Here is a 72,089-nt window from a genome sequence, read left to right as displayed (position 1 = left end):
AAAAATACCGTTCATATTTCGTTTCTTATCGTTTCTTTAAATTAAATTCCTTCTACAGTTAATATTAAAATATGGGAGGTTAAGCAGAACTAATCAACTGCGTTACAGCATTATTGACTTTAATAATCATTGGGTCTGATGAAATTCTAGCACTTAGCGTTTCCTTCGAGCCGCCATAATCTCTTCAGAGGGAATAATTCCGTACATTTCGTCTCAGATATTGAATTTCGTTGCCGATTCATTCGACTTATACAAACTTGATATTTGCAATAAATTTTTATTCAGCCACTCAGCTTTCATTTTAAAAAAAAACGTATTGGAAATCCACGAATATTTTTTTGAGCTTTTTAGTTTAGTATTGACTATGAACTATTTTACTACATGATAAAGATTTAAAAAAGTCTAATCTAATTTAAAAATAATTAGACCTAGCCTAGCATATTTTCGATTTAAATGCTTAGAAATAAAGAAATAACTTTTCAAAACATCTGCAAAATAATTCCGCGAATCAATATTACTGAAATAAAATAAATGAATGTTGATTTATTTATGACATGCAATTAATAGGTTTAATCAACATGCAGGATTGGTAATTAACACATCATCGAGATAATTACTTACTTGCGTAACCTAACCTTTATCTACTACTAACATTTAAGCTAATTTTGTGCTTAGCTACCGACTTCAACTTAGTTAAAGTTACGTTAAATAATCATGATTTATCTTAGTCCAATGAACCAACCAAAAATCTTGTACACGATGAAATCTCAATGAACTTTATATAATTCACTAGCTTTTACCCGCGACTCCGTTCGCGCGGAATAAAAAATAGAAAACGGGGTAAAAATTATCCTATGTCCGTTTCCTGGCTCTAAGCTACCTGCCCACCAATTTTCAGTCAAATCGATTCAGCCGTTCTTGAGTTATAAGTAGTGTAACTAACACGACTTTCTTTTATATACATAAGATAGATAAGATGAGAAATAGGTAAATATTATAGTTCCAATACCCTTGCAATTGTTTTTAATTTTGAATTTAAATTAATTTTAAGTGAACTACTTTGAAGATACGAAATTAACATAAAATGTTTAATGGTTGTTGTTTGAACACGAATCAATTTCACGGGCGTTTCATTTTAAAGTGCGATCGATGGATAGCGCGAAAGCAGTTCCACAGTTTAATTGAAATCAACCAGTTGAATATTACTGGCTTTATTTATTGCATAGAAAAGAGTTATATTAAATAAATTTTGATATATAAAGATATTTTTACTTACAAATAAGTATCTTAAACTGATATAAAATTATAAAGAGATTCAGAATTATTCGTTAAGTATCTCAAAGAATTTTTCAAAGGACGTGATTTAATTTTAAAAAAGAATTACTAACAAAAGGTTTTGCTATTATAATTCATTATTAATTTACAAAAACTTGAAGTACTCGATATGATTGACTTGACACTCTGGCCTTGTGGAGGATGTCTCCTCTGCATTTTTTACAGTATCTACCACGGGGAGTGCTCCGAATAACTGTTGCGAACAATTCCTGCCACCGAGTTCCGTCATCGAATGCCACGACAGACTGACAGGTACTATCCACACCATATAGATGGCTGGCAATCCTTTCCTGCGGTTCCTCTGGTATTGCGGATGGTCGTGGCTGACCTCATTTTATTAAGGGTAGGAAGGTTCATTTGTCCCCTTCTCTTATAAAAAATACAAGATTTAACCACTTAACTACACATTTCAAAAGTGTCCAACTATCTACGGTGAACTATGAAAGGCGAAATTCGTTTTCATTTCAACTGCAATTCCGTTCTCAATTAGATCTCAATATAGTGCGCTGTCGCTCCCTCTCAAAACAAAAGGTATTGTTGGCTGGTTAGCTTCGTTTATAAGTCGCTTCGAAGCCCCATTTACTGCACACGTTCTATCTTAGAATAGTTTTTGAGCTACTTGGAACTTCGTGTTACATTCGTGCCTTATTGTCTCTATTTAGTCTGCTTATTGTGGGACATTTTATCCCTTATCTTAGTTGCACTCAAGGGCAGAATAGTTAGATGACAGTGCAGTACTCAATAGTTAGAAAGACTATACTGTCTTATTCTCTGCCTCGCTGCTCTGCCGTCGTGTGAATTACATAAGTTATACTTTATTAATAACATACTAAAATAGCAAAAAATATGACGTATTTTTAACTGAAACAAGTAACACTAAAGCATATTTAACGCTGTGTAACGAGACATAAAACACTTCCCGCCTTGTTATCCTGATGTCGCTGTGAAGGGAAAATATTACCTTTCTACTTTCAAACAAAAGATTCCAGTTTTTTGTTCGAAAGAGGGAAACACTCGCACTTCCCGGGCGTAGGAACTAGTGCTTAGCTTACGACTGACGACTACGTGTAGATTAAATGACTTTTTCATACTTGTATTTGGATTCATATTTTCACATTTAGTATAACGTTACTTACCAATATTTTAAATTTTTATCAATATTTACTTATCTTTTATCTAATAGTAGTAAATAGTAAATTATATAATGTTTTTTGAACCTAAATATTTCATAGCAAAGTTTGTACCATAATGAAAGTGATTCACTTACGATTCTTTTATCGGCGACTGCTAAAATTTATGTGACGTAGAAATCGGCCCTCCTCTCTTCCACCATCTAAATCATTTTCACATCGCCGCAAATGTCCGGCATTAATTTTATGAACATACTTTAATACAAGACACGTACAAAAACTTGAAATATTTTCATCAACATAAAGTTTGTAAGAAAATAAATATTTTCCACGAGTTAGTTCTTTGAGCTCCTGATATTCAACTTAGTTGCATGCGTCATGGTCCCGGGTATTAACGTTTTCAAATATCTTGGCGGCTCTTAACTACGCGGTAGTCGCTGCGGGGTAGTACTGTGCAGCGCACTGATGACCTTGAGCTGCCAAGATATTTGAAAGGTACTATAAGAATCTCGCTTCTGTATATAAGTAAAAACCTTTAACCAGTTTTACCGTGAAATGTAAACTAAGAGTTTATAAGAAGGATGTTTCTCATATAAAATCTTTTTAAATGTATATTATACTTAGGAAAATCTAAACTTCTTTCCAGTTTGAGAGAAATCTAACGCTGCAGGACTGTAAATTACGTTTGTGCAATTTTGTAATGTAGGTGCATACATTGTTTACAAATCGTTAGCAGGAACGTGACTTCTATCCAAGATTTTTAAACTAAAACTTTTAAATTTCCTTTTTTTGGTCTCTTATTTTATCAACCAAAAAAACATACGAATTCGTAAAAGTTAGTGCTTCATATAGTATAGTTATTAACTATAATTAAATCGGTTTAATCCATTCACTTTTAAAAACATGGACGTCCTTGTATTTCACGTAGGGAGTAAAACAAAATGGCCGCCTTTCGCGCGCTAAGCGGTCTCCTGGGAACAGCGTAAATTGCGATCAATTAACGGGTCTCGATCACATCTGTGCCTTGAGCCTAAATTGATAATTCTCACTCGGTCTATTGTTGCCGTTTTCCATTTTAATTAAATATTTCTTTGGGAAAATTGAAATAAATCAAATTACATTGCGGGTCTGACAGTATTATTATCCCTTTACTTGAATTAAATATTAATATCAATGGTAATACTGTAATTTAATTTTCTGTAATATACAATCGCACTTATTACAGATTGAAGGGTTGACAGTTATCACTAACATAAAATAAATCAGTTAAAGGCGCCTCGCTTTGTATTTTTTGCAGCATGAACTTTCGTGTCGAAGTACCATTTAAACACAAGTGATGATATAGATTGACAGCAATTGATACTTTAAAAAAGTTCGTGTATACTTCATATGTGTGTTAATTGAGATAAGATCTACTGACACGACTTAAAAGCGCTCAATCATTTCGAAGAGAGGTGACAAAACATATTTAAGGTATAATTTACCAGATTGAGTCAAACTCACTCGTTAACACTTACGTGCACGACAGTACACGTTGACCGTACGGTACTCTCGCGTGCTGAAGTGCGAACGGGCACTTAGCGTTTCTAACGCTGTGACACTAATATATTGTAATTATCAATTTTCTGTTAAATTTGCACCTCACGGTTAATGCACGCGTTGCTTTGCAGTATTTCTGTCTCTATGACAACGGAAATGCTTTTAAGACTTAAGCACTGGTGATTTGTAACCTAACTGTTAAATGCAGACATTTAAAAACAAGCATTGAGAAACAACAAAATCTACATCATCAATGTGGCAAGTGCTACATTCAGACTTTGATGGATTGGCACTTAAACAGTCGCTTAATCTCGTAGCAGTAGTTAAACCTAAACTAAGGGTCAGCCTTAGTGTGAATTATTAAACCCCAAGAGCGACTATAAATTTATATGGAAGTAAACATGGTCTATGTTAATCTATGTCGTTTGTTCTCGTGGTAAAAAGTTTGAGAATACAATGATGTATAAAAAAAATCAGTTATTTTTTCTTTTTCTAACCAACCCTTACAAGTAGGTAAATATTATCAAAGTCTAAATTGCCTTTCCTAGCGTAATTGGCTATTAATTGGTCTAGAAAAATATTGGATGGGATGCAACAAGCGGCCACGAGGGGAACGCTCAATTGCTCGAGTACTATTTAAGCTCTCAGGTGCTAAATGAAAGGCCTCGGCTTATTAATACCTATTTTTATTACTGCCATCGTTTTGCTGACTAAAATGAGCTGGATGACAGAAGGTACTTGGGGTATTATATAATTATTTGTTAGCTGCTTTCCCGACTGGTATATGACACATTTTTCGTACTGTGTGAAAAATAGATAATTTAGGTTTTAAACGTTTCATTGCTTTATTAAGTGAAACCACATCGTAACTTTAGTGTGACATCTTACTTATTCCGCTGGCGTGGTGACCTGAAGTGGGACTTGACCTCCGACACAAGGGAACGCCAACGTCGCGTTGTCCTGCGTCTTCTCCTGCCAATCCATCGCTACATGTCATGACATCTTGTAACTATTAATAAATTGATCATCTTTACTACAGAAGGTAATCCTTATCAATAACATTGCGATAACTTTACCAATAATGAAATAAAAAAAAATATTTTAAGTGAATCAAACAATTTCACACATATACGAGGGGCGATCAAAAAGTAATGATAATGAGTATAATATAACAACGATTCTACTTTAAATTTAATTTATTTTTCTGCGTAGTCTCCTAACAAGTCGATACATTAAGTCCAACGTTTCTCTAAACCTAAAATACCCTTTTAAAAAAAATCTTTATCTTGGCTATCCCAAAATGCCTCTACAACAGCCGTCACCTCGCTATCATGCTCAAATTTCTTGCCCCTGAGGTGTTTCATGAGCTGAGGAAAGAAATAAAAATTGCTGGGGGCTAAATCTGGAGAATAGGGCGAGTGTTCGACCAGTTCGAAGCCTGCTTCTCTAATGGCAGCCATCGCAACTTCGGGTTTGTGTGCAGGAGCGTTGTCCTGATGAAACAGGAATTTCGCTCGGAGTTTGCCCCGTCTTTTTCCTTTATAGCTTCTCGCAGTCGTCTTATTTGATCAGCGTAGTGGGAGCCTGTTATAGTAGCTCCCTTTTCCAGGTAATCAACCATTATGATTCCCTCAGGATCCCAGAAAACGGACGCCATAACCTGCCCGCCGAGCTCGAGACTTTGAACTTCTTCGACGTCGGTGCGGATGGCCTTTTCCAAGTCATCGATTGTTGTTTGGTCTCAGGATCAAAATGATGGATCCATGTTTCGTCCATGGTCACAAATCGAGAAAAAAAAAATTCTTGGTCAGCCTGAAACTTTGCAAGATTGGCTCTTGAAATGTCAACTCGCTTTTTCTTTTGTTCGTCCGTTAACATTCTCGGTACCCAACGCGCGGAGACCTTCTTCATATTCATTTTGCTGGTCAAAATGCTTTGGATGCTGCCATATAAGATCCCTGTGATCTCAGCTAAATGTCTGATGGTTACTCTTCGGTCTGCTAATACGATATCTTCGATTTTTTTCACGTTTTCCTGAGTGAGTGACGGGATTTGGCGTCCCTCGCGATGTCCATCTTCTGTGGATGTTCTACCCAGCTTAAACTCTTTTCACCACCGTGCCATCGTAGAATATGGAGGAGCAGAGTCCCCCAGTGTCTCCACCAAATCACCGTGTATCTCTTTGGTAGACATTTTTTTCAAACAGAGGTACTTGATGACGCACATGCGCGCGTGTTTCTCCATTTTCGTGTTGTCTCTCCGACTGCTGGTATTCAAATTAATGTAGCTCCTCCAAATTACGTCCTATTTATACAATTTTTTTGCTGGGAAGTAGTGAAGGACCGAAGAAGCGAAAAAAATTTTTTTTGGATTTTTATCTTTATTAGAAATACCTGTTTATCATTACTTTTTTATCACCCTCGTATGTAGAGAAGCAAGCATTTGCGTATTAAATTCGTTAAATTACAAGTATATTTAATTTTGTGACATCCTTGCATATTTGCGGCCTCTGTGAATGGGACCTACCACATTCTCCTTTCAGCCTGTTTACACCTTTATTGCGGATTTATTGTCCAAATTCATTTTTATACCGTTTACTTTTATTGCCGGTTTAAAATATTCGTTTTAGTTTCAAGATTTCTATTGATAAAAATTTCCATATGAGAGTGCAATGATTCTTAAATATGATAAAATATAGTATCAATTTTTATAATAAAAAAAGATAAATGATAAAAGAGTTCAATAGACTCTTAAGTGTTGACATAATAAGGACAATATTTCGATGTGATGTCTTCTCGATCATCTTATCAATCGCTAAATTTGTTCTAGATTCTGCAATGTTTTAGTATCACTATATATAGAAACACAGACATTTAAATTATAAGTTTTAACCGAATCAAATTTGAACAAATTAAAATTTAGTAAACATTCAAAGATTACTTATTCATCGCTCTTCACTTATAGTCCAGTCATTTAAGCTTAAATTAGGTAAGAATCTCGGAATTCGAGATACCCAGCTGTAAGTCTGTAAATACTTGTATATTGACACCCTAAAAGTTGTCTCAAAACCTACATATGGTAGGGTGTAAGCAACTATTAAATTTCAAGGTCTAAGGTCACAAAAATCGGGTTTTCGCGCTTTTTTTGGAAATATCTCATTTCCTATGGGTTTTTTGCTATTTGTATTTCTTATCAATATTGTAGAATACAAAATTCTCTACAAATTTTGTTTAAAAATTTTTTTTATACGGTGAACCGTTTTCGAGATATAGGGCGGAGAGCGCGCGGTCACAGCATCACTTCAGCCTCCGGTCGAAACCGCGCCATATAGTTGATGAACTATCAATAAATCAATTATTATAAATATTTGTCAAATTAATTAATTACTGACCAATTTGGATGAACTAGCTGCAGCATTTGAGGAAGAAAATTGTTCGGCCCAGAAATTATTAGAGAGTGGAACTCAAACCTTATTGGCAGTCTATAATGCTCCGAAATCTGTGAAAAGTCTCGATCATCTTCGTTACATGCATTACGTCAAGTCTACAAAACTTAATAAACCTGTGCAGCTTTCAAATAGTCCACCAACAAGTGCAGCTGCTCATCAACATTTCAACCGTGTATATTATAAAGTTCAAACTTGGTTAGGACATGATTTGGAACCCCAGGTATGGGGTTGGGCAATGCGAAACGATTTTCTGGAGCCTATCATGACAATTTTACCACCTGCTCCAGAAGATTTGCTAAATACTAATTATTGTATTGCTAAATAATTTTCTGCAACTGCAAGAGTGGTTGTGGTTCGCGATGCGGATGCAGGAAAGCGGGCTTGCAATGCTATTTAACTTGTGGCCAATGTAATGGGCAATCTTGTCTCAATGCTCTACCATATCAGAGCGACATTAACGAAGATGGAAACTTTGACCCAGAAATCATGGAAGAACTTGAGACAAATGTCGTTGAAGACGATAACGAAGACCAGTTTGAAATTTACCAGAAGACGACGATGAAGAGGAAGAAGATGATTAAAATTATAAATTGTAGTTTTTGTACCATTTATTCCATTTTTTTACTTTCAATAAAAATTAATGTATTCAATGATATTTTTTAATAAAAAGATTAATTCACAATTTATTTGTTTTTTTTTTCATCATGTAAGAAGTTATTAATATTAATTATGTTAAAATTTAAATATAATTCCTATATTTTCATTAACAATTCTGCAATTACATGGGCAGGTAAGTGTTGTTAAATAAATTAATACTGAATAAAAAGTGGATGAGTTAGGAAAAAAATGATAAAGTATAATATAATAGTTAATAAAAAATTGACAAATATTTATAATTATTGATTTAGCGATAGTTCATCAACTAAATGGCGCGTTTTCGACCGGAGGCTGAAGTGATGCTGTGACCGCGCGCTCTCCGCCCTATATCTCGAAAACGGTTCACCGTATGAAAATTTTTTTTTACAAAATTTGTAGAGAATTTTGTATTCTACAATATTGATAAGAAATACAAATAGCAAAAACCCATAGGAAATGAGATATTTCCAAAAAAAGCGCGAAAAACCGATTTTTGCGACCTTTGACCTTGAAATTTAATAGTTGCTTACACCCTACCATATGTAGGTTTTGAGACAACTTTTAGGGTGTCAATATACAAGTATTTACAAACTTACAGCTGGGTATCTCGAATTCCGAGGTGAACTTACTAAAATGACTGGACTATTAAGGATAGGATAGATTTAGTTTGATAATTACCATTTAGAATTTCTCAGTCAACCAAAGTACAGAAGTGAAATAATAACTGGTAAGACTCGAATCTTAGTGAATGCTAATATCAACTCGTATTCATTCGTTTTGTATTTTATTCGTACGAAACTAAAGTAGGACAATCAAGTATTGTCAAAATAAAATTACCCGTCCCTTGTATAGCAATATATCAAGTTCCTCAATCTGGGATCTGGGTAATTACCTCGCCGCAATTAAGAAGTTCTGCAGTACTGTACGATTCAAACTTTATAGTCGCTCGCGGTTATCTGTGAGCTTTGGGACATCCTCTTTCCAAGAAGACCGATGAGCAAGTGCGGACGGCAGAAGGTCACTACACTGGGAAGTGGAGGACCGCGTAAGTGTATGCCTTTGCCTTCCCTCAATGCCTACAACAGTAGCCTTGACATATGCTGAATTTGGGCCAGCAGTGGGCTGATACAGACTGATGATTATGATGTTTGTCTTCGAAAGTAGGTGTCAGGGCCCATTACGGATACAGTAAAACGTCTGCAGAAATGTGCTCCCCACTGCAACCTGCAAATATAATTATATTGTTCGCAACGATGCGAAATAGCGAGCCGCGGTAAAGCTTGGGTTGTATTATACAGCTTAAAGCTGATGCTTGAATTCCGTGTTGAAATTCAAGCCAGTCTTACCTTATACGTCAATGAAAGTTGCAGCAACTTCACAGTACAACAGATAAGTTTTTGCGTGTCATAAATATGATATCGGCGTGATAACTGCCTAAATAGTATCTGATAAGCTTGATTGAGATAAGATTGGTATACATTCGCTTCGTAGACGTATTGCGAATTGGGAAAGTAAACTGGTATTATGAAGTGAATTGAATAAAGTGTTTTAATGAAGTAGAAAAATTAACACTTAATTACTTCATATTCAATAAAATGAAGACCAAAAATGTAGGTAATCAAGCTACTGACGATCTCACAGTTTGGGGATCTATTATGGCTGAATATAAAACTTTCTCTTATTTACATTCTTACTTCACTTCCACTCCCGAAAAATCTGAACAGGAATAAATTGTTATCTTTGTTTTTTTTTTTTTTTTTTTTTAGGAAAATGAGAGAGATGCATATTTTTGTTTTAACTGGTGTTTAATTTTATTCTTTTTATTGAATTAAGTAAACAGTGCCTTTACTATATTAACATAAGACAGTCGATCTGAATAATCGTATTGTGTTGAAAATTTTAATCAAGTCATTGAATTTTGTTAATAATGTACTAATTATCGTACATTTTTGTTGTTAATAACAAAGTACAGAACACTAATGAGGTAAACCGACAATGCTACAGCTACATGTATTAAAATCAATAACGCCCTTGCGAATGTTACCGCCAATAATTTTAATTAAGGCAATTTAATGAGGGCCAGTTATTAGCCACTTTCCAATTATAAGCTCGGTGAAAATATGCGCACAGACTTGTTTACTTTCCCGACTCTTCGCTGTTGCGATTTACTACATAATATTTTTGTAAATACTAAACTTCCTCTACTTAAATACAGAGCGTCGGTGGCTCAGGGGCACTTGACTTGCAATCTGCAGGTCCAGGGTTCGATTCCCGCCATGTACCAATGTGTTTTTCGATTTTCGATTTACATATGTACATTTATCTGACGTTCTCACGGTGAAGGAAAAACATCGTGATGCAACCTGCACATATTTGAGAAGAAATTCAATGATATGTGTGAAGTCAACCAACCCGCACTTGGCCAGCGTGGTTTGACTATGGCCTAGTCACCCCTAACTTGGGGTAGGCTCCGAGCCCCTCGGTGGGGACGTATAGTGAGCTGATGATGATGATGATGATAATGTTTACTTTAAATAATAAAAAAAAGCTTTTGTTTTTCAGTCCAGATAAAATACTTTAAGTCGAACATCAACAAAGAGCCCAATCTAAAGAAATATATTGTGTCTTAAAGTAGGACAGTTAACATACTGGATAATGCCCAGTAATCTGTAACTTAATCTGGGATACTCCACATAATAATGAAACAAAAAATGTCTCGTTATTTACTTCAATGAAATATGAGCGAAAACTGATCGTTAACACAGAAAAAAAAAATCGGAAGAAAAAACAAAAGAAAACAATCCAAGCAACGACTCCCAATTGTTTTAACTAAAGTATTCGTTATAGAGAGTTAAGATCTTATTGTGATACTAGCGGTGGCCTGCGACTTCTTCAGCGCGATATTAATAAAAAAGTAGCCTATGTTACTCCCGCATATATACAAAATACGGACAGAAAAAATTAAAATTTGTTTATCGTTATTAGCAAATAAAATACATCATGTTTACGAAATATGATATTTTTTTGTAGTTACATAAACACTCCGATTACATTAATTTATAGATTAAATAACTGTGATTTAAGTTCTGTTCAATTAATGTCCGGAGTTTTCATTCTCTCATTCTCTTACAACGAGTATAAATAACAATGTCTTTACAGTGGTAGATCCCGCAACAATAATATTTGTTGGGTGCACAAATGGGCAGAGTCAACCGGTCAAAATCACGACCACACAGAAGACAGGCGTAAAGTGGAAGCAATTCCGCGTCTCGCCTGATGAGTGTGGAGCCGAAGGCCTAACTTTATTCCTCTTTCCCTTCCCACCCTTTTCTTATTAGTAAATATGGAAAAGTGAAGTGGGTTCAGTGGAAGAGGGGACGCATAGGAAGGGGAAATATCCTATTTCTGTCCCCTTCTCCGTTGATTAAAGGTAGCAACGCATCTGCGGATCTGTGGACAACGGTCGCCGTTTGCTTGTTTGCCACAAAAAAAACATAAATTCACTTTAGTATGTAAGAAAGTAAGGGCATTAAATATGGTAAATCAAGACATCTCGATAAATTAGCAATTAAGTCCAAAGCAATATAGAATACAAGTACCTTTACAATGTTATACAGAGATTGGTACTTCGCTTCTAATCTAAACGGAAGTGAACTATCTGGTTCTATTATGCTGTGGGCAATGGATCTAATAATTAGAAAATTTTAATGATATCTTTGGTCTACTTTCATTTAGCGTTCTAAGGTTTAATACTTTATGGTTTATGTAAAACGATGATTACTATATTACCCTAAGTTTACTAACATTTTTCATTACTGTTTGTAAATTTTTAATATGAAGATTTCCTTTAATATAAGTTTTAATTACAATACTCATTTATATATTTTAAGAGTATATCTTATATATACAGTGTTGCCAATATGTAGTATTATTTATTCATGAAGTAATTGACATCTTATAACTCTAAGAAATTAGAGGTAAAGCGAATCATTCCATATCATTTATTCAATACTAGCTTTTACCCGCGACTCCGTCCGCGCGGAATAAAAAATAGAAAACGGGGTAAAAATTATCCTATGTCCTTTTCCTGGTTCTAAGCTACCTGCCCACCAATTTTCAGTCAAATCGATTCAGCCGTTCTTGAGTTATAAATAGTGTAACTAACAAGACTTTCTTTTATATATATAAGATAAATGTTATTATAGTTTTTATTTTGAAATTTTATTCATATAAAAAGAACGGTATTGTTTTATTAAAAACATCATTTGCGTTGGCTTTTGTTTTATTTATAACTTGTATTTTTGTGATCAGTTTCCTGATTCAATTATTATCATTGTACTGTCTTGGTAGCGTTACCCCAAAGTGGGGTAAAGATTTGGGTTGAGATAGGTTTGTCACATTCGGTTTGATTCGACAGTATATATTGTGTTGACACTTTTTATATTTATTACCATTTCGTTATGCCAATTGCCAGATTTAAAAAAAAGAAAGAAAAGAAAAGTGGACAATATGTATACTGTACAATTATAAATATACGCTGTCTTATTAATTTATTAAAAGAAAAAATTACCAGTTAAAGTTTCTTTACAACAATTTGAACTACTTACAGCACGTTTATAACAGTAATGATAGTTTACGTTATAACTTTCATTATTTTACTATTTACTAAATCTATATAAAGTGATTCTTTGCATAGTTTTAGATTTTTAATTTAATAACTAAATTACAAAGGAATTTCCGATGTTAAATGTGCTTTTATAATGAGTATAAAATATAGTGCAGTAATGCAGCACGGAGCGCATTGTCCGCTATCGAAATTAAACGAAACCGATTGAATGCACAATACGTTTTATTGCGTTGCTTCATCCGAAACATTTTTATTCACCGCTTTTTTTGCCATGAAATTAAATTTATTATTTTGTTAAATTAAAAAAAACTTCTGAATACTAGTCATTTTTAAATTAGTTATTTGGTTAGTAAAGTAGCTTACGTTAGATTTAGCATGTGTAATCTACACTAAGTGACATATGAGTAAACATTTAACAAATCTGTAAGCAATTGTTTACATCAATTAATTTTATTAGAGAGAGAATGTAAAAATGAACACACATTTTTTTTTAGACAAAATTTCCTCATAGCTACATATAGCCATTGAGAGAGACTTTTAAGTCATTAAAAGTATTGTTAGTACAAATCAGTGTTTAAATCAATTAATCATTAAATCGTTTGACTCTTTAATGCATACATTTTTCGTTGCATGACAGCTATAACTGTGTTAATAAACCTATCGTATTGGTCGAACACGAATGTAATTGTAAAAGCCAGTCACGTCACAGCCGGTGGAATGTAGACACAATTAGCCATTACCAATCGGTTGATGCTCCCGCCGTTATCTACCGAAAAAATTAACTTGTAAGACATAAAACTATGTAAGACAGTGTGCTCATAATTTTCATTGCAGTTAAGAATTATGTTGACAAAAATAAGTAATAAAATTTTACGAAAATTCAAAATGTCTTGTGTGTGCTATATTTTCTGATAGTAGTTTATGACATTTGAGACAAAACAATCTTGTTGAATAAGTAATAGTTTTATTTAAGTTAGTGGACAGATAGCTTATTTTTAAAACATAATCAATTTTATATATCTTTAACCCATTTTAAATAAATTATGTGTACGTTTTTTTTTTCAAAATGTAGTTTTCAAAAGCATATGGTATGGTTCAATTTTAATCAGTATGTAACTTAATTCTGTGTTATTGATCCTATTACTTACCAAGACTTGATCAACAGTATTATGCTGTTATTTTTAAAAGAAATATTTTCCAATGTGTACGCAGCCTAATATCGCCGAATTCGCTTCAATAGCGATTTGTTAGCACAATGAGCGGCTAATTCAGGCCGCGTGTTACTCCGCTAACTCTTGACAGCTGAATGGTATCAAATGAAAATAGTGACCGTTGCGTCAGAGGCGGGGAAACAGCCGAGTTAATGAGGTATGGGGATGCGGGAGTATTATGTGAATCAGTGGGCACCATTACATGTTTGACGTATTTGATAAAAGGTCATTTGACAATTCGTCTAAATATATTTTTTTACAGAACTTGAAGTTAACAATATTCAATGAATTTTATTCTGTGCTACACCAGTATTTCGTGTAGCGTTTTTATTTAAACATATTGGTAATGACTACAAGGAAGGAATATTTGCTACCAAAACAAATTAAGCCGGTTGTATTTAAAGAGAAAAGCTCCTACATAACGGCTTACATCCATCCTTTCTCTGGGACGAAATGTTATGTACCCGGTATAGCATTTATTACCATATTCTGTAGAATTTAATCCACATTTCTGCAGCATTTACTATTTCAATAATAATTTAGCATCTGTTAAATAAAATGACTTTAATTATTCTAGTAAAATTAATACCATAGTTACAAACGAGTCTACATTTCAATTTTACAATATAATATGGAGATGAATAAATACGACGAAACGTACTGTGCATATTACAATCGTTTTATTTAGAATAGCGGCGTAATTTGTTGTCCAATGTGACTACAAACTACCCTACAATCGGTATATGAATTCCAATTTACGAAATAACGTTGTCTACATGGACTAGTATTAAAATTAATTCTAAATATCTTTACTATTATTTAAATATGCAGTTCTAAATAAATAAATAAAAAAATGCCTAAATGTTTTTCCCGCGAATTTCTTAATCAAATTTTAATGTAACTTTACCAGACAAGGCTTGTGCCTTAAAAAATCTAAAAAAAATAATTAATTTTCATGTTCTTATGTTATTAATATGGGTGAAATTTTTTACTGCGGGACTGTACGCGTCGAAAAGTCAATGCGTGTAGTTAATTTTCAGGCGAGCTCTTTGTAATGCAAATAGGACGCGGCCCACCTTCGGGCCTCCACAGAGCTTAGTTACCATGCTCAATAGAGATCGCACAGATAATGTATACAGACTTGATAAAGTAAACAAAACGTTGAGAAAATTGTCTCTTTAATTTTGTTTATTAACATACGATTTTGTTTTTAAATTCAGTTTTCAAACCCACCGTTATAGCGAAATAAATTGCATTTCTACAACAAAGGGTGTTCTTTATTCTTAGAATATGTTTGGCACTTAACCTCAATACAGGCCGATGTCACAGGTGACGTGTAGACTGAATGCAATATGACGGCGAAGCCTTTTCACTCACTTTCGAGAGCACTAGTTTATCAGCTGGCAAGACTAAGAAGAAATATATATCTGATCTAATTCCAGCGAAGTTTTACAAATCGACAATCGATCTTTAAGAACGATTTTTTTTACTTAATTTTTGGTATAAAAACATATAGAGCGTCTTCTAAACAATAGAGGATCTATGTACATAGATAGAACTTTGAGAATAAATTAAACATAATGTTTGTAAACTTATTTATAATCTATTCAAAGATAATTGCATTGTAAAGGCACACAAAATTTTAACACATCTGTGTCTAAATTAATGAATTAATTTTCTATCTACATTCTACGACTTGGTGTACACCTAGGGTTGTCCCCCGTAGCACGCAGACGTTAATCAAGGGCAAAATTGGGGATGTATTATTTAAAGACGCGGCACGAACTTTCCGTACCTCTGTTCTATGGGTACTTTGACTTTGGGAAACGGACTAGGCAAAACCTTTGTACTATATTCTGCCACTTTCCGCTGAAGGCTCGGTAAAGATGACAGTCACACATGTTCAGAATATGCTGACATTTACGTCATTAAGAACTGACACGAAAGTTTAAAATTTATTGATAATTTTTATTTGACTGAGGGGAATGCGCGCTTGACAGGTCCTGTCTCTTAAAATTCAAAGCTGGGGTGTTACTTAGTTACCACGAAGCCAACGGATTACATTAAAGAGATGAAAGGTGTTTTTACAGGCATGAATTTTAAATTGCATTTGCGGTGTGCCGCCTCTAACGCCTTGAGTTTATTTTGGCGTAAACAGGTTTTTTTTAAAACTTAGATATTGCTTTTCGGTACAAGCCTTTTGTAACGCTTCATAGAATGTTTTGATCGTTTAATTTAATTTAATTTTACTTATTTAATATCTATCGTAAAATAATGAACGTACGATTTCTTTTTAAATTACTTTGGCATAAGGAATGTGTTAAAACATGTTTTATCCAAAGGTCGAAATGCTTGTACGAGTACTATATCATACACGTAACAATATAAATAAATAAGTTTTTACTTATTCATCACGCCGTGTGTATTTACTTAGAAAATACATTACTAGTATCTTAAACGTAGATAAGTAATTAAGGTATCAATATCTCCAACAATAAAGCGTTCTAGAAGTTATAGGTGCATCAGGATAATACTGACGGCAAGTAATTCGCCGCGGAAACTGGCTCCAAGCCAAGGTCAATAAACCCTTTTGTATACGAAGAACATACGCGCATACCAACACCATATATTACCCTTTCGCTACCGCAGTACACGTGCCCGAGGAATCCGAACATTTCAAATCCAATCTAAATGCTTTACAGTTACGATTCAATTTACAGTTTGATTGGAAAAGCGTATGTAAATAAAGAGGGATGTATCCTAAACAAATACACTGGGTGTCGCGGATGCTGACTGAGAGAAACCGGTATCAAATGGTCCACATATTTAGTTGGTATTGTTTTTTGTCGTTGTAAAAAGAATGAAATTTAACACAGCTACAGTTCATATTATATTGGCTGGTAAAAGGAAGGTTTAGATTTTTAAATACGGCTTTTAGCTTCCCCTGTTCGGTTGCTGTGTTTGTTAGTGAACATTTTTTAGTTTTAATTTATGTTGTGCAGATGCGTTACCTACCTTTAATCGACAGAGGAATCCACAGAAAGAGGATATATCCTCTTCCGATGCATCCCCTTCCCTGTCTAATCCACTTGTCCATCCCATCCTTTCCTTATCAAAAAAAGGTGGGAAGGGAACGCAGACTAAAATTAGGCATCCGGCACACGCACTCATCAGACGAAAGGCGGAATTGCTTCCAATTCACGCCTGTCTTCTGTGTGGTCGTGGCATTTCACCGGTCGATCCGGCCCATTCGTGCACCCAACAAATATTGTTGTTGCAGGATCTACCACTGTTAACTTAAATTAAGTCAATTAAGTTAATTACATTTTTCGAAATGGATATAATAAAGATTATTATTATTAAACAAAATAATTGAATGGACAACCATATCTATGCTTCGATTAAAAATATAAATGCATTTACTGATTTCTAAATCATACACGTATTTTGTGAAGAACATATTTAGTGGTAGTAGTTTTCAGTTTTTATATGTCTAATAGCATAACAACGTTACACAGAAGTGATTACTCGTAACCTAAAGGCAACGTAAAGGAATTTAATATCTCTCCCATCATTCGATACCGTGCTGCGAGCATTGATAAAAAGCAAATAAGCAACCTGCATACAATATTTATAGCCTATCCTATGCATTCGGGGACCGGAGTCAACTTTATAATGCTTACCTACACTTAAGCCGCACAATATTCAACCTTATCCTCTTGCAATAAAGTTCCCGAGGTGATAAAAAAAACATGTTTGCAACGCCGCTTTGCCGGTGGAGTATAAAGGCAGGCATTCATGTCCCGTGAAAGCCTGTCGCATAGACAAGCGCGGTACAGCCGCCGTAAAAATGATTTATATCGGTTAGATGTCGTATCGCGGTATGTCGAACTTTCGAAGGTGGATCGTGTTTTGAGATAAAGGACGTGTCGATTATTGGACGCGGCTTGAGTTATCTGTAGTCTCTTGTATACAGGGTGTTTATTTTTCAACAAATTTTATACAAATTATTTAAAACTGTCAACACAAGTATGAATTTAATACGATGTTCAAGTTTGGTTTGAATAATACTAATCCACAATCATAAGATTGTTTTCTATCTGAAATTATTATTGGATCTCAAAATCTTTTTGCTTATCAGCGGTTTTTTAACTAACATTATTGATCCATTTGTTTCAAATTTAATGAGCTACAATAGGAATCTTTACTTACGATATTATAATATCTTTTTTAGGTCGAAGCAAACGAGGGAGTATTTATTGTATTCCGATTCATAAAAAGTAATCAATGTAATTTTCGGATCGATCTCAAGGATCGAATGTTGATTTCCGTTGTTAAAACTGATGAATAACAGTTAAACGTTTGAACTTAGCTATCCCATTATTGCTCTTGTATAGTACTTATCGATAACAATATTAAATGTCAAATCTTAAGGCGATTACGTACAATGGAAGCGATTATAAAATATGAACTCTATTGTTTGCGGATCATATTATGAACCGTTTAAAAAGTTAGCTGTACGAATTATCGTAGAACGATAACGTTGCTTCTCTTGTTACTTGCCTTTTAATCTCTAATTATCCCAATACGTTCGCTCATTGTCATTCACATAAGTCATACAGCATCAGTTTAAGTTATGTTGTATCAGACGCATTCCATTTCCGACAAATATTAAACGATATATCGATTTCAGGATTGAAAGCCTTCATTGGACAATATAGATATACCTAAGGTCCACAGTACCGTGCCGTCTGCATTTTAATTTCCGCCCGAGTGTACCTGGTCGAGGCATAAATTCACACGGAGATAAATGTACATATACGTACAGTCGCTGTCGTTCGTGGTGTTTCGCCTCAAAAGCGATAATTCTTTAAGCGCCTTTTAAAACTATTAAGGTCGCTAATGTTATTAATAGATGAATATTTTCAAAGAAGTAGTTTAAGTTTAGCTTCGAGGTGCAAGGCAATTTTTTGTAATAGGAACACCGCGGGCGAAGGTGACTGTATCTACGGTCCAAACTCCGTAGTAAGCGCTCTCTCCAAGCACTCCCAGTAGCTTTATACACACCGCTTATCTGATGCTTTATCCACACGCACAACTTATGAATACAACGCACCCTACATGTCTGAACTTTCACAGATATCACCGCAACTGTTTTTAATAAGGATAATCCATTACGAAGCTACAATTTTTTTTTTTTTTTTTTTTTTTTTTTGGGCGGCGCTATGCCGCCCTCTCGTTCCCCCTAACATGTTTTGGGTCAGGGACCTGGGGTGCGGATTTATCTTTATTTCATATTTAAAATAACTTAAATCTAATATCACAATGTTAATTGTTAAGTCTAAGTTAAAATATACATTTTATGCTTAATAAGGACTGTCTTTATTTTAGTTAATTTTGAATTCCTCTATAACATCTGTCCCAACTTCATGTAATGCACGATGGGCTTGACCCTTAAAATGCAAATTTAACATTCCATCCGTACAATAAACACATTTGGAATCCTGTTATCGATTGACCATATGTCAAAGGGTTTAGTAATAGCGAAGGCATCAGTCGATTCCAACTATCAATGCTTAGCTTATCGGACGGCAAATTTGTTAGAGTAATCGCAGGGGAATGTGTGGCGATACACACGGCTCGCCAGTTCCGCGGATTGTAACAAAAGCTGTAGCCTCGTAATACTAATACTTCACGCATTTAACTAAAACAAAGAGACTCGTTGTTAACCAAAAACAAAAGGCCGCGCTGTAACGTGGCCGTTGCGTGATTAAACTTTTAAAAGGAAACAAAACATAATGAGCAAAAAGAATAATGTTTAATAGCGTAAGTGGGAATGAAAAGTTAACGCGACTTTTAATTTCTTTGTCCCAAGTTTTTTTTTTAGACAACGAATGTTTGTTATTGTTTGTGATTGTTGAATGTATTGTAACTGTCACGAATATATATAAAAATAATTCTTGTATTTCTTTATTTATGATTTCCATATTTTATATCAAAATGTTGTGTATAAATTACAGCATACCTTTAGATATTGAATCATTATGCAACTGAAAATATTGGTTAGAAAGTCATGTATATTAACAATTTTAAAGGTGCTTGAAATTCAGTCGATTTTTTTTCCCCTTAAAAACGAAACGATGATAAAGAAATTAGGAATATTGAATATTTTAATCAGGTGCAAATTCTAGGAGGTTTTAATAAAAATAATAATTTATTATAATTTAAAAATTTAAAAAATTGAATGAATGAATGGTTGTATTGTTGTACACATGTATTAATAATGCATCGATGTAAAGATTGACATAAACCATATTTTCTTGTTACTCTTAAACATATCCAGTGAAGACTAAAGAATTTATGTTGCTGTCTAAGATTGCAATGCATTCAAAACAATGAATAGTTTCCATCAATCTACTAAGGTCTATACAAATCTTGCGTGTTTATAAGATTAACAACTTTGATCGTGAATTGGACAGATGACAAGTGGTGGCGCAGCGCGGCTGTGATGTGAACAAATCGGCATTGTACTACAGTTCATCGTTCCGAACGGCCGTGTGTGGCGATTCGCGCGTAGGTTCACCATGATTATAATTTGATGGCTATTTAAGGAAATGATTAAATAAGTTAAATTGGAGTCTCATTTATTTCGTTACTTGCTCCCGATAAATATTTATTTGTAGTGTTACTTAAGCATATCTTAAATTAAATTTAGTAGATTGATTTTTTTTTTAGATCATTGAAATATGAATATCATAGTGAACCGGACTGTACATGGCTATTTTCTATAAAAAATTAAAAATATAGTACTTCGTTTTTTTTCTATTTTCTTTGACTGACCATCGACTCTATGTAAGACTTTTTCCGCGTGTCCGTATCAATTACTAAATGTTGCCGTAAAGATATTTAATTTATAAACAGTAACCTTATCCATACATTTCGTACGCATGTGGTGTCAAGACTATCCGTGGTCGGGCGAGCTGATGGTGATTAACGACGGCAACCCCACAGTATCGGACCGCGCCTGTCGCACCGATACTCGTCTTGATTGTCCCACATACCTAACTACCGCCATATGGCTCATTTGCTTTTCGCTCGCTTGGACCAATGTTGAAGGTAAATCAAATGAAGGGTTTCACGGATTAATTTCGTGCAATTTTTGAAAAGATAATAATTTGTATCCTATCATGTGAAATGAAAACAGTAGCAAAAGTAAATGCTAAAATATGATGTAATCAAGTGGTCAAGCGCTAGCTTTTTCAATATAAAAAACATCATCACTTTCTTTAATTACACGAATAATAAAAATTTGTAAAATCACAGAATATTTCTCACACATATATGATTGTGTAAGGACATTTTACATCACTGATTGCGACCTTACATTATAGCATAAAGCGAATACTTTTTGCCATTAACGATAACAAAGCGAGAGTACCTAACCCAATAGTAAGCATTGAAATGGTACAATCAAAGCGATTCAATTTACTACGTTTTGTTGTACATGTACTAGATCGTCTGAATAAACGCTCCTAATGTTTGCTAGGAGTGGCTTTTCATTGTGACGTAAAATTTATCCGTTGCCGCTATTATTCCGCAAAATAATTGGATTATTTTCAGTATATTAATACATATATTGATCAATATATTGATTAACCATTTCAAATACGGACAGAAAAAGAAAGTCGGGTACTGTCTATAAAACTAACAAAATACGAAAAATTTTTGACACAACTTCGTATACCGTGCGTTTAAAAGCCAATAGGCTAAAGGATTTTAAAATTGCCGCAGCTTAAAGAGCTAAACGGTCGAATGTTAAAACAAAACAATCATCGTGACTGGGAGCATCCGACAGCGCTGCAGTCGCCTCGATGCGCTCCAAAGCTCCGCTAAGCCTCACAACTACTGGATAAAAATGGGCAAATAACAGCTTGCTTTAAACGAAGTCGCAAACGTTTTATAGTTCGATTCAAATGAATAACATCTTTGAAAAAAAAATCAAATAAACTCTTGTCATATTTTTAAGAAACTAACAACACTAAGAATAAAAAGGTAGATTTTTTACAAATTTATAAGATTATGACATGTACACATATACTATATATAATATAAAATAATAAATCTCGATACGTGCACATAGAACTTAAGCTAGTGACATAAGCCAGAGGTGTGATTGGTCAGGAATCTTTTCAAACGTTTTTTGTTGATCTTTTCGAACTTTTATCCTTTTTTTTCTACGTTTGACATTATAGTTATATCTAATACAGTATATTATAAATATTGTTAAATCCACAACTCTAGTCGGAAGTATGGGCCATCGGTCACAGGATCACCAAGAATTAATTACGAAATATGGAAAACGAATTGAACAAACCTAACTGGTCAGGTCATCCAAAAATATAGTTTATAAAATGGCAAATGTCACACTTATTATTCATTTTAAAAATGAATGCATTTCACATTTATTCGTTAATTAAATGAATTTTTCGTAAAATCATAATTAAATTAAGTTCATTATTAACCGCTTATAGTTTCGAATCTCGCCTTATTTAGTTACCATATACATTATGTAAATGAACAATTGATTTATAAACACTGGTTTAATTAATGCTTCTATAAAAAGTGTAATCGGACCTTTTGCACTACGGTAATAAGATCTCTGACCCAACCGCGTACCTACTTTTAATGTTAACAAGGTTACATCAGACATTTCAACGAAAATTTCACTGTTTTCTTAATGAGGCGGAAATTAAAAAAAAAATGTATCATATTATTGTCAAATTTTTAGTACTCCTATTCTGTATTACTCTATAAATACTTGTTAGACACTGTTTATAAGTTTTATAATAATATTTCAATAACTATGATTTGTCAAAAAACCGCACCAGGCGCTAGAGTCACGGTATAAAAGGTTTGATGTTTGTTTAAGCTAAAATTCCTTTGAAACAGTAAGTTTTCATGGTGTCTATTTTATAAAAATTAGTCTATTCCGCGATATCTGGCAGCAAAAAATACATTCCTAAATAAAAAAACAAAACATTCCAAATAAAGGTTATTTTTTCGCTGTTTAGTAAAATAAGCGAAAACAGAAAAATAACAGTAATTACATAAGGAAAATTCCCGCCAATGGAGTAACACATGACAGGCGCGGTCCCCTGTTGGGGCGCGCCCAAATCCTTACATTATTTTAATCACACTCTGTGCCCTGGTCGGCTTTAATCACGCTTTGTGGATAGACAAGTGCTTGTTAAAGCATATACAACTCTAACACTCCAAAAATTAAGTTTACATTACAACAATATAAGAATCAAATTAGTGTGAAGCGCTAAGCTTGGCAATTATAGTCGATGTTGCTGATATGGTTGGTCATGTTCACGTTTAGACTTATTCGTATGCCGTTGAATTTGAACTATGTTTTTTTATCTTATCTTTAAATTTGTTATGTAGTTCGCCCTCGACTCCGGCTGCGAGAAATTAATACAGAACTTAATAAGTAACTTATGTGTTCTTCCAGACTATGCCCTATATCTGTGCCAAATTTCATAACGATCTGTTAAGCCGTTCTAGAGATACCTTCTAACAAACATCCATCCATTCATCAATCGATCCATCCATCTACCTAATCTTTCGCATTTATAATATTAGTAAGATTGTATTTATTATCGCGTTACGTCATCGCATTGACGTGCCACGCTGTTCGTAAAAATCATCATCGGTTCAACTGCGGTGCGGTCGTGTGGCATCTCCTATGTTTACATAATAGGTAACTAAGGAAAATGGAAAAAGATGCGCAAATCATTAGAATGATTATATGTTTGTAGACAATTCCTATCAAAACTTATTATCCTGTAATTTGACGAATGACTTAAATTGTATATAATTATACATTTTTAAAGAATTCTGGAACACTAAGTATTTGTTAACTTTAAATTGAAGTGTTAACACAAAATGTTATCACTTGATTAACAGTTAAGTGCGACTTTATATTCTTGACACTAATACCGTTACCTCTTTAAGTGACTTGTAATGGACATGATTGTTGGTAATAATAAATTTAGATTAATGAACGTTTTTACGACAAAACATCTCAAGCATTGATAATGAACTCTTACTGTTTGTTTCCACTAACGAAAAACCTGTAAAATCCTTATTGCCATCCTTTTTATGCTTTTTAAAAAATATGAAATAGAAATATATTTTAATGTTTTCGTTAGACATTTGTAATGCCATAATGTATTGTAGAAAATTAGAATGTAGATATGGTTTTAATGTCAGGAAGTCATCGAAAAAGGTATATCTATAGTCAAACTTTCCCCTTACTCTTAAGGAGAAAGATTGACTATAGATATAGCAAAACCAGAGGGTTGGTTATTAAAGATTTGTGCTGATCCTTGACACAAATTTCTTTCAAGACAAAATTTGAAGTGCACTTCACAGGGAACATTTTTTAAGCTGTAAAATTTGTTATAGTGAGGGAGCAAAATGTGTATTAGAAATTTATAAGGAGAACGATATATTTTTCGTATTAGGATTAGAAATGGTTTCAAAAGGACATATTGTGATAGGGAAATTAATAATTAAAAGTGTTATATACATATATTTTAAGCTAGACAACAAAGTGTAATGCATTATTTCTTCTCAAAAATACATCAAAATAGACTCCTCAGTTTAATGAATAGGTCTAATGCTTAGGGATTAATTACAATAAGTTCGATTTACCACAAGAAAATTACAAATGAAGAAATGGTTTTTTCGTCAGACGAGACGCTCACCCCTTGTTGAGATCGAACCCTTCTGTAAGACGGTGCAACTGGCTAGACAACGACATAAATACGAAGGGGCATCTTTTAATTCGGTCTACAGGGCTCGTTAGAATAAGTATACAAAAGCTTTAAGTCGCAACACGAATAAAGATTTTTTTTAAAAAAAAATATTGTTACTTACTGAAATTTTTTTATTTCGTAGAATGAACTTATATACGTTCAAAAATAATTATATATGTGTTTATCTTCTTAAAAATCCTGTTATTTTACTTTCAGTACTCCAACAAACAGGAAAATCCTTGTAAAGTAAATTACACTTACTCATAGTTAAAACAGTTGCACAAACAAAGTGTACAAGAGCCATTATTTTGTATTAATCCCCTCCATTATGACGGGAGCTGTAACAACAAAACACTCGACTTTTTGCAACGTGACCGTGGGGTATGCGAATTAGTATCGCAACAGCGGTCAGGGGGTCGGGAGGCGGTTTGCCGGTGGTTTGGGGGATCGTAAAAAATGCGAAGACCGCATGGGGAGAGAGTTAAGCTAGATCGCTCTTTACTGGTTCTGTTTTTTACAAATACAATAAAGTGGAGATTTTGTCTGATGATATAACGCACTAGTGTCAGACGAACAAATAGTCTCTTTTATAGAGTTTTAAGGGCTGGTTAAATGTTCTTTTTTTTACTTTATCCTGTGTCTATTTTACCAAACCTAACTGGTTACGTACGATGGTATACTCTACATCCTACACGAAACTTTTTATATGCCCACTCTATTTCAATTTTTAGTCTTTAATAAAATCTATATAAAACCAGCAATTACGCTAAATGGCCAGGTACTGGATCCAGACATTGGTAATTACGCAATTTTCAATGGCGTCGCGGTCTGCGTTAGGGCAGCGGTCATAAAGGTTGCGAACCCCTCGTATTAGTCGCATTCTTTGTCCTCGCTTATTTCTGGACGTCCCCTTACCGAACAATAGCACGTGTGAACAGGAATGCAGCAAAATGTGGAGCTATTTGCGACCGTGCGAAACTTTATAGTTTCCAGTCTGTTAAAAATTTTGTATAGTTTTATAGAGTCAAATTTAGTAAAGCTTCTATATATGTGTTGTCACTTTGGGCACAAGAGTTCTCTTGTTTTTAACGTGCCAAATATGACGATGGGAACTAATGAGCACAAAAATTCTGGATCAGATTTGTACTTGATGAAATTCGTCAGATTATATAATTGGTTCGTTTTAATCACTCGAACATTACATTCTGACAAACAAGTCAGAAAAATTGACAGCTGGCCTGTTTTAAAATAATAAGTCAATTTCCTTTCGCATGGTTAAAAGTAATAAAACAATATTTTTGTTACTTTCGCAACAGAAAGAATTGTACACGCAATACGTTGTTTCCCAAGAAAAATATCTGTACTATAAATATTCTTGGTAAGATCGCAATACAAGTATCTAAAGAAAATATTTAATAAAATAAATAAAATAAAATAAAAATAAAAATCATTTAATTCAGACCATTTTAAGTCCATACATTGTTAGTAAAATAATACTTATAACTATGTTAGTAAAGTTAAGATTACAAATTAAATTAAATTAAAAGTGAAAATTAACAAAATTATTAAATAAATACAAATTAAAAAAAAAATTAATACTTAAAAATATATAATAAAAAATATTGCGAACTTTTTAAACAGTTATGAAATTGAAACTCTTACTGTAATGCATATATTCATATCTTCTTGAAGACATAAAATAAATTAAAGGCATTTAAAGTAAAGAGGGACTTTACATCAATCAAATACAATAAAACAAATAAAAATTATTCTCGTCTCCAGGCGTTATTTTGGTCACCTCATTAAATGTCTTATTGGTAATACTTTCGACTTATGCGCGTTTAAATCAGTTTAATGATATTGCACGTTTATAGAGCCGTAAATTTGCGTACATGGAAGATTTATTATTATAGGACTTTGGGGCCACAAATTATGTACAATACAATTAAGTCTTTGTCAGTGTTGGCCGTTTTGAGATTACGTTTGCAGATCCATCACGGCGATGGCGCCAACATTTTAGATTCTTTAACAATGTTTAAAACTACAAACATGACTGTTTCCATTTTGTTTTTTTTATCTTAAAAATGAAAAACTGACTTAGAGAAAAGTATCTTGATTCGATTGCTCTACGATGATCACAAAATATCTTGTTGATTTCACTATATAAATAATTACGTTGAACATGGATCAATTTCGCGCGTAGGAGAATCTGTACTTTGCAATATTGTTGTGACTCACTAATATTAATTCTAGGCTCGATAACAATTTACACCAACCTGTAATCTACGACATCCGCTACTTAGCAGAGTATAAAAAGTCAATTTTATCAGTTTTTCGCTAATGCAATTTACAAGCTTGGTAATTGAGGTTAGAGCTATTACGTGTAATGTATATACGTGCAATGGGAAATGTCAATGTTCCTGATTTTATATTTATAACAAGAAAATATACTTAACACGTTACGTGCCACTAGGATTTTTTTTCGAACGAAAGTAATCTCGCCAGGCAAGTCGGCACTGTACGTGTTTGCTAGTGGGTAGATAAAGGGCATCCAATTTAATTACGTTTAATACTATTCGAAGATCCTTGATATAACCAACGGGTAAATAACCCACGTGGGCGTGCCTTCTGACTTATTATCGAACATAAATCCGTAATGATTGGCTGTCTCGCGATAGATGAGCATTAAACGATTGACGGTGTAAATGAGGCGAGTATAAACACCTTTTCCACTAAATGTCTTTTTCCACTAAGCAGTTACGATAATAGAAATAGAACACGTGACTCTCTGAAACTGAAACTGAAGTGACTAAAAAAAGAAAGTAAGCAATGTTCTTAAGCTATGCGGCCAGGCTAGCCACTAAGTGAAAAAAGTCAATTATATTACAGTCTTAGGACATACGAGTAGATGTATTTTTTATGTAAATATCAGTCGTTCGTGATCATTCACGCTCGTCGTGGTAGTGGAAAGACGGCGTTAGCGTTTTAGATCTTGTTCCCGGTGTAATGCGTTGGCAGTAATGAGTGAGCGGCTGTCGCGGGACGGACAATTTGTTCGAGCGAATACAAGCTCTTCCTGATCTCATGGCATGATGTGACTGACTTGCTCTACGGTTTCAGTAATGTCAGGGATCTCTCTGGTGTCAGTCATGTGTAACTGTGTGTTTCCACTGCAACACTGGATAGCACCAAATGAAACTTGTAGTCAGACATTCTACATTCATATTGTAGTCTTTGTTTTGTCAAAGACAATGTAATAGAATTAAGTTAATACATGTGTCAATGTAGTAGAAATCTGGGTCTGTTTTTTTATGTAAAATCTAGGTTTTTTCTTTTTTTATACAAATTTTATAAAATCTAGGATAAGATCCTAGATTTTATTATTTTATGGATATTTATAGATTAGGTAGTATTTAGCAGTTTCCACTTTTCATATGCTTACGTATAATGATTTTCTTCCTTTACATCCACAAACAGTATTCCTACTTTTGAGTATCTTAGCGAAGGCAGCGTGGCCGAGTGGTCTAAGGCGCTGGTTTTAGGCACCAGTCCGAAAGGGCGTGGGTTCGAATCCCACCGCTGTCAAAAGTTTTTATTCTTGTGCTCTCAAAATTGATTTGTTCATCTTTTCATTCAATATTTTCTACTTGAAGTTGTAGAGGCAAATATTAATTTACATTTTATCTTTTTCAGGTAAACTCTACATATTTTATATGCTCCAAACTGAAACCGAACGTCATCGAAAAGAAAAGAAATTGGTAATTGTTTTTTTAAATAAGTTTAACATATTTTTGTAATCTGAAACCAAATGGTTCACAAAAAACAAGAGGACAATCGGCATCGAAAGAAATTTCCTGAATAACTCGGATATTGTCGTAAATTGGTAGCATCGTTCGACAACAATTAAAGCAAAATGTACTCTCTCGAAAGGTTGGTACGTCTCAAAATATGTTGTGTTATTTCTGCGCATCAAGTCTGTTGAATTAAGACTATTAAGGGAAAATATTGCTTATACTTTGGGTCATAAAGTTCTTAATTGCTGTAAATAAAATGGTGCAGAACAGGGTCAGTAATCAGTCACAGTATTTGTCATTTGGCATACCACAGACGATCGTTGCTATGGTGTTTCGGTACATTTGCCAATGTTTTTTGCTACGGCTGCAAGGAATGTTTACTTAAAGGGATTTTTTTAAACTTAAACTCTACTATCCTATACTTTCGATTTGTTATGCAGTTTTTGTTAGGGATTGTTGGGCTATTAGAAAACATGTGGAATTTGTCATTTTAAACTTCAATGACAAAATTTAAATTTACGTTTTTTCAAATACTAACTATTTTTTTAAATGTTTATTTAATTATATCAGCTTATAATAAAACTAGCTGTCGCTCGTGACTCCGCGCGGGATTAAAAAATTATAATGAGAAGTCTATGTGTTCTTCCAGACTATGATCTACATCTATGCCAAATTTTATTAAGATCTGTCGAATCGTTCTGGAGATACCTTATAAACATCCATCCATCCAAACAGATTAGAAAGACTAATTCTAGATTTTTTTACAGTTAACATTGTTTTTATAAAAGCTACAGATACACAAGAACTTAATAACACTCTCAAATATGTGTAAATAGTTTATAAATCAATATTTCATTTGTGAACCTTTCGCCCAATCGATGTTGTCTGTTTCATACTTAACGGAGTTTATTTTACGACTTGCTGTCACGAAGTGTGTTTTTATTATTTTATTTTAATATATCCGCCATAATGTTATGAAGATAGCCCGCTCCGGTCAAAAGCTATAACACTTTTATAACTTCCCCATCCATCAATATTGTAATTAAATATTTAAGAAGTTACTCACGAAAATAATAAAAATGTCCCAGTTCAATTATAGCGATGGATTAATCAGTTTTAAATTTATTGTTGGTATTCTGTATTAAATGCTTATGAATATATTTGGTTCCTAAATGTCTTTTTACTATAGTCTTTGAATAAAGACAGAAAGTATCCAATATACTTATTTGAACCAGTACAAAATGTAACATGACCTAAGATTATGAACATTTAATTAACATACACGTATTTAAATAAATGAAATGATAAATTTAATGTAATGCGAACTTCATCTGGTTATTTGTTTGATACGGCCTTGAGCGGTGTGAGAAAGATCGTTTGCGCGGGAATATTTTCATTTTTGGCGCGCTTTTTACGAGTGGTTGGATTTCAAGATGGCGGCGCGAGTGCCATTGTTTCAGTCGACGCGTCAATGAGTGGTGGCATTGACGCCATTCAAAACGAGGGGTTTTGAAATTTAAATTAACTTAGGAGGTGATACGTTACGAACCCGACCCGACCCGTCTTTTGTTTGAATTTGTTTGTCTACGGTTTATTAGTTTTATTTTTTTCGTTTAGCATTTACCGGGTTAACATCTTACCAGCCAGATATAGTACGCTATGAATAAAAAAAAATATTTATCAAACATTACATTACGATATAGAATCTATAGCTTACAAAACACGTCATGAAAAATATTTTAAAATACTTTTTTTTATAATTATAGTCAAATAAAACAAAATAGTTTATGTAGAACTTTATAGGAGACAAATTTTTCTATATTTTAATAAAATGTAAATAAATATTTTACAAGGCAGAAAACCTGGTCCTATATCTTTTAAACTTTAAATTTGATTGATATCTTAGTTCTTAATATTGTTAGTATATTTAGGTAGTCGTTGTAAGTTAGCTTTTACGGTTCAAGTTAATAGTTAAGTTAGTCCGGAGCACGTATATACCGTTGCGTTGACCATCGATCTATTGGCTGGGTTAAAGTCGACATCCTTATGACTATTCATGGCCACTTTAACATCTAACTGTGAATACGACTTCTGCATTAGTCACAGCGGGTGACCACTTGTTTACTGGATTCGGTACATTGATATATACCCTCTGAATATATCCATGAACTCTCTCTAGTTGCACGAAACACACATGCATTAAACCATATTGTCTTCCCACTAATTTTCTTTAAACAACAGAGTCCTTAATACGGAAGTTGATTAACAATTAAAATGATTTCGTAAATGCATATTAAGGCCCTTCGTACACAAAGCTTAAATCATCGAAACCCGGCGATTATAGTCTTTAAGCTACTTACGCATTGCAATGTCATAGAGATTTTGTTCTTCAGTCGCCAAAACCAGTGCTTCGCAATCTTTTTGTCAAGATCGTTGTGAGAAAAGTCAGTGCGATTTTCAAGATGACGGAGTTAATGTAGACAGTTGTAATAATATAGTCGCTATGCCTTTACTGAACGAAAAGACGCGTCGCATCGACGATTCAATGCGTCGCAATGATACAATAATTTCATAGTTTACGTTGCCTTGTGTAGGACCGGTCTAAGGCAAGTTTTGACCGTCAGTTTCGTTTAATTAGGTTAAATACTTTAGATAGATTAATTTAACTTTTTAATTTACAATGCTAGTTACAGTTTAGTTAACAATGCAGTAAATATGATAAAATGGCCTGATTCAGTGTTCCGTTTGCCTAGAAACATTAGACAATACCTACTAAAGATTTAAGAGTATAACCGTTAGTTCGGGTTTCAATTTAACAGTCCATAGTGCTTTGTTTAACCCCGTTGTTCACTTACCATAACAAAACATGGATCGTTCAAGATTCGAGTCACACTATTGTTTAGACCAATTTTCCACTAAGCGACTGGCTTAGTGAAAATAATCACTTGGTGATATCTCAGCAGGTGACCACGGTTGCATGTCACTAAACTGGTGACTATCGAATAGTATCTTGTTATTTTAGTTATTACTCATAAAGCGTTGCTATGATGATAGTTTAATTCTTAAGTTTATACTTAAAATTCATGTAAATTTTATTAATAGAGATGCTCTTTATTAATAAAATTTACAATAAATACCCATCGTTTGCATTTTAGGTCTTAAATTTTTAATAATATGAATTCTAAAAATATGACGACGACATTAGTATCATCTTCAACACCTGAGCGACTAATCGCTTGGGCGTAGGAATTAAAATACTCAGTTAGAAGTTGTTAAAAGTTTACTAGACGACGCCTCATTTGCGCCGTCAAATATTTTTAAATTTTTTACTAATTATGTAAACATGAACAAAAGTTACATGTTATATGTTCATTACTTTAACTGTAACTGTTCCGTAACTTAAGCGTCTTTTTTACACCATAACAAAGTATAAATAATATCAAGTCTCCGGAAATTATTAATACACAGTGTAATGTAAAGATTTCGTTCCATTACTTGTTTAGTATAAACAATTCCTTTCCACTACTTGCAGAAACAACTTGCATATGCAAATTGTTCTCAGAGACTGTAAATAAACGGATACTACTGTAATACGCGTGCTTCCTATGGCGTACAAAGTAACACTAGTTAGTCGAAGTAAACTTAATTTATACTTAGTGATATTAGATTAAGACATCTGACACTAATGTAGAGACATTCTTAAACTCTACTATGTGAATTATTGTCTTAAATCTAGGGTAAAAAGCTATGTAAAATAAAGTTAGTATGTATGTGCTATTTTTAACATTACTTGTCGAAATATAAAAAGAAATATGAAATTTGATGTGTGCTGAATATTCAGAATTTTATAACAAGATGGATTACTAACCACTCTATTAGAGTATTACAACTGTTAAAATATTATACGTACTCATAACTAGATATGTGAAAATTAATGTGATGTTTATGTTTTGGCATAGAAAAAAAGCTTAAGCAATCAAGTGGGGTCGTGGTCAAATGTTAGCTTATCAATTTAAAAATGTAACCTATAACATTCTTGCATACATCAACTACCTTCCAGTCAAAGTTCCGTCTAAATCTGTCAAGCCATTGCGGAGATTACCGGGAACAAATGCGGACAGGTAAAAAGAAAAAAATTTAATGTTGGTTTTTCGTTATAATGAACGTTATAACGAAAAGCTTTCCATAAAAATTATATGTGTATATCTGTGGAACTTTCAAGTGCAGATGTAATTTAGAGTAGTAAGGTAGCGGTTACATTTGAAGTGATAATGTTCTGTGGCCGAGACATTGCAGCGGCCGGTATGCAAGCCGCGTTCCGACAACCAGACAGGACTCAAGTCTGACACACGAACGTAGAGTTTAGAGAGCTGTTGATGTTGATTTAGTAAGTTTTCGAAAGTACTTAGTTTTAGTGGTAAGAATTGTTATGCGACGTAGTTCGTATCTTTATTAATAAGGGAAGGTTGTAAGATTGTAATTTATTTACAAACACTATTGAGAGTTCAATTATCTTTCAGAGTGAACTTGGATTCTATGAGGGAATAAATGAAGTTAGGTATTTAAAGTTTGTTGGGTTACATATGTGTTGTTTTCATTAAGAGTTTGTTTTATTTACGCGAAAAATAATTATTTAACATGTTTATTTGATGCATTCAATTACAATTGAAATAGCATTCGTTTTATTAATTAAATCATATCGATCGATGAAAAGGTTCGCCATATTTTACAGCACTGATGCAAACCAAGGAGCTAAGGAAATACAACTCATTACAAGGCCTCTATATATAGCGACTCTGTCCGTCCGTCGGTCACGTACGTGCTCCATTAATACTTTTAACTAAGAACCGAGAACCACTGAACTTGGTCATTGCTTTTAGTAAAAGTGCAAAACTAAAGGGTGTTTTTTTCTGGTAAAAATTGTGTTTTTCTTAAAATTATATTTAAACATTCTAATATAGAACCTCAACCGTGTTACATGTTGGCGCGACCTTGATTATGACCTTTTAAAGTCTGCTACGATGTAAAAAGTTTGCGTGTGAACGTATTTGTTCCGGTTCCTCTCACGGATGTAGTAATTAATTTTCGTATTAGAAACGTTTAAAACATAACGACGCATGACATTCTTTTACTTCTAAACAGAGTTCCTTATGCTGAAAACAATTACGAAACATTTTTAAATTATTTTAATAAAATTTAATTGTGTCATCAGCTCAAGTATGTCCCCAATAAGGGGCTTAGAGCTTACCCAGTTTATGGATGACTACGCCATAATTAAATACGCTGGCTTAGTAAGGGTTAGTTTACTTTACACATATCATTGAATTTATTCCATGACTAGCTGTCGCCCGCGACTCCGTCCGCGCGCAGTTAAAAAATGGGGGGGGGGAGTATGAAAAATAGATGTTGGCCGATTCTCAGACCTACTGAATATGCTCACAACATTTCATGAGAATCGGTCAAGCCGTTTCGGAGGAGTATGGGAACGAAAACTGCGACACGAGAATTTTATATATTAGATAAGTACAGATTTCATCGCCATATTTTCCTTCACTGTAAGAACGTCGGATATATGTTCGTATGAAATTCGAAAAACTAATTGGTGTATGGCGAGGATCGAACCTGTATGAATGTACATTTCGGTCCGGTCTGGTCAAACGCTTGACAACTGCACCACCACGATCTTTACAAATTGATTACTTAAACATAAAAGTGTATCCGTAGGATAACATATTAGAACATAATTCATATTGTTAATCTGCTGGCACAATATTAGTCTCGACAGTTCCCTAGTACGAGTACAATCGAGTGCAAAATTATGGTTACACACTATTTCGAAGTCATAACGATGTAACCTATATCTTTATAATGAGTGAGCTTGAGTGTACTTCAAACAGATGCTTAATTCAGAGAGCATGTGTTATGGTTTTAACTACACTACTATTTATATACACATCAGTCATATTAATTCGGAAGTGAGACTGTTTTTTGTATGAAGTTTTAATGGTTGTGTTGTCATGATTAAATGTTTGATTTATTAGAATAGATACTGTCAACATGTTATGAATTATTCTAATGATTTAAAAACATATGTTTAGTTTTAGAATGCAACTTCCAACTTTAATTTTCTTTTAATTTAACAGTTATAAAACGAGATTTTTATACAAAACTAGCTTTTACCCGCGACTCCGTCCACGCGGAATAAAAAATAGAAAACGGGGTAAAAATTATCCTATGTCCGTTTCCTGGTTCCCCATCAATTTTCAGCTAAATCAGTTCGACCGATCTTGAGTTATAAAATAGTGTAACCAACACGACTTTCTTTTATATATATAGGTATAGATGAAAGTATTAGAGGGTATGAAAAATAAGTACGTGAGATCCAAGTTAACGATTTATCACGCTTATTTTTATTTTTGTGGAAATGAGATAGTTATTGTTATTCCTTATTTTGACTGATTTAATGAAAATAAACGTGCACTTATTTTATGAATTACCTTCATCCTTTAAGGTCAATCAGTTTTAATATTATTTTTTTCAGTATACTGCGGTATACCGCAATCAGCCGTGGTCAAGCGCTAGTCTATATTTATTAAAATGAATTTCTCGCTAACCCGATACCGACTTCGCGGAGGCGTGCCATGGTACAATTAAAAATTTGTCTGCAATGACCTTCAACGGGCGAGACTAATGTAAAAAAGCAATTAACAATATATTGTTTCGGCTTTGTTAAGATTTGGCAATGAAGTTCTTGCCAGATATTATGCAATACGTGCTCGTACATCTTTAGTCAACTAGCACTCAATGAAAATTAATTATAGTATAGTTAAGTAAAAAGCACTTTAGAACGATAAAATTTATATTTTAAAACGAATGTACCTCGACCAATGAATTGTCATAACAGAAAACAAGCATGAAGTATTGTTTAATGAGTGAGATGTAGGACTACTTATTTCAGTTCTCTTGTCTTTCTATTGATTTGAATATGTAAAAAGTTTAGGAGAGACGTAAGTAGGTAGTTGAATTATTTCATATTTGTATTTCATCCAATGAGTTAAACGCCATATTCATCTAAGTCTTAAAAAACTGCATAAAACAAGTTTAAAACATAAATATTAGCTAAAACAAATTGTGTACCCGAGATATAATTAACCACGGAAGCTCGTTAGGGTATTACGTAAAATAATTTCATGATATTTTATTTCGTTTCAGTTAACTCAACGAATTATTGCTCGCCTAAAATATTTAAAGGGAAATATTAATTTCGCTGCAAAGGAAATTGTGACATCCGTACCAATTAGTCTCGGTTTCATATGTAAAGTATACGGTTTGTTTTCTATTTACCGGCTATTTATATAGAAGCTATTATATTTATAAACCATCTAAAATAATATCTATGGATATTAGGTAGGTACAATTATTATTTATATTTAGGTGACAAACTAGCAAGCGGCAACCTGTTTCACCGAAATAGTGAAGCGACATCTTCCCATAGACATCCGCAACTGCTTAATGGTGGGTAACGACCCACCATTATCGACGGAGGAGGGCACGGGCAGAAAAAGAATATTTCCCCTTAACATGCGTCCCGTCCACTATCAAATCTACTACCCTTCCTATCCTTTTCTTATAAAGAAAGAGTGGGAAAGGAAAGAGATTTCAATTAAGCCTACGGCACTACACTCATCAGACGAATCGCGGAATTGCTTCCACTTCACGCCTGTCTTCTGTGTGGTCGTAGTATTTCACCGGTCGAGCACGCCTATTTGTGGAACCGATGTTGTTGTTGCTGGCGTCTATCACTGTTAAGCCACCTTCTATAATCTATTTTTAACAATTATCTCATAATTTTATACGTTAACTTATTAACGGTTGTTGAAGTTACACTAGACATCAGAACAAAACAATAATAAACTAGTATTTTCTGTACGTATACCCATTGATTTAATTTAATCTTGTAGTTGAAAGCATTTTTTTAATTCTTGTGTCATCCTTATTAAATCTCTTCCGGCAAGTAATAACGTTACTTTATACCAATTTTTACTTCCTACGTAATGAAAGAATGTCGGAAACATCTTAAAATCATTTCCTCTTTAATTAGGTCGCGCCACAAAACACTCGTGTCTAAAATAGTTTTATAGCTTTCCACTTTCTGATTTAGTTCGCTTGATCTTTAACATTGTGGCAAAGAAGTTAAATGTTAGAATGCCGTTTGGTTTAGTGTTATAAAAAAAGCTATTTTTTTTTTGTTAATTAAATAGACTTAATAAAATTAGTTTTAAACATAGCAGAAAATGATGTTTTCATGGGAAAAATACCATTAACAAATTTTGGGCTAAAATGTAACTGGCTGGGTATTGTCAAGTTATTTTGAAAAAGGATTTCTGTTCTAAAAATATCTCTTTCATATGTTAATTTCTAGAACAATCATTTGTTCCGTCCGTAGTATATCATAGCCCTGATAATTCTCTAGTTGTATGGCGTATCTTAAAGTTTATCTTCTTTTACGATTATACGGCTCAGGTCTGATAACTTGGGATAAGAAATTATTACCACCGTAAAGTAATGAGCCACTAATAATATTGTATTTAATGTTTTATCTTGACACATGCATCTTGTTCCCAGCGTTATCTTTATCAAACTTGACTACTATTCCGTCCTTCCTAGAATGTTTATTAGTTTACTAGATGTGTCATTGTTTTAAATACAGTCAAAATCTGTTATAACGACATCGAAGGGACTACTCATATTGAGTCGTAAAAACCGATAGTTGTAAAAACCGGTGACAGGTATTAATAGGAAAGATATGTAATAACATTCAGCCAGGACCTTTGATTTTGGTCAATTTAACCGGTATGTTGTTCTAAACGATGTCGCTATAAACGGTTTTGACTGTATTATTATTTAATTGCATAAAAACTTTACGCGTTTTATCTAGACTTTATTTTTTATGGTCAGGAAGTTATCAACATTATACTATTAAGTTATACGAATAATTGGTACAAAAACTTAGGTTAGTACTCTGGAAAAACCTGAGATAATATATATTTGTGTAGATGTTTCAACAATGAAATCGCTTAGTAATTTTATTAATAATACAAACTGAAGGAAAAAGCAGACGAAAGTTCCAAGGCACCATTTTGTAAAAGGTACAAAACAAACGAAGGTAGTATTATTCAGTTATTTTATTGACATTAGTAAAATTTATAAATATAGGCCTTAATTTCAAAACTAAATAAAACCAAAATGAAAGTGACATGTTATATTTTAGACTACCACTAAATTGAACTTTCATTTTATTTCCTACCTCAAAACTCTTCGCCGCAACATCATAGAGCGCTGTAAAGATGTAAGTTTATTATTATTAGTCGACCATTCCCTAAATTTATCAACCCCTATCAATTGAGGCTTAAAATATGTAAATAAAGTTGACAAAAATAAACATGCGCTCGTGACATGACGCGAGTTAGGGTGACCACATTTTACGGGATAAGGGACAAAAAGAGATACTAATGATTTTAATTATAATTGATCAACGCGGTAATTGTGACAATCTTCAAGGACTTACAAGTCTTAATATGTCTACTTCCTAATAGGGGAGTGGATAAAAGCCAGTTAATCAGTTTCTGTCCGTGATTAAATTTCTGTTACTCTTTGTATTGTTAATTTCTGAATGTTCAGAGAATCCATAAAGTTAGATAAGAGATTCTATGTACAATCAAAAATTTTATCCATTTATATCAAAATATGTGTTGTAGAAATCTTTTACCTACATTTCAGTTAAATGTGTCGCTAAAAAAAGTCATATCTTGCTTTTTAACTGTTTAACATTGTCACCGTAGCCGTAACCCTGTCGTAGAAACGATGACCAATTAGCAGCGTCGGGAAGCGCGATATCGTCTTACGAGTTTTTGTATCGACAACACCACGCCAGAATCATTGGCTAGTAATTCGACTCCAGCGGGTTATAAGTTCTTGCTAAATGCACATAATCGGCTAAAATATACATTATGGACGGTCGAGTTGGCGATTGTAGCTTTTATGGCGAACACAATTATATCTAAGGACTTACTAGCCAAAGTTAAAAGTTGCGGAGACTGGTAGATTTTTACTTATTGAATAAATAAAATCGTATTTTAGGTTAGATTTTCACTACTTTTGACGTAACTTTGACAGTTTTATTAAAAAAATGGGCAAAGGCTTTTATTTTATACAGCCATAAGTCGTGTATGTTGCTTTAATAAATTAAAAAAAAAAACTTTGGCCACTTATTAAAAAAACTGTCAAAGTTACGTTAAAAGTAGTGGAAATAACTAAAGTATAGTACGAATTTATTTATTCAATATCTAAAAATCTACCAGTCTCCGCAACTTTTAACTTTGGCTAGTAAGTAAGTACTTGTATATAATTGTGTTCGCCATAAAAGCTACAATCGCCAAATCAACCGTCCATAATGTATATTTTAACCACATAATCTTCTAGGAATCTTCTTTGTTCTACAAAGAATTAAAAAGAACTGTTGATGGATGACTACCCAATATTACATCACGATGGAAATTCTAAAGATATTGATGGGTTCCAATATCTTTCAAATCTTCCGTCAATATGTGTCTATGTGGGATCGGCGCATAATTATTTTCATCACCTACATCGATCATTCGTCATTTAATCGTCACTCCCATCTTAACCTTTCACTCAATAATTGTTCGCGCGGAATTTAAAAAAACTAAATTGGGAGCATACGTATTCTTCCAGGCTATGAACTACATCTATTTCAAATTTTAAAGTTATTAATGAAGCTGTGCTGGAGATACCTTCAAACAAAAATCCATCCATCTAAAATTCCGCATTTATAATATTAGTAACATTGCATTTTATAATTCAAGATTTTTAAATTGAAATTATTTACCATTCTTAATAAAAAGTACACAAACCTAAAAGTATTGGTACTTTCAAGTCCAGACGGTCAGTCAATACAGATACAAATGTTTGCTTATTAATTAAATTGTTTGCACAAAATTGCTCGTCGCTCGAAACTCGCAGTGCAGTGAAACTTTTACTCCGTTTGTGTTGATTTCTTTTATTATTTGCGTACTATTTACACTCCGTTCTTTGAATCGTTTATTTTACTAAACAAGCAGCAGTTAATTGGCCAAAACGGACTGTACCCGCATAATATTCAGATTCAGAATACAATTCGCATGGCATCTCACTCAAAGTATTTTATAATGAAAAAATAATGTTTTTTAAGTTAACTTAATTTTCAGTTAACACTCTTTCCCATACAATTCACCAACAAGATTTGAATATGCGCAGGACTGGCGTTAGGGTTGGGCGCGGTTAGGCGACGGCCCAAGACGTTGGACCTAAAAGGGCGCCTCAGATCTGCGAATTACACAATTTCACATAATGAGTGCTAAATAAATCTCCTCCAGGGTGCTAATAGATCGTTACTATGGATGGGTTGCTAACCTGTATGTATAAAAAAGAGACATACCTACCAAGGAAAAGAGATCGGTAGAACATAAGGCTCATGGACTAACGTACTTAGATCTCTTCAGTATGATTAAGCAAGGATAATACAGCTTTTTTCATTCAGATGAAGTATATGTGTATAAACATTTTATTAAATTTATTTATTTTATAAATGACAAATGCATTTTATTTTATAACAATACTATGGGACATAGGAATGGATCCTGTTGTTATCAGATGATAAATGGAGTGCTATCAATCACGCTTCGGTATCGGGAACGTGACGCAAATATACACACAGACAAGCCGGCACCACGCTTTATCATATATTTATCGCTACAAATATGTGCGTAGTAATTGCATCATATTGTACTTTACTGATATAAGTGAAACTAATGCCATAGAGTGCACACCTATAGGTACTTTTAAATTTATATATTGTAAAATTAATATATGCAATTATCAATATTGCATTATTATTTATCGAAGATGGCAACATAAGTATATTATGCAGTATACTTAGCATGATTTCCTTAAAATTTTACAACCAAAGACAAAAAAAATCCATAGACACGCCATTACTAAATAATAAGAGAGATATAACCTCTTTAGTAATCCTCACCAGTTGGGCTTGCTCTTGTCAAATGAGCCCTTTACAAGTTCTTTTTGTACACAGACTATCTTTGTCCGCGAAGCGAGCGGAAATAATTGGACGGTACTAAAGGCGTAATCACACTAGAGCAGTAAGGCACAGCAGTAGACATTGCAGTATAATAATTGAACGAACACTTGCTGTCAAAGCAGTACCGTTTAGCAGTACTGTCTTGTACTCGGCATGTAAGTTTAAGTAATAGCAGTACTGTTATGCTTGATATTTCTGCCTTTGTGTGAATATAGCGTAAGGGCGTTCTTACACGCGCACTTTGAGTTCCTTTAACGTTGTAATTCACAAATTATGTAAAGGCCAATGATACCTAGAACTGCAGTACAAACGCGACTAAAACATATCTACATTCTAAAAAAAACACTGCTAAAAAGCAGTATTTTATGTCTAAAAGGACAAAATATAAAATCTAGATTTACTTTTAAAATTACCGACACTGAGATACTTCTTCTTCTTCTCAGCCACGTAACACCCACTGGGCTTAGGCGTGCCCCAGAGATACCACCCCCTTAATAAAATGTTCACGCTTATATAAACAATTTTTCCATATAAAAACAACATCAAAATATACCAACATAAAAATTATGAAATGTTTATGATACATAATTGTTAAATGAGCTAAATCCAGAAATTAAATTAAAAAAAAGTAGCATTGTTATTTACTCGTAATATAATTTGTACTAAAATATTGTAAATGAATCGTCGCGAAGTAACGGAGAGGTACTTTGACGTTTTAATTATAATTAAATTTATACAAGACCACGGCAAATACACTGGCAAAAAGATACAAGTTTTTTTTATTTGATTCTGTTTGCGCTTTAATATCGAAAAGTTTTACCTTCTTTTTAGTCTTTATAGCTCCGCAGTCGGAAGTCTTCGTTCGTAGTATTTTCTAAGTTGAAATAGTTTAATTGGAAATAAAATGAAAGGGACTCATTTTTATATAAATTTGAAATGGAAACAGTATTTCTCGTAAAGGAATGCTTTATTACTAGATGTTGTAAAAAAAAGTATTTTCTAATCTATTCTTCTATATATATATATATATATATATATATATATATATATATATATCTATATATATAAAAGAAAGTTGTGTTAGTTACACCATTTATAACTCAAGAACGGCTGAATCGATTTGATTGAAAATTGGTGGGCAGGTAGCTTAGAACCAGGAAACGGACATAGGATAATTTTTACCCGTTTTCTATTTTTTTTTATTCCGCGCGGACGGAGTCGCGGGTAAAAGCTAGTATAATATATAAAAGAAAGTCGTGTTAGTTACACTATTTATAACTCAAGATCGGTCGAACTGATTTGACTGAAAATTGGTGGGCAGGTAGCTTAGAACCAGGAAACGGACATAGGATAATTATTACCCCGTTTTCTATTTTTTATTCCGCGCGGACGGAGTCGCGGGTAAAAGCTAGTTTTATATAAATGTTCCAGCATTAGAGATATTGTTAAAATTGATATAAAAATCGATTTTTAGCATAATTAATATAACGAACCTTAATGTAACATCCAGTAGCTTTAGAGCCGCAAAGTCGTTCTTCTTTTTACGTCCCGGGACGAATTAAAAATGTATTTAACGCCATCGATGACCAACTTGATTAAAGATAAACAGGTCGATGATAAATATTTGTTTTATTTCCCAGAAATAAATACTGAGTACTTTAATGCAATTAATATGTTGTGAGAGTGATGTTAAAGAATTTTCATGGAAAGTTTTTTACCGTTAAGCCCTTCTCGGGTGAGATAATACTGAAGATTCTTGCTTGATAATTACAATCTGATGACAAAAAGTATACGTTTTCATACTTGTTACCATAAGGGGATAAACAAACATTAAACTTTTGGCGTAAACACCAGAACATACCAAATAGAGATGCACTCTAGAGAAAATATTAACTACAATTATCTGCTACATGTATTCTTCTCATGTAAAATAAATATTCGTATAAATAAAATTAATTTTACTTTATAACGGAATGCAAAAAAAATTACACAAAACATCACAGATCGAGAATAAAATCAAAACACTAAAGTTAGAGGTAAGTTATAATTATATTCATGAGCGGAAACACCGCTTAAAAACAACAGAGGGGCCAAGCGACCTTGCGGATCAACCTTCCGAGAAATTATCAAACGCAAAACAAAACCGAAAGAGCGGAACCCACGTCTGACGAAGGTCTGAAGGCAACTAGTTAGAAACATTTTCTCTTCAATATAAAACAGCAACTATTTCAAATTAAAAAAATTAAAGCTCCAGTTAAAATACTACCAGTCAAAGGTAAATCGGCTTGCATCAATTATGTTCCACGTTGCTAAAGTATTGGTCAATTTTAACTAATCATAATATGTTCAACCATCATTCTTCATCAATAATTGATTAACGAATTCATGCAATATAACTAATCAACTGGTTAGAATTCTGCTCTGGACACATTATGTCACATCCCTCCTCTCATTTTCTGTCAATTAACCTCTCATGATTAATGCTAGTTTCTTTATTCAACATCATTTATTTTGTAACCCATCAATCTTTGCGTTAACATTTTTAAGATTCACTTCAATATGATTAATAACTTATTAAAAAAAATCTGCATTCCTCGGACCACAAAGGCATGTTATTTTTTTTCTCTTACAATATAACCTAAATCCTACTTTTGCGAATTCGTTTCCAAGGCATTATATTAAGCGGCGTTCGCATTTCGTTATCGCTGCAGCCGGCGATGCGCTCCCGAGTGCCACACGCGAGATAACGGTCACGCTACGCAACTTAAAAATACATTTACCTTAACCAAATCCAATGTTTATTTCATTATCGAACGGGCATCGCCGGCCGCGCGCCTACAGGGCCCTGTCGTCGCAACCGTCAAATCACGATCCACTCCAATCAAATTCCCACATAAAAACGAGAAGAAATTTCATACAGAAGGTGCGTTGTGTCTAGCACCGGGTCGCGTTTAGCTGAGCGAGCGGCCGCGCGATCACGGGTGGAGGGGAGTGGGACGCGTCACTCGGCAACGACGCCGCTCCTCGCTCTACCGGCCCGGTCAGTCAGTCGCCGGTGTTGCTCTGTGCAGAACGTGCGTACATCGTAGTCCTATCCTCCGATAAATACGAACCAACTTTATTGCAAAACTCAAGTGGCACAGTTTTTTCAAGTGGATTAGATTATTTGCAGTGTTGGTGACGTTAGTGACGGATGTGCTGTTTAAGTGCTAAAACTTCTATTCGCTATATGTGTTGAAACACAAACCGATGGTCCTATTGAATAGTAACATGAAAATAAACGGTAAAGTAAACAACACATGCATGTATTCAAATTTACTACCTTCAACCTAATGTTGAGTATCTGGATGATCTAATGATCTTGGCTTGCACGACGCACGATGCGCGTTATTCACACTTTGCGATTCGATACGATCCTAATCGATTCGTGATACACGGACCTGTAGAGCTGAGGTTTATTTCATTAAAATATTTAAACGAACGCAACGATATTCTGGACCACCAAAACGGCTGAAACAATGGCAGACCTTGTATCTGTCAAACGACATTGACTCTCCGAATGTAAATTTCAAGTTGGCATAAACAATTGAACACGGTGTGCTTAGAACCCGATACTATATGAATAAAGCGTTGTGTGTGTGACCCTGTCGCGCCTACGGGACCAGCCGCAGTGGGTGGACGGCATAGTTACCGACCCGCCTAGCACGACACTCACGACAGTGGGTGTTCGAATGGAGCCAGTTAATAATAATGGTGAGATTTAATCACCGCCATAGAGGTTACACAACAAAGCTACAAGCATGCCTATGGCTCAATCCTGTAGAAGAGAGGTTCTTTAGTATAACAAACTCAGAAAATATACTAACGTCTCGCTTCTAGTCTAGTAGTCTTGATACTTAGATACTAACCAATAATCAATATGCTTTCTATCCGTCGTCAAAAAGGTCCTGGCGACACTATTTTCAACTTGAATATTTTTTGTTGTTGCGGATGGAATCCCTACGAAGTCCTTCATCCTGTTCGTAGTTAGATTTCGATTTGCACATGTCGCCATAAGGAGTTCCTATGTCGACTGACAAAAAACAGCGCCCCTGTGCGCACATGTTTCGTTCTTAATCCAGCCGAACTATTTCACACGACACATAGTGTAACTAATTTAAACGACTTTGGCGATATCTGAAACAACATCAAACAAACTTACAACTTTTGAAGAATAGAGATTCGCCCCGGATTCGTATGGATATATTATTTTCTCAGAAATATTTGACATGAGTTATATGAGCACGTTATTTCTTAATTCAATCTCTTTGCACACAGTAAAGGAACAAGAAATCCTTAACAAAAATGACTAATTACCGTATTTTGTTGAAAACTATAAGAAAACCCATACATTAGTTTATATAAGTTTATTTTTTTAGCGACACAGATGCAGCGAGGGAAGTGGTTTAAATTTTAGAGATTATAATTGAACACAAAAATAGTTTAAACTAATGAAAACTGTATATTTTCGTAGAGTTCATGCCAAATTAAAAAAATCATGCTGTGAATATCTAAACTTTTAAGTACAAAACGAAACTTTATTTAAGAATGAATTACCCAATGTTACCATGTTATTACCTTGAGCATCTGTTGGTAGGGATTGCAATCCGGCGTCATTTTCAGTCCGGCCGGATACGACCGGATTCCCATCAATCCGGCCGGATCCGACCGGATCCGACCGGATTGATTAAATCAAGAGGATTTTCGCTTTTTAGTACAAAATAAGTACGTTAATCAAGTGTCACTGCACTTATATGTAGGTAGTTTATTAAAAATAAATCACAAATATATAAAATTATTTCTTAACCAATGTTAAGACAAATAGACAACAAGAAAACAATTAAAATTTAGTAGTGTAGGTAACTAGTAATAATTTTACGACGTAACGAGTAGCTTAGTCTTTCTAGATTTCACTTTCACAGATAGATCAATTTATAAGTAACAATATTAATTATCAAGTAACTATAATATCTAATAGATACAATTAACCTTACGTAATTAACTGAAATGAGATCAAAATCATTATTAAAGTATTTGAGAATGCTAACAAACAAGTCTTATAGGTATTTATGATTATGACAGATACCATCTTGATTTGATGAATCTGTCGAACGAATGAATGGCAAAAATTATCACAATAATGAGTTTAGAACTCTTTAGTGTAATCAACTTACGATAAATAATTATTTTAAGTAATAGTTGTAAAAAAATATAAGTATTAAAAGAAAATCAATATTGATTTTGAAAATAAGATCGTAGAAAACAAATATTGTTAATTGTGTCATCAGCTAAACGACTTCTAATAGAGCTGCAAATATATACGCACAACGCATTTAAAGTACCTACTCATGCAACAGCTATATTATTTTCCCACAAACTAGCACCGGATCCGGTTTTCGGATCCGGTATATTGGTACCGGATCCGGTAACCATTAAATGAAGCCGGATCCGCCGGATTACCGGATCCGTTTTTCCGGATTGCAATCCCTATCTGTTGGGCATGATGGATGCGTTTAAAGTGGAAAATAAAAAACACCGAAGAGAAACCTCATGCAAGCGCAGGCGGCACGTGGGCCGGCAGATGCGCCTACTCAGATTCAAAGCCATTATTTCACGAATCATACACACAGCTGTCGTTTTACAATACATTTGTATCTGCAAACTTAACAATACTTATTGATTTTGTCTTATTTATGTTATAATCGCGATTAAACTTAAAGAAGAGAAATAAACTGCGAAAATATGTCAATTATCTAAGTTCTATTCAATTATTATTTTTCGTACTACATCTAACAATGAGAGAAGACTCATGTCCAAGAAGACATTACATTTTTAGACATATGAAAATACCAATCACGCATAGGTCAAATTATTTACGATTGAATACAGACATTTGGGTTTGAAAAACGATCTCAAAATGCCGTTTAACTAAACTAGCCATTAGAAAATCTGTATACATTGACTTTTCTCGATTAACGGTATTCCTAACTGAACAAACTTGGTGCTTGTAGTTCGATAAGGGTCAAGTCCGGCTCGAAGGACCGCGTTTTTCTACAGATTATGATCGCCGGCCGCTAGACATGTCGCCATTTATGGCAACCTGTGCCCGCGTCGCTGACAACTGTGAGATAGTCGGCATGCTGCACGGAGAAAGGGTGACCGAATAATTACAATTTATCTTAAACGTTTTATAGATTTAAATATTTCGGTGACTTTTATTTTCTTGACATGTCAAAAAATTGATTTGTGCCATATATTATTCCAGCATAGTTATCCTTGATAAAAACCTTCTTACAGATACCTCAATAGATTATGGTAGTTAGAGAAAGTATAAACATAACTGTTAATTGATACTTTGAAATACTGAAAGCTTGTATAATACGATTACAATATGTAAATACTGTTAACTTGAGAACATTTAAACTCAAAAGTAACCGAGTAAATAGTTCACAAGTGGTTACGTGAGTTCCAATATTCCGTACTGTTTGAAAACATTGGCGGTAAGTTCGCTCGACAAACACAAACCAAGCTCACGGACAAACATTTTCTAAGCAACTACACACGTAGTCAATGTTTGAATAATATATGAGTATATTTATATATGCTAATGTCCCTAAGTCCGAGTGTCCGCAAATTTAACTAAAGAACTAAAGTATTCCAAGGACGTACAACAAAGTAGATAAATACTGATTTATCTATAAACTACCGACATGTCGTAGTTTCGCAAGGATTAAAAGATTCGAAAAATGAAAGTGTAAATGAGGAAAATATTGGAGTAACAAAGCTTTATATGTAATTGAACTTAATTTTATCAGCCTTTTACGGGTATTTTAGCAATGTAGCAAAGGGAATGCATGGCTTTAATTATTGTAAATTTTCCATTACTCTCCAAAGTTGCTCTTGCTTTAAGTGCAGCCTTTTATGAAAATTATGAATATTATCTCAGGATATTAAGATATCAAAACATTAAATTTCACTTCAACTTTTCCAACTGGTCGCATACCAACTTGTACTGAGCGTACAATTAAAAATAATCAACTTCGTATTAGATAAGTGGGGTAACGACTTGACGAATGATGAATACGAAATGAGATCGCAAACGAAACATGATAGCGAAGCCGGTTTGAATGAGGAAGAGACGATTTGATAGTGGATGCTAATAAGAAATAACCAAATATTATTAACAGTACAAACATCTAGATAAAGAGACGGTACGTTACATCTTAGTAACCTTTTGGCTTTAGAAATACACAATTTTTTTTTTATTATGGTAGAAAAAAATGATTTGAATCGATAACTACAACTGTGCAACTACAAATTCTACAACCTGACTAGCTTCAATACACTTGAGTACAGATACTGGAATATTCTTATCTTTTCTTGAAATTTGAATTCGCGCTCTTATTATCTTACGCAACAATATCCGAGATTATTCCAACACTGGGCACGTTCCTCACCTGCCCGGCAGCTGCTCGGATTTATAACTGACACATCAAAATTACTCCCTTAAGGATGCCCACAAACCGCAGCTGACAATGTAAAAAATTACCGACCAATCCAGGTGGTAACTTGAATACAATTCACGGATATTTATCGATCGATATCATAACAAATGAAGTATTTTTATTGGGATATATAAATTATCACTTTCACCTTATTAATTTACATTTGTTAAAAGATAAGAAAATAGTGCTTGTTACCCCATAACTCAAAATCTTTTAGACGAATCTGGATGAAATTTTGGAATAGAGGTAGCTTATAGTCGGGCATTATTATAATCTACTGGCATAGTTCTCGTACTACGCGAGCGACAGATATTATTTTTGATAAAAGGAAAACATCAATCATCATAATTTAATTAAAATTTATCTATTGATATATTCCTTAGAAGTGAGTTCTAAAGAAGTTCAAACTTCATTATTTAATGTAATTGACGCACGTTTTGGTGGCTCAGGGCGAAGCAATCTCACGCCCCCGTCGCCCGACGCCCTACGCCCCGTCTGGAAGGAAATAGGTCTGAAAATAAATCGTCCTTATACCGAACATACTAAAATAGTCGAACGCTCTACGCCTTCCATTCCTCCGTGACCATTACCGTATCCTGTGCTGCAATATGTTAGCTCTAGTGCGCGTTTCCATTCTACTCGTTTTTTTATTTTATTTTTTCTAAAATGGTCCCACATTAAAGTTATTGAAGTTGTGACACAATTTGGGAAATTATATACAGGTTATTAGTCTTTCACGAGCGTATTTTCACACTTAACCTTTGTTGTATTTCTACTTAATCCTTATAAATATTGCAGTCAGAAATTTGTGTACCCGGATATACAAAGAAGCTTTGCATACAACGAAATACTTCAAAAGTACGCTTAACATATTTGTAGTACTATACTTATTATTCTATAGCTGGTAATTTAGCGGCTCGCAATCAATGCAATATAGGTATTATGGTTCATGACTGGCTCTTTGTGCGTCGACGAGGGATTGCCTCGTTGACATAACATCGTTAATCACTCTATTCTTCCTGTAAAATTTTGATTTTCAATTTGAATACTGGCCGTGATTACCTAAATCCCAATACCCTTGATAAATGACCGGTGCTAATGAAAGCACGCAGTAACGTTGTGTCACCGTGGCGTTCTGATTTTGACGTGACGGAACCAACACTGGAAACAATTTTAATTGTACCTGTGATGTATGTACACAATATCCGATGATACGGATGTGAATCGTTTCTTTTTATCCGTTTTAATTTTTGAACTTTCTCACATCTATTTTTATTTGTTACTTTGTTTGGATTACTTTAAGGTAACGTTATACTCGTTCCTTCTTTTTTATTTCATTTTATCTACATCGTAAGTTAATTTTATAAATACGATATGAATGACAGAATACTTTGAATAATTTCAACTGTTCTAGATATACAAAATTATCGAATTTTTCACATTACTGTACACTTCGGTTCAAACTTTGGATTCGGTGTTTATTTCAGGTGATTTTTATATTTTAAACGTATCTTTATCTCGTCATCAAGTGGGGTTGGGTAATCTCCGATGTCAATTTATTTACATTGCAGTGTCGAATACATGTTATTTAGTATCGGAACGATGTCCGACTTTAGTAAAGAACTTATCAAGACTTAGTCAACGTGATGGACGTTATCAGTTATGCCAACAATGATAGTTTGTACTTCAATATTTGAAATAACGAACTATCACAATTCTGGCTATGTTACGGAACAGTGTAGTCTGTATTTCTACTTAAGGTGTGTTTAGGCGTTACACTGCGGTTTGGGTGACTTCACGCACATCTTCAAATTTCATTGCAGATATTTGCGGATAACTTCACCATCATTTCTTTCACTTTGAAAAATACTTAGTAGGTTTAGATACTTTTTCTTAGTTCTGTTTATGAACTAGCGGTAACATAGTACAAGTAACCTTTAATATTCCCGCGTGAATCAGCTACCTTCCTGTCCATGTCCCGTCAAAATCGGTCCAGCAGATCCGGAGAACATGCGGAACAAACGCGGCCCTGCGGATAGACATACAGACAGACAAGAAAAAATGTTTAATATTAGTGTCTCGTTATTAGTAACCCAAATACATCACGTGTACGAATGAACATCAATTTTATTAATATGCTTAGATAAGCTATATGTAGTTCTATCGGTGTATATTGTCTTAACATAGAGTCTTGTCGGTAGCAATTAACCTATTCGTAAATGGCAAGGGCTGGTTCGCAGGTGGTCGCAGATTGTTGGCACTGGTCCAAATCCTAACTGCAACCATTTCAGTGAGAACGATGACAAGGATTGTCGGAATAAGCACCAATGTTAGTTTATTTTGTTCCAACCGTTTTGTTTTTCAATAGTAACAGCTATTGAAACTTGGAAACGAAATGTAAACTGCGATAACAATTGGAGTATACATTTCGTTTTCACCAATCTATTTTATATGTTCACTGTACCTTTTTTGTTTGTATTATCATATCATGCTGATGATTTTGCTTTGAGAATCATTTATATCTTTAAATCATATTGAAAGAAAAATTATGTACAAGCCTTTAAAAGTTTAGACTCTACACATGTTAAAGTTCTATCTATTCAAAATGATTATGCTTGGATTTGCTGTGGATTTCAGTTGCGTATTTTTTTCTTATGTAGTTTTCTTTTATTTATTGTTACTTGTCGAAAAAGATCTTTTAGACAACATTAATTATGTTTGCTTACTTATTTTCTTCGGTTGCGAAAATTAATATCACAACTTTTGCTACAAAAAAATACAGTTTTATTTTCCTCGTGTAATACATATAATAAATACGTATAATGATCGTATTTTAATGTTATGTCGCATTCATTTTAAAGGCATCTGTTGACAGAGCGCTGGCGCTGTCGAATAAATTATATGCTGAATAATGAATCGAGTTCTGTTTGCGCGAATTATTATGACAAATGTAAACGTCGAATTTCCGAATAAATTAAAATCAGACTACTTATTACATCTTATTATCATAAAAAACATGAACAGATTTTGGCCGAAAATTAAACAAGTAATAATTTCGTGACAAATTGATAGGCATTTATTGTTAATATTTTATTCTGTGTCTGAAGTGTGTCAAAATTCTACAAAATGTGAACTTTTTGTCTGTCGTTTTTCGGTCGTGAATTAGAATGTGGACTATATATTATGTTTAACTGTAACTCTTAACATCATTCGAAACGTACTCCTAATAACAGTGATGAATAATAATTACACTGTCAGAACTTTGCCATTCGAAAGTCTTCTTTTATACTTAGTGTGGGTGCAGTGCACCATTAAATGGGCGTTCATACCCTTCGTAACTAAGTTATTCGATTTTAACCCTTTTGTACTTTGTGTTAGCGGCTATAACGGTATGATCGATGTAATTGATGGCTGCGATTTCTGCCTGGTTCATTGTACGCTGATGATACGTCAAGTCATCTGCAGCGCTTCGACCTATTTCATCTAATGTCGCGATTAGTCAAGGTTTCACAATTCGGCCACTTCCACGGTCCGCCATATTTGGTTGACCTGACACTTGGTTTTTGTTGGTGTTATCTGCATCTATTTATGACTACAATTAGCTGTCGTGTTACTTCTCTTTGTACGCATTTTGACTGCTTGATTGTTTGGTTACCTTTGTTTTGCTTGATAATAGGCTTCGTGGTTACTTACATGGCTAAGTAACAGGGAAGCTTGCATTAAGTGTTAACTAATCATGAGTCATTGGAATTTACTAATTATATAGCGATGTGTCTGCGATAACTGGTTGTTAAACTTTTTTACTTTTAATGTTCTACGTTTAAAAAATGAAAGCTGTCAAATTAAATCACATAAGAACAAGATTAAACAACTGTTTATTCAAGGTTTTCTAGTGAGAGCTTTCCAATTACATTATAAGAAATAAAGGCTAGACATACTTGTTAATGAAAATAAAGAAAAACCCTTGTTGCTTGTTGGGTAAATAATTTATGATTTTTTTTTAAAACTAAAGGAGTAGTTGCTTTTAGAACTACGTCGTTTCCAACCAAATCACTTAGAACTATTCAAAGTATATAAAATGTTAACATTAAGCGCTTTAACCGTCGTAAAGCGCTGTAGAGACGAGTGGTATAAACGTAATATATTCTACAAGGGCATCATAAAGTGTACGGAAGAGAACGAAACTCGATTGAGAGCGCCAGAGTTACGAACACTCAATTGAGTACACTCGTACATACATTAAGTAAGCGGGAAATTTCTTTTTTGTTCCATAACTGTGAACCGATGTATCGCTCATTTAAATCACTTGGAATTTAAAGCGCCGTGTAAAACTTACGGCGTTTTGGAAGCGAATCAAAAGCGTAGGTAAACGTTAACTCGAGTTACTCGAGACAAGCAGTTCATTAAAGCAGTTTCCATCATTATTTTGATCATTACTTTCATTTTGCTGATCAATTTTATTGATGTTAACTGACCACATATGGAGGTATTTTATAATCACTTCACTTTAATTCAGCGACAGGTACTTTGTAAGTAGTTAAGTAGTCGCAATGACCTTCATAATATTGACTTTCCAAGTTAATTATTAAAAATAAATTTATTTTTAGAATCAAATTAGGATTCTACAGCGGTCTTATATATAGAAATAAAGTAATATATAAGATTTTAATAAATATCAATTGTGATGTTATGTAAAGTGGTCAAAATAGTGGAACGACTTGAAGACATTCCTTATCGTTATCTCTTCAGCCATAAAGAGAAAGGTTTGCAAAATAACACCGACGTTAACTTGAAATTTTTTTTGTCAACTTTTAACATGGTACCACTTTATAAAACTAGGTTTTTATTTTTTTGCATTTTACATCTGGTATAATATAATTTACTGAAATACGGAATTTATTCATGTTATACTATTTCTTTGACTAGATTTTATCAAACAGTCATGAACGATGTTAATTTTTTTTTTAATATTGTGTCGCCTTGTTCGAAAATTTGATTCTGATTTTAAACTACGTGTCTCGTGGCTACATCGCGTGAAGTTCATGCAAGCGGAAGAAAATGATAATATTGTTGGAAAGAAAAATACAAATTTTGTTTTACATTCGCAAGACGAGACGTCTCGAATTGTGTTTTACACCGAATAAGAATTTAATGTACAGAGAAATCTGCATTGTGAAACATATCTGACGGAGACGAATGTGGGCACGTGATTGAAACGAAACTTAAACGTCTTGAGCGGTGCAATACCGAACGGATTCGACGAACGCTGTATGCAATATTATTTTAAAACGAAGTTAATTTATTTTCCAACATCATTAACCGTTGGTTTCTTAAACGAAAACCTTTGTATAACACATATCGTTATCCATGTCATTATCTTTGGGAAACAAACGAAACAATATTGTTTTTTCAATCAATTTTAAACGATGATTTTGGTCTCAGAAACCCAATTATTTGATAATAAAAGATGTAGATATTTAAATATAACATTCAATAAAGAAGTAAGATGAATAGATTGCTTAAAAAGTGATTAAAAAAGTGCCGACTGATAGATCTATTTGGCAATTTCTTTTTCCCAATTCAGATAGACTGAGAAAAAAAAATTCAAGTATTCATATTTGAACTATTACTTTCTGTGAACATAACTGTAGGGCAGCTGACTAATGTAAGTCAAGAGTGCTTGCGGTTATCGCTCCTCAGTGCAGACATGCCATTGTACCAGACAAAGCACAAAGGCGGGCTTCTAACGACTTCATACGTCTCACAAAAGCCTACATCTACCACACACCTCTAGCACGACACGGTAATTGACTCGAACGTTTCTCAAGATTTATTTCCATCGACCGCTCGCTACGACAAGTTTCTCGTATAGTTAATTTATAACTGGCGATAGTGACTTCAGTATCGGTCTATCGGCCGCGTGTCTGATGAACATCGCGCCTCGTAATATGATATCATCGAGCGATCTATCATCATACGGAATTGAATAAATATGTTACGAAACATTTCCATCGCGTATCATCGCCGTATTGAATAAACACCCAATTCTACGACTTCATAGCAGCTGTGGCCTCTTTAAAAGAGAAAAAAATATTTAAATGTACCATTAAAGGGTGGACAAAGTGACAGAGCAGACTTAAATGTTTAAAATTTTAAATAAAATGCTATAATGGAAAATTACAAAGCTACGGGAACAAAAAATGTTTTTGCTATTCAAAAAAATAACCTAATAAATAAAAAAGCAAATATTTTATAATGCCTATATTAAACTATAATACTGGCTTATTTAATCATTCAGGTACTTTGCGGAATTACAAATCAAATATCAAATTATTTTTTCAATCAGCAATTTGTTTATGTAGTTAACATTAACAAGTTGCAGTTAAATTAATGTTACGATCTCACTGGGCAACGGCAATTTAATCTTGTTAATATTGAAAATCTCATTACCTTTTTATAATAACTACATAATAGAAACTTTGTAAATCAAAGTGAATGATTATTAATTTGATAGTCGTTAAAATTATTAACTTAATTCAAATTATATTGACAATAGAGTAGACGGCTAACTAATCCATCAAATTGAAATGCTGGCTTACTGGCTTACGTTTGTGGGCCAATCAACTTTTTTTGTTCGATGTCAACGGCCGACGCAAACCGGACGAGTGAATAAAATTACGCTCCTACCACATTGCGGTACGGAGCGGAATCAAAATGAAACGAAACGTTTTCGCCTACTCTAGAAGAATTGTTGTGTAGAATGACAATTGGTGATGTTTGCACACAAAACAGTGAAAGCGAAATGGATGCGCTTGTTTCGCGACAAGTTCTATATAGAAATTCTAAACGTCTTTGTCTTTCTTATGTCCTCAGAAAATTCTACTGCTCAGTGAAATACTACTGCTGTCTGTAGAAACCCACAGTAATTAAGACTTAATAAAACATATATTTTATTTCCGTTCTTACAGAATCATGAAGCGATTGTGAATCTGTATTTAATTATCGCTCCGCTTTCGTACGTCAGTGTGCTAGAGGCGTAATCGGACGAGTGAATAGAATTACGCTGCGGATTTGTACAATCAAAGCAAATAAGATTCATATTAATCACAATGTTGTGAGCACAGACGAACCGTTGGAAAGTTTTTTGGGTCATTCGCTTTTTGCGTTATATGCAATTACTAACGATTTTACTGTACGTACAAAACATCGATCTATTATCCGTTAGTATTAACTGCGCCATTATTCGGCTTTCTAACTTATAACTTCGTAAATTCTGCATTAATTTACATATCAAATTACATTACCTATACATAATGTAAGTGATAATTGATATAAGTTTACTTATATGCAACATGCTTTCCTTAATTTAACTAATATTATAAATGCGAAAGTTTTTTTTTATATCTAATGGTTGCAAACGATCAAACAGCCACTTGAATTCGCCGACCGTTGCCCATACACATCCGCAAATGTAGATACGTTGCCTACCTTTAATCTACTTTAGATGGATGGATGGATGTTTGTTCAAATGTGTCTCTGGAAAGGTTTAACGGATCTTGATGAAATTTGGCACAGATATGGAACATAATCAGGAAGAACACAAATGCTATTTATTAAGTTTTGTTTTTAATTCCCCGCGAACGGAGTCTCGGGCAACATCTAGTATGAAACTAAGGATAAGATTTTTTATTAAATTACTCAATGTGCCTCAACTAGATATAAATGTACATAATATTCAGACGCTCTATCAGCTAAGTAGAACCTAAATAGTCTATGAAATCATTAGCACGTTGCTGTGAAAATTATCGTGCATCGACAAAACAAAGTTCCGTCAAATCACATTACGTCATTGTAAAGGATTACCCGTTTACAGAACCAATTATCACTTTAATATCTTGTAATGTCTGTTAACAAGTTGCAAATTTTGTACGAAACGAACGTCAGTCACACTTCGTTTAAAAAAAACACTGATTTAAAGTTGTTTTTTACGATCGTATCACAAACGTTGACCTCGCGTAAATTGTAAGAAACAAAATTAAAAAGACAATTTGCGACAGACAAGAGAATGTTTAAACAACCTAGAAAGTTATCGACCATTGTCAGTGGAAAACGAGTGAAATGCAGAAAAACTGGCTTTTATTTTACAGATGTCCAAAGAAGATAATATAAAAGTTGTTTTTTGCTCATCCGAAATGCAAACAAGCCAGTTTGGAATTTTACCTGATTATATCGCCTTCAAATTTAATATTTGACAAACCCTTATTTTCTTTTGTCTCTAAATTTTCTTTATAGAAAGGCAAAACATACTTTTATTGTGTTAATTTCACGCAAATTATATTCCGACAGGAAGAAACGCTTTGTTTTCGAATTCATGAAGAAATAAATTTTGGGAGAATAATTTACCTCCTTTTTTATTTCGTTATTAATTTAAGAATTATAACCCTAAGAAGTGTTTCTTGGTGCAAAGATAAGCTTATATAGAACTGGCACAAAGTCTTAACCTTGATTTATTCATGTGCCATCTCTGTGACTTTTATTAGTCTTGATACACCTTGCGCGGTCAAAAACAGCATTAAATAAGGCATGCGCATCGATCAATCTTATCTGAGGTAACGGGCCAATGCGCCGTCGCCGTTCTCTCAGCAGGTGACGGTCATTAACAGTCGTCTATTGACGGATGATTTGCAATTTTCAAATCGTCGAGACCTTTGTGTAGGCTAACGACCCGCCCTCCGGCAATTTAGGACTTTCACTTAGACTTCTCTGCGAGTACTAGACGAGTTTCAGTCTTTCCCTTTTATGCTGTACCGGTTATGAGATATGCTTTTGCATGCATAGTAGACGATACTTGTACTAGAATTTTTTTTATTCTATCTCATTGTATTTATTATTTTATAATATTTAATAACATTTTCTGCAATGTTTAGTAATTGTAGTATATTATTTTCATGTTTTAGTTTAATCGTTCGCGGAATGGAGATCAAATTATGAGCCTCAAAATTCAGTCTACATGAATCCTTTGTTTAATTATGAATTGGAGAAACATTAACATGATTAAGATCAAGAAGAACTGTAGAGTTAAACGTAATCTAGACAGGTCTTTTCTTTCATTTTATTATCTTAGTATTTAAAAAAATAAGCGAGGAAGGTGTCGTGATGACTGCAAAATGTCTGCCATTACTGTGTCAACTGCATATTTTGCAGAATCAATGGCGGATCGCAACCGACAATTCAGCCGTCAAGCAATTTCATGTCTTATCAATTTTACAATTACTCATTGATATGATCTGCTATTATCAAAGCCCCTCGGGGTAGTTTATTAATCAGTACGGGCACTTTCTCTCTTTAGTATTGTGTACGTATAACCAGTAAGTATTACAAGATTCCAAATTTACGACGGCATGGAATAAGCAAGCGCAGGTCTGAGATGTGAGGGCCTACTGTAGTTGTGCGAGCGGAGTGTGTCCTATAATAATCAATAAATTATAATACAACTCACGCCCTTTACTGAGATAGGCAGAGATTTACGGACTCGATTCCAGATCTTGGCACATTTCCTTCTCCACTTCCAAAATTATATCTACAGATTTCCGCCTTTCTAAAGTGAATAAATACCTTAAATTGTATTCAGCGCAGCGTATCGTGTGAAATTGCGAGCCGCCATTAAGTTTGAATAGCACTATACTATTGTCGATAAAAGTTGTAATGTAAAATCATCAGTCAAACTGATTTCTCTGTCGTGATGGATGGCGGCACTTCGACACTTGACACGTTAGCACTTGGTCGTGCATTGTCAAGAACGTTAAAGGTTAAGGATTTAACTCACCTTAAGAATAAATTGCTGTATACAAAATATTATATAAAAGGTTAATTGTAACCTACAGTTTAGAAAGATTGTTAGTTTAAAAACAGTCGTTAAAAAATTATAATCTTTTGAAAGGATATCTTAGTTCATTTTAAATTTATGAAAATCCTCTTTCCATTTCAAAAGTAAAATGGCGTATAAATGAAAATCTTATTCTAGAACGCAAGGAGAATTTTATTAACTAATCTAGATATAAAATCTTTATCTATCGGTAAAGTAAACGGTCCAATAGATATGCTAAGTGAATGGTTTGATGATCAAAGATGTCTGGTAAATATTGATCCCAGTCTGTGACCGATGAGAACTTTATATCTTGCAAACGTTTGGACAAATGTTGGTTACCAACTACCTATGTCCAAAGTTTATTGTTTAGTTTGTTGGCAGTGGTTTGCAAATTGAATTTGTATATGTTTGACAATACTGTTTTGTTTAATAACAAAATGTGCTTCCAGAAACATATAGCCATCTCTATTTTCCCAAAAAGACTAACAAGGACGACTATATAGTATACAGTAGTAGTATATAGTATACAGAAATTTTTGTAATAGTTTTTGGCGGTGGAAACTCACGGCACCGTCGTCGAATTTTCTTTTATTCCTACCGTAGTTTTTTTTTTAATTAAAAAGCCATTAATCTTTACTTTCTTTGATTAACGAAGAAGACATTTCAAATGTTTTATCTTAAAATATTTAATTCGTCCCAGTTCAATGTTTTAAATTATTTTTCGATTATATAATATATAATATTCCACGAACACATTACGGAATAATAAAAATTGTCTTTCTGTCTTATTCCAATCTCAGCTGGAATTATGGCTACTTTAACTTGATAAACTCAAAGAAAGTATCCAGACATATCTCTACACTAATCTATTTTTGTTATAATAAATATTGTTATTTATTTTGCATGAAAATGTAGATTTAAATTCATATTACCGCACTCGTTAACTTCATTAAACTTCTTCGCCGTCAATTAGTAATGTCAATTAGGAAAATGCATGCTAAACTTTATCTGTGTTCGCATTTGCATAACAATAATTTGTTGGCCAACACAATTGGAAATGCATTTTCTTTACTTAATTGAATTTTTATTTGCACTTTATAAGAGCACTTTGAGTTGATTGGATGTTTGCATCATACTGAAATATATCAAACGAAAGTTATATGTTGCAGTATTGTTTATGCATGTAAGGGTCATTGAGCCTGTAGTCTGCCTTATTTCATGCTTTCAGTTCTACAAACAACCCAGAACATTAAATTGTGTTTATGCTTATTTTGAAAGTTTGTTCTTTTTACATGCTCTCTCATATCTTTAATTTTTTTTCTTTATAATTTTCCGAATTTAATTGTAACGATTTTTTGTATGTGAGCAAAGTTTTCTGCAGTTAAAGTCCCAGTTAATACATTTTGTAATTTAATTTTTATTAAACAATTATAAGAATGTTTGCATTTATTGTCGTTCTCAGTCATCATTTCTCGAACTCAATCCATACTAAGCGGCTTTTTTTACTACAACAAGCAGTGGGAACACGGAGGTGATCATTGACTTAGTTATTTGATTTTTAGTGCTGCAGTCAATGTGTGGAATTGTACATAGAGACTCTATATACATAGATTATTAATCTTAAATTATACCTCCTTTAATCCTCACGAAACCGGTAGTATCCAGTGTTACCATATTCAGCGCATTGCACAACCAACATGCATCATGATGCATTACACTGATTTCTTGTGTCGATGTGGCAACACTAGCTGACTACGTGACCGTAATATCCAAGTAAATGAGTACAATATGCTTTATTAACTGACAAATATTGTAGAATTATTTACACATGTTTGGCGGAAAAATTTATATAATTAACATACAATTTGTATATATTATTCGATATAGATTAAGGTATTTTGGGGATTTTTTTCTGAAACGGATAGATCATCAAAAAATAACTCAATAAAAAATTATTTAATAGCATTTGGTATTAAAAAAGCTATTTGGTATACCCGAGATCTACAGTTTTAGTCCATATTAATGAGATAACGAGAGAGATTTTGTATTACAGATTTCTACTGTATATTGTTTGTACATGCTTTAATCAGTTCAAAGCTGACGTTAGCGAAGATAGTAAGCTTTCATTAGCGGCGGCGCGTGCGTTGTTTCTTGCGGCTAGTGATTTATAGGTCTTTATCAGAAGCCGCGGTTAATTGGTAGACCGATACACTGTGCTTGTGTGTGCTTTATATCAAAATCATGCACTTTTTACTTCCAACTTTTTAAAAATGTGATAAAAAAATAACAAGACAGTACCTATAGAATTTTTAACTGACCTAGATCACATATTTCCACACTCAAAATCGTTAAACAGATTAAACGGTTCGTTAGCGTAGATTTCACATACCAAATCTACACTTAAAAACGCTACAATCAAATTAAGTAAAAGTAATCGTCCACCTGTATTGTGAGAGTTTATTTGGACATTACGTTTATGTAACTTGTACTTCAATAATGTTTTTTTTTTGTGGTCAAGCAAATGCCATTTTATTATATAATATTCCTTAATAACAAGTTATTATGCAGACCACCCAGGCTGTAGTTAAATTAAGATAATACTGTCAAATTCTATTAAACATTGTAATTCGATCATTTATAACTAGCTGTCGCCCGCGACTCCGTTTGCGCGGAATAAAAAAATCATGATAAGTAGCTTATGTGTTCTTTCAGAATATGATCTACATCTATGCCAAATTACCTTCAAACAAACATTCATCCATCCATCTAAGCTAAGCATTCGCATTTATAATATTTATTATATATATAATAAGAAGGAAGATTATAATATTAGTAAGATTTTTAGGAAAGTAAAATTGTAAGAAAACAATAATTTTAGTAAGTTTGACTTTTGTTGCAATAGTAATCTCTGCTTACTAATCTGGGTAACAGCCGTGTCTGATTTTTGTTTGATTTTTGTTTCTTTATTCAACGGTTTTAAAATACAGAAGCTTCCGAAAGTTAACTCTTTCGAACGCATCCTTCAACAAATTCATTTGATTTGTTTAGCCCCGGTCGAGTGCTCGGCGAAACTAATTTTAACTTCTCGAAACTTCGAACATAAGTGGTTTCTTATTGAAATTGTTTTAATCAAGCACTTCACTTATGCTCCAAGAGTTGCTTTGTTTGAAATCAGTTAGCAGATAGTAAAATAATAATAGCACTCGTGAAACAATCGTAAATGGTCGATGTTATTCCAAAGTTATTAATGTAATTTGATTAATGGATTCTTTATTCAAAATATTAATGTATAAGTACTTAGTAATAGCATTGTCTATGATACGAGATTTTTTATTTTTTTACCGAATACAATTTTTTTTATTAGAAAAATGAGATCTTTGTGGCTAAATAAATAACATGATTAGTGTTATATACACATATATACCAATCAGCTCATTGTGGAATTAATTTCCTTATTGCTTAAATATATTGGTTCATAATATCCTTACTAAATAAGTCCTCTCTACCCTGAATGTTATTAAAGTCGCCTATCACTGTACAACAAGCTATTTGTATGCATGTGTATGACAGAAGTCGGTTTCCATTTTACCATATGTTCAGTTGCCCACTGATTCCTAGTAACATTGAAACAAGAAGCTAATGGAAACGTGCCGATTTCTCGCACGAACTACAAAAACGTGAACGGACATTTATGTTCTTTTTTCTTTATAAAGCCGCTATCCACGTATACGCGTTTTACTTAAACGCAAGAAGTTTAAGTTAACGTTTACTTATAAAGTCAGGACTGAATTCCTTGGACTGGATCTAAATCTTGGATAAATTAAACCTTAATGTGACTCTCGTGTGGATACATTTAGCTATAAATTTAAGAAGAAATTAAAAAATTATTAAATTATTTTTCTATTATTCTTTATTCTATAACTTAATAAAACAAAAATCGACTACTAATCGAAAAACAGTATAGGTTTCATATTTCAACACTTTGCGTGCTCAGACCTTTATAGTATTATTTACATCGTACTTTTTCTCACTTGTTACGTGTTGGCGTGTTGACGCCTGTCTCGATAATACCCTTTTTACAGTAATAATGGTGGCATTTTTGTATCTGTGCACTCTCTTTTTAACTGGAATCGTGTATAAAAATGTCAGAAAATGAGAACATTCATTAAATGCTTTGGACATCACATTTCCAAAGATTAAAAAGCTTAATATAACTACAAGTTTGAACGTCCTCATAATCTCAGAGATGTAGTCAAGGATTAAGTTGGTTAAGTGAACAAATATATTAACTTTGTATTTGATATCTTTTATCGAACATCATATTATTATGTGAAAGATTATTAACAAAATACAAAGACCGACATCTAGCCATAAATATCATAAACATATGTATACAATATTATAAAAAAACAATTTTTAGCTACTACGAGTATAAACATTAAAAATTCAACTTTGTAGAATCAAGTTGTTTATCATTACATTCCAAAGCGTATAACATTAATAATAAATCAAAATCACAATGCATACAACAATCATCAAAATGTCAACCTTATGACTGATAAGTGCAGGAAGGTGAGGAAACACATGTCGTCAATTGAACTGGCTTCAGGTTAAATCGGTCAATCATTGTCCGACCGGCGAGTGGGAAATTCTAATTCGATAATCGTCCGCTTCCCTTGTCAATAACTGTTAGTGCAGCTCCCGAACTATTCCATCCTCATTTGGAACTGTATTGAAATGACCTGAACAATATTTTCTGTTATTTTTACCAACTCTTTTATCTTTTTGAAATACCAAAGGCTACTTTATTAAATGTAGCATTTAATAAGGTAGCCTAAACGATATTCGAGACGGTATCGTACTATATTCATTCCAAATTTCATTCATATCTGTACAGTCGCTTTTCAGCTACGTGGTTAAAGAATTTAAAGTTGTCTTGGCAAATTGCGACTGAACTGAAAGAGAAAATCGCCTAATGGAGTAGATTTCGTGTAAACGGTAGATTTTATGTCCATCGCGAAGCTACAAAGGTAAACATATTTTATTACGATGTTAGTTCAGAAGTCGGACAAGTCACGACATTGTTACGTTAAACCACCGGCCCACACGCAAATATAACACTAACTGTAACCGTAATAACCTTCGATCCCGCAGAGATAATCCTCACGACGTCGTCGCTTAAATATCGACAGTTAAAGACGATAACCCCGCCGGAGTTAACCATACCCGCCGTTCATTATTTCACGATCGAAATTGCGGTTCTCTGTTCGTATAAATGACTTGTTGTGGTCATTCATTTCGTTTTTCTTTTCCATTTAAAACAAAAAAAAATATGGTTTTTATACAACGACAACTTTTTTCCAAGTCAGTGATCGCAAGCCGAGATGATCAGATCGAAAGATAGCAATATTCGATTACGGACCGAATGCCTTAAAAGTTTTGTTTCTTTATCAGGTGTTCCTTAAATAAGAATTCGATCGAAATGACGATAGACAGAGCAGGCCGGCCACCGGCCCCGCGTCGGACCTCCTCCACTTACAGAAGCTACGATGAACTCGGAGTGATAGACCGCGGTAGACCGCTAAGGTACAGGCATGGCGGAGTCGAAGATTTGTCGGGTATCGAACAGCCGAGACCTTACAGAACGTACGAACCTCAGGAACTGGATAATATTACTGTAATTAGTTCAGAGGAAATTCCTAAGCCCAAACGAAAGACAATGGAAGGATTAGCCAGTGGGTTTAGAAGAACGTTTTCCGTTAGAAGCAGACGTGATGAGCCCGAAGGTATACCAATGGAAACCTTTAATGTGACCGGCGAGGAAACGTTTGCAACTGTCAGAGGAGCGCCATTCGGGAGACGGAGGTCTTTGTCGCGCGACAGAGGCTCATCTTTGCTCGCACGAAGTTCTTCGGAAGGTGATGTGAGGATGACACTTCCTCGTGCTCCGCCCAACCCGACACCTCGTCTGCACCGCTGCCTTCGCGCGCTCGGCGGCAGCTGGAAGAACCTCCTACTATGTGAGTGATCAGGGCTTCTCGTCTTAATAAAAATAACTCCATAGTGTAAAGGCTACCGACCTCATAACAATCCGAGAACCGCTACGCTATACTTAACTCCACTAATTAAACGTGTATTAAACCGAAATAAGTGCATAAACATAACTCTTAACCTCTCGGAATCCGGTTACGGTTTTCATTATTCTCCTATTTAAAAGGCACTTAACCGTTTACAGCTCTAGCCCTGTCCAAGTTAATTATCAGCACGACGGGTACAAATGGTCGAGAAATGCTCGGTTATATGGGATGATATCTGATGAAACTGCGGTTGCACGAATTAAATGCTTTCTTATATTTAAATTAGGTAATTGTTTGTACTGGTATAAAGGAGAGTGATTGATTGGTCGAGTACACAGAAATTCTATTTCTGATTTGGATAAATTTAACCGTCGCAATGAATAATGAATCGAAGCCTCGTTGCGATCCATCATGATTTATTTACTGAACTGATTCGTGGCCAAATCCTATTATTTATTGGGTAACTGCCGATTATCTAACTACGACGTCTTCCAATACGTCAGGTCTGTGGTACAAACTTTGACTTTATAATATTAATATAACTCTATATCATTATGTACATCATGTACGTCATGATGACCATTGTTTAGCTTGGTTTTCTATCTTCATCTAACATACTATTTGTATTTAATTATCGTCGAATATAATCAATGATACTGATTCTCACTCTCTCATGAATCTTGGTTACGTTATTCACCATTAAGCTAGTTATTCGTTACAGTTTAAACATTTTTAATAAACATTTATCAACACGTTTGATATTTGACCACAGAGACCATATTAGCGCGAACCACAATCTAATATTTAATTAGCTCGAGCCATACCCTTGTTGGTCTCGGGCGAGCTTTTATCAGCGTTTTATAGCAAATACGACGCCATCTTACCATTCTGCATTCGTGCGTTAAAGTTTCTGCGTACTATCTAACGACTATACGTGAAGATTCCTCTGATCTTAACCGGCATGCGAATCTATATATGCGCTTTTTATTGTTTATTAAATTAGAACTTTATTGCACTAAAGTAAGGTCTATAGTAGATTTTACTTTTTGTATCAAATGTTTTCTACCATAAGTAGTTACTGACAACGGTGTGTAGGCTGGAAGCTTATGTAAGTTGCATACAAACGATTCATTGGTTGCATATTTAACTGGATTTTCACTCGTTCAGATAAAAAGAAGATTATCTAGATTATGCTTAATATCTGCAGAGTGTTGATAGTATATGGACCTCGGATTTTTATAAACCTCGGATTACATATTATATTCTCTTTGACGCTATGCATCTTACATTTACGTGCTAAATTAAAGTTTAGCTTCAACGGTTTATAGAAGACGTTTACTATAAGTCATGCGCGTAGAAGACTTGAACTTAAGAACAAAATCTTCAACCATGTCTAATGATTTTTAGGCATTGGAAACTTTGTATGCGAGTGGACTAATTTAGAAAATTAACTTTTTAATTTGCGGTAACAGCATGCCTGCACGAACAATGTTAAAGTTAAAATGAAAGCGGCACCTCTTGTTGCCTTGTTGTTGACATCCTTTTGAGCCACGGATTTATAATTACACTTTAATTACACTTTTCATGACCTACGGAATAGAGGAAACTAAAATGGTTTGAAGCATTGATAGAGATCGTTTAAAATTTGAACTGACATAATGAATCACCAATTCAAAACATTCTTAACTCTATCGTTCTACTTTTCGTTTTACATTTTGCCGTATCTTTATTCTAAGATTTTTGCAACAAAATTCAAACACAAATTCCTTAATTCATCGTCTATGTAACTGCTATTGGAAAGATCGAGGCTAAACCAATTTAAGCGAAGCTGCATAAAATCAATACTAATAGAATTCCCCGTCCCCGTCTGCTCGTGACACTTCCACTGTGCGTTGTGTTGTGGAAGTAATACATCTAATACTGGGCTTCCATGGTACGTAACACTGCTAACAGACGCGTTGAACGACCAAGGATAACAGTGCAGAGCGCTATAAGACCCTGTTTTTACTAAAGGTAGAGTGATCAGCCGCCCAACTTTGCGAATCGCTCTCACGCGTTACTAGAGACTCGTATATAGTCGCTTAGTGGAAAAGAGATCTTATTTAAGGATTCCCACTTAGATCACCTGAGCAGGTACTCACGGCTCTTAGGAATCCTAGCTAAGAATACAAACGACATTGTTGACTTACGGTTCTTCGATCCGTGTAATTGAGTCTTGCACCGTGGAAATGTACCTTAATGTAAAGGGGGTTGTAGACTGTCAACGTTTGTCAGCGTTCAGAATTCATAGCGGGCCCGGTCGCTTGTCTTTTAGTGAAATTGCTTTCGTGAGTGAACGTATTAGTTACACCGCACTTTGTCATCGGATTCAATTGAATTGTCGGGGAATCGCTTTTAGTGGCAGAGTAATCAAGCATTCACATGTTTCGTTTCACCCTTTGCTTCATAGATTTCTTTTTACGATTTCTTTTTATCGCAAGTTAATGAAATGTTATTAAAAATTTGCGGTGTATGAATAAATTGTAAGCAAAGAATGTCATTTAAAATAGCAAAATTATCAAGTTACAACGACAAGAACATATATTTTTGGCTTCTGGAAAAAGATTATAAAACATGTTTTTTGGTAAAATTAAAATTGTAACCAGCTTTGTGTGCAAATAAATGTATCCATTCGAGCGCAGGTCCGGGGTCATTTGGGCCACGGCACGTATCCTCGGCTTATCGCACGGTGCACGTACGACACGCGTCCGACACGATACCGTCTCGCTCGCGACACATGTACGGGTAGATGAAATGATTAAAATTATGCAAAATATTTTATCTCTTCTTTTCAAATTTTTGTGACTTTATTCTCGACATTGCTTGAATATAAGATTTATTATTCAAAGTATAATTAATTGATCTGCTTCTGCAATATGTTGTATCTCCATCGTTCCATTCTGTTGTATTAAAATAGACGAAATCGATGAAAAGAGTTATATCTTATTAATATTATAAATGATAAAGTTTAGTTGGATGGATGTTTGTTTGAAGGTATCTTCGGAACAGCTGAACGGATCTTGATGAAATTTGGCACAGATGTAGAACAAACGCTGGAAGAACACATAATATTTATAAGTTTTTTTTTAATTCCGCGCGGACGGAGTCGCGGTCGACAGCTAGTCTCTAAATAATCCTAAGATACGTCACTATTTCCGTTGGATGGCTTGAAATATGAATGTAATACATATCAGTCATAAAATGTAAGAAGGCATATACTTAGCAGCCCTCGTGGTCTGTTAGATCAATAAGGTAAGTCTGTTTTCACTTCGCTTCCCATAACGGTACTAATGCACTACGGTACATCACTAAGATTTTATGCTATTTGCGTTAAGGATAAGATTAGATAGGGCAAGTAATTCCAATACGGTTGGAAAGGTCAACGCAGAAGACAGGCGTGAAGTGGAAGCAATCTGCGTTCCGTCTGATGACTGTGTGTACCAGAGGAGTATTTAAGGCCCCTTTCCCTTCTCATCCTTTTCTTTAAAAGTGACGGGAATGGGAAGTGAATTTGACGGAGGAGAGGACGCGTAAGAAGAAAAAGTGTACTCTTTCTGTGCGTCCTCTCCTCTGTCGATTAAAGATAGGCATCTGCAATTGCGAATGTCCTAAGCAGCGGTCGCATCGCTTTTCAATGAATTCAGGTGGCCGCTTGCTCGTTTGTCACCTTGTAATAAAAATGTCCCTGTCCTTATCCCACTTACGTTAAATTGTTTAAAATAACGTATTTAAAATGGAAATTATAATTTATCTTATCTAAATTTGAACATATTTCTAAATTCAAGAGCACGATTTGGTAGGTAAGTGAACAGTTACACAAGTTTTAAGATTAAATCAGTTGTACGAAATAAACCTTTGCCAGACTTAATCTACGTATATTTGCCAACTTTGACAATTTGTCAAAATAATGACAGAAGCAACTTAGAGCGGGAATAAGTTCTATCTCTGGCCAAAATTAATTTTAAGCTGTAACAATTAGAATGAACAATGCCAGCTCTCCCTTGCAGACCCTTTGTATTGCTAATTCCATATTAAGCTCTCTACTTATACGCTGTTATATTAAGAATCCCTCTTAGTTTTCCATATTAAGCCATCCTTTAAATAATTTAAAAATACTTCTAATTGCAGAAGCACTTGAGAGAAAATACAGGAATTTTATTAGTATTTTTATTTATATTTTTAAACAATTTTGTGGTTAATATATTAGTCGCAATTACCAAAGTATTAAAACGTATTTTTACTGTTAACATAATTCCCTTAAATTAGTATAAAGTGGTAGGTCACGAGCTTGTTAGTGTAATAAGTGCATACAGAATTTTTCAAAGACTTTCCTTGAAAAAAACCAACCTTATACTTATGGTATTAAGAGTGGTTTTACATTTCATGATCTTTATTGCATCTTCAGTTTATAAACAGCATTTTTTATCGACGCCTCATAGTTTTTTATTATAAATTTTTCAATCATAATCATCGTTCATTGCTTTACTTTGTTGAATGTTTTTATAAACTAGGACTTGAGGATTAAAGAATAGAGTTATACAAAGTAAAACTATTCACAACAATAATACGACAAATGTTTATATTCACCTAGTATATTTTTCAATTTCGATTTCTTGCGTTAAGCGATGACATTAAAAATACAGATCGTACATATTAAACGTAAATAAAAATTAAAAAAGGGATATTTTGATTAATATAAATTAAACGATAACATAACATTTCGACCTCGAAAATTAATAATCAGGATCTTTTATAAAAACGTCGCCGTCACCCTCTTATCTCATTCGTCATCATTTCTATCGGAGTCGCCGAAAGCAAAAAGTTGTCAACGTTTTAATACATTCAGAATAGCTTTTGTTGTCCCTAAAATATTCCTTCCTTTTGTCAGACATTGGGCACAAAGAATTCGTGCAAACGTTTATAAAAAGGTATAGCGTTTCGTCTGAGAAGCGTCCCTGCCCCGGCCTTTTAGAATTTGCATTCTTGCGACCCACTCGTGTATTATTGTTCGGAATCCCTTGATTTAGGTCCTACTTAGCATTAGTAAGATTCTTTTCGCTTAGATTTATAAAATAAGTCTTTTCATCAAAACGAATTTCTTGAAATTTACAATTAGGAACTGTTTAATGCAACTTTAAGATTTTATCTAGGTGGTAACAAAAGACACCACTTACTTGAGTTCTTTGAAATGCTATTTACAAAAGTTTTTGAAAACAGTTAAGAAAGATGTCCTGTGAATTAAATGACATAATTGTTAACATAAAATGTTTGCTATAAAATTTAGTGGTAAGTCGATCTCAGACTATTAATCGTCCTCCAATCTCGATGTATTGAAAGAACTAATAGCGCAAAAAAAACGCGAGTCGCCACAAATTCGAATCGGACCCTACACACATACATTTTTAATGAGATCAATGTGTGGGTGTGCCCTTTAAAAGCCTTTACCCTGTATTGTTCATCCACCGCCTTTTGTACTGTACCCTTCGGTCTGTTGAAAGGTTGAGGTATCTTAGATTTAAATAATAAAAACTCCCTAATTTTCTCAACGCATTTTGAAGCTAAACTCAAAATCTATTAGTCTTCTAGTTATTTTAAAAAATAATCAAAGAATTGGACCCATCTGCAAGCACTACCTTTCAATTAAAATATTTTTTATCAAAATCGGAGCACCAGGGGCGAAGCTTCGCGGTAACACATATAAAAATAAAAATACAGTCGAATTGATATCCTCCTTCTTTTTGAAGTCGGCTAAAAATAAGATTTTTTTGAAAATAATATTTTGAAAATATTGACGCCTATTAACAAAATGATATTTTAAATTTAACTTCAACATAGTATAATACCAATATTGTAATAAACCTCCTTTTATTTATTTAATTTCCTATCACCGGAATATACTATTGAAATTATTTAGTACTTTAAACATAAAGTAGGAATTGGTTTCAATTAAATTTCATAACTGTATAGTTTTGAATCACACGTGTAAATTCTTAACAAGAACATTACCAAGTTAGAATTTCTATAGAAAATTTGATCTATTGAATAAGTTTCTTTGTCTGAAAGCCACAGAGTTACGTTCGATTCAGTTAAATTCCCTTAAACTGGAAACATAGACTAATAATTTACCGAACTGCCATCCGCACTTTCGATATTTCAATTTAAACATTGATTTATGAATGAATTTCCAATTTATGGTATTGTTTTGTTTCAGGTAAGTACAAAGGATCGTTCGAAGGTTCTAGAAGTTTCGAATCCGCTAAAATTATTTCTAGAGTCAGCTAAACTTGGCTTCAAGTATTGTAAGTATACTCATAGTTACTAGTATAAATCTGTATCTATCTATCAAAGAACTGGACCGATTTTGACGAGACTTTAACTGGAAGGTATTATATGTGCGAGAGTGACGTAGTCTGTTTTGCGCTGACGAGGTCGCTATAATTATAGTTACAGATCATAATTACTATTTGTAATTATTCTTTACTTTAAGCCATTCTTCTGTTCGTACAATATGTTAGTTAAAAGAAAAGACCTAAAAAAGAAGGAAAAGAGATAATATCATTAATATATTATCAATATTAATGTTTGGATGGATGGATGTTTGTTTGAAGGTATCTCCAGAACGGCTCAACGGATCTAGATGAAATTTGGCATAGATGTAGATCATAGTCTGGTAAAAACACATAGGCTACTTGTTATGTTTTTTTACTTCCGCGCGAACGGAGTCGTGGGCGACAGGTGGTATTGTTGCAATTTTAAAAAAATTAAATCTTTCACTTTCACTAACAGTTAATCACTTTATACAATGATTTCAATATTTTTACATCAATAAATATACAACTCTTATATTGAAAGCATTTTACATTTAATATTTACATCTAATAAGAACATGATATCAATAAAGGACCTATTAATAAATTACTATACCATCGTCTATTGGTCTGGAATATTCGCCAATTAAACTTTTTTTTTTTTTTAAAAAGACCCTTATTTTTTATGTAGTACAGTGACAAAACAAGCAAGCGGGCCACCTGATAATAAATAACCGCTGTCAATATTCATCTGCAAAAATAAAATAACTAACAGATACATTTCCTGTCGTTATCAGACAGAGAAAAGTACAGCATGTATTGGGTTTGTATTCGACAATGGACTCGCGTATAACAGTCGAAGATATGACTCAAAATACCTGTCTTGATGGTGATAGAGGTCAGAGTGGGGAAATAGTGTGTCAATATTATCGTCTACATATCTGTTAGGGGTCGAGAGCCTTGCCCACGGCGATATGATAATAGTAATTACTGTAAATATACATTACTATCTGCGCCATCTCGCGCCTGCGAGATGTAGGCGCCGGATACACGGCTTCTTGTGGTGCGATTCAAAAGCGGTAGCGATTGAAACAGATTTTTCTTTAATTCAATATCGCACTCAAAGTCGTTTAATGGTATCTCTGTACCTGTAACTTACGTCTATTATAACTTAAAAACTACACTCACAGTGCGGCAATTAGCGTTCTAAGTTACTTTTCATTGAATTTATTTAAGCTATTAATAAAATAAGATAAAATAATGTTTCAAATGATCCTAATCTCAATTTGTAGAAATTGCATATTGCCATGGAGACGATAATAAATCCTATTCTTCCAAGAAAAAAAATATTAGTCAATTTCTTATAAATTAAACGTACAACAAAGAGGCTTCCTCCTCCGGACGTGCCCCCGAGATGCTGTCCGTCAGATAACAGACAACACGACCTCAGGCCTGTTTGCTTTGACGCGTCTGCCCTACCTACGACATATTTATAACTATCATATAATGGGTATACATGTTAAGTTGACGCAGAACTGTATTTTTATACCTCT

The 72,089-nt window shown here is 33.9% G+C and overlaps 1 protein-coding gene and 1 non-coding gene across 2 annotated transcripts; both read left to right on the top strand.

Annotated features, from left to right (window-relative positions):
- The first annotated feature begins 28,254 nt into the window (after positions 1-28,254).
- Trnal-uag lies at positions 28,255-28,334 on the top strand. The gene has a single exon. It is a non-coding gene; the product is annotated as a tRNA-Leu (tRNA).
- Positions 28,335-43,738: 15,404 nt separating this feature from the next.
- On the top strand, positions 43,739-64,200 carry LOC123721297. The gene is made up of 2 exons (XM_045679590.1): positions 43,739-43,983; positions 63,567-64,200. Exon 2 carries the CDS (start codon positions 63,595-63,597, stop codon positions 64,138-64,140), a length of 546 nt encoding a protein of 181 aa, XP_045535546.1. The 5' UTR covers positions 43,739-43,983; positions 63,567-63,594; the 3' UTR covers positions 64,141-64,200.
- Positions 64,201-72,089: the final 7,889 nt, after the last annotated feature.

The sequence above is a fragment of the Papilio machaon genome, chromosome 10, assembly GCF_912999745.1.
Source record: "Papilio machaon chromosome 10, ilPapMach1.1, whole genome shotgun sequence".
In the NCBI taxonomy this organism is placed as follows: domain Eukaryota; kingdom Metazoa; phylum Arthropoda; class Insecta; order Lepidoptera; family Papilionidae; genus Papilio; species Papilio machaon.
The sequence above is the reverse complement of the archived record's forward strand: the minus strand, read 5'-3'. Positions and strand labels throughout refer to the sequence as shown.

What these genes read in the sequence shown, in the direction of transcription:
- LOC123721297 (XM_045679590.1), top strand. Translation starts at nt 63,595, where the DNA reads ATGACGATAGACAGAGCAGGCCGGCCACCGGCCCCGCGTCGGACCTCC.